This window comes from Mobula birostris, chromosome 8 (assembly GCF_030028105.1).
Source record: "Mobula birostris isolate sMobBir1 chromosome 8, sMobBir1.hap1, whole genome shotgun sequence".
Classification (NCBI taxonomy): Eukaryota; Metazoa; Chordata; class Chondrichthyes; order Myliobatiformes; family Myliobatidae; genus Mobula; species Mobula birostris.
Genome location: NC_092377.1, coordinates 119644773 through 119716861, shown reverse-complemented (window position 1 = coordinate 119716861; position 72089 = coordinate 119644773). Strand labels below are relative to the sequence as shown.

Here is a 72089-nt window from a genome sequence, read left to right as displayed (position 1 = left end):
CCCATCTTGCTATTATCTCCTTGATTAGGTCTTGATCTCCTCGTCTGATTTCTAATTGTTCCCAGTTTTCATTAATTACAGCACACCTGCTTTCCATCAGTGAGCTGAGGATAAGAACCCTGGCGTCACTGTCATACTTTGCCAGTTCGTTGGTCTATTTTAGTGTGTGTGAACCTCGTTTCCTGATTCCTTAGGACTGTCAGTTCTCAGCTCTGCATCATTCCCTGGATAACCCATGCAAACCTGTCTCTGTGTAAAGATTCTCCTGTATACCTGTTCCACATTCGCGGCTGCACTAACGCCTCACGACCCTGTCTTCGTGCCTGTGTCCTGTTCTTGGGCTTGTCCCCAGCCATGTCCTTGCAACAGACCGAACTGGCCAAGAATGAACCCAGCGGACATGGACCCCGTGCAACAGGCCCTCACCAGTCAGGGCTACCTACTAGGCGCCCACGACTAACTGCTCAGAGAGGTCACAGAAAACCTTCGTACGTTGTCCACAATTGTGAGGAAGGTCACTGAGCAGGTTGACCGGGTATCTGCTTCCCTTACTCCGTCCCTTAGAAGAACCCCGTCTGACCAAACCACACAGCCTGGGATGGCTACGTCCCTTGGGTCGGAAACACAATCAAGAGCCGTAGGTACCCGAACCGGAACCCTACGCTGGGGACCTAGGGAGGTGCCAGTACTTCTAATTACAATGCTCTTTGGCCTTTGAGTAACAGCCACATACGTACACCTCGGACAGATCAAAAATTGCATACATCATGGGGCTATTACGAGGGGTTGCCTTGGCATAGGCTACCGCAATCTGGGACAACCGACCAGAGGTCTGTTCCTCCTCCGTCTCCAAAGTGAACAGCCCATTCATGGTAAGGACGCCGCTAAGCGCTTGCTAATTCTGTCAGGGTTCGTGAAGCGTAGCAAAATACTCCATTGCGTTCCGAACATTGGCGGCCGACTCTGGGTGGAATGACGAGGCCCTACGGGAAGTGTTCCGACAGGGCCACTCAGATAAGGTAAAAGATGAATTGGCAATCAGGGATGATGCGGACAGCCTGGACTCTCTGATCTCTCTAGTCACCAGGATAGAAAATCGACTTCGAGAGCGTCTGAGAGAAAAGACCAGTCGCGCCACTCCTTGGGTCATCCCACATCCCACCTTACCACCTTCAGCCAGCCTCCATTCTCCAGCCGCTCTAAGTATAGCTCCTGCTCTGACCGTCTCCACTACTCTGGGGGCGGAACCGATGCAGCTGGGATGGAACTGTCTTTCCCCTGCCGAACGACTTCGGTGGTGGAGAGCTAGGGATTGTTACTATTCTGGCCATCTGGGACATTTCCAGGATACCTGTCCTCTGTGGCCAAAAAAGGGCTCACCAGTAGAAAGGAGGACCCTGGTGAGCTGGACCACACTCCCTTCAGTCCCGCAGTCCCTTCAGCTACCGTGAACTATCAACAACAGTCCCTGTCCCTACCCGCCTTGGTGGATTCCGGTGTCGAGGGAAATCCGCTGGACAAGGACATAGCCTCCCGGGCCGGAATACCTTGGGTATTGTACCCTTCTGGAGGCCCGGGTGCTGGATGGATGACTGCTGGCTCGGGTTACCCACCGTACACCACCCTGACCTTGATTCTGTCTGGAAACCATCAAGAGGAGGTACGATTTAATCTCATTCATTCTCCTCAAGCTCCTGTAGCTGTAGGATATCCCTGGCTGAACCACAATACCTACATCGACTGGTCTACCAGGAGGATAGCCAGTTGGAGCCCGTTTTGCCACGCCACCAGTCTGTGGTCGGCTCCATCCCCTAGGGAGGCTACCGTGACCTCGCCCGTCTTGTAACCCCTCACCTGGTGGGCAGGATTAAGGAAAATCCCAAGGCATTCTACAAGTATGTGAAGAGCAAGAGGATAGATGTGAAAGAATAGGACCTATTAAGTATGACAGTGGGAAAGTGTGTATGAAACTGGAGGAAATAGCAGAGGTACTTAATGAATACTTCATTATGGAAAAGGATATTGGTGTTGTAGTGATGACTTGCTGCAGACTGAAAAGTTTGAGCATGTAAATATTAAGAAAGAGGATCTGTTGGAGCTTTTGGAAAGCACCAAGTTGGATAAGTCGCCAGGACCAGATGAGATGTACCCCAGGCTAATGTGGGAGGCAAGGGAGGGGATAGCTGAGCCTCTGGTGATGATCTTTGAATCATCAATGGGGATGGGAGAAGTTCTGGAGGGTTGCAGATGTTGTTCCTTTATTCAAGAAAAGGAGTAGAGATAGTCCAGGAAATTATAGACCAGTGAGTCTCATCTCAGTGGTTGGTAAAGTTGATGAAGATCCTGAAAGGCAGGAATTATGAACATTTGGAGAGGCATAATATGATTAGGAGTAGTCAGCATAGCTTTGTCAAAGGCATGTCATGCCTTACAAGCCTGAGTGAATTTTTAGAGGATGTGACTAAACACACTGATGAAGGAAGAGCAGTAGATGTAGTGTATATGGATTTCAGCAAGGCATTTGATAAAGTACCCCATGCAGGGCTTATTGAGAAAGTAAGGCGGCATGGGATCCAAGGGGACATCGCTTTTGGATCCAGAACTGGCTTGCCAATAGAAGGCAAAGAATGGTTGTAGACGGGTCCTATTCTGCATGGAGATCGATCACCAGTGGTGTGCCTCAGGGATCTGTTCTGGGACCCTTATTCTTCATGATTTTTATAAATGACCTGGATGAGGAAGTGGAGGAATGGGTTAGTAAGTTTGCTGATGACACAAAAGTTGGAGGTGATGTCGATAGTGTGGAGGGCTGTCGGAGGTTACAGCGGGACATTGATAGGATGCAAAACTGGGCTGAGAAGTGACAGATGGAGTTCAACCCAGATAAGTGTGAGGTGGTTCATTTTGGTAGGTCAAATATGATGGCAGAATATAGTATTAATGGTAAGACTGTTGGCAGGGTGGAGGATCAGAGGGATCTTGGGGTCCCAGTCCATGGGACAGTCAAAGCACCTGTGGAGGTTGACTCTGTGGTTAAGAAGGTGTACAGTGTATTGGCCTTCATCAATCGTGGAATTGAATTTAGGAGTTGAGAGGTAATGTCGCAGCTATATAGGACCCTGGTCAGACCACAATTGGAGTACTGTGCTCAGTTCTGGTTGCCTCACTACAGAAAGAATATAGAAGCCATAGAAAGGGTGCAGAGGAGATTTACAAGGATGTTGCCTGGATTGGTGAGCATGCCTTATGAGAATAGGTTGAGTGAACTCAGTCTTTTCTCCTTGGAGCAACGAAGGATGAGAGGTGACCTGTTAGATGTGTACAAGATGATGAGAGGCATTGATCTTGTGGATAGTCAGAGACTTTTCCCAGGGCTGAAATGGTTGCCACAAGAGGACACAGGTTTAAGGTGCTGGAGAGTAGGTACAGAGGAGAGGTCAGGAGTAAGTTGTTTTTTTTTAATAAACTCAGTGGCGAGTGCGTGGAATGGGCTGCCGGCAACGGTGGTGGAGGCAGATACGATAGGGTCTTTTAAGAGACCTTTTAGATAGGTACATGGAGCTTAGTAAAATAGAGGGCTATAGATAAGCCTTGTAATTTGTAAGGTAGGGACATGTTCGGCACAACTCTGTGGGCCGAAGTGCCTGTATTGTGCTGTAGGTTTTCTATGTCTTGTCCGGAGTCCCTGCAGAATCTCATGACCTGGGACAGGTATTCAGCAAACAACGAGCTCTTTCCCTGCCTCCACACCGCCCAAATGATTGCGCTATCGACATTCTCCCCGGGGCTTCGTTATCCACCAGTCGATTTTATAACTTGTCCCGACCGGGGAGAGAGGCCATGGAGAAATACATTGAGTCCCTCGCGGCTGGCATTACTCGACCCTCATTCTCCCCGGTGAGCGCCGGTTTCTCCTTTGTAGAGAAAAAGGACGGGTCGCTTCATCCTTGTATTGATTACCGAGGCCTAAACAATATACAGTAACAGTTAAAAAAATAAGTACTCACTACCCCTCATTAACTCGGCATCTGAACCACTTTACGGAACCATCTTCTCGAAGTTGGACCTTCGTAGCGCCTACCACCTAGTCAGGATGAGAGAGGGAGGTGAGTGGAAGACGGCCTTTAGTATATCATTGGGCCACTTCGAATACTTGGTTGTGCCGTTTGGCCTCACCAATGCCCCCGCCGTTTTTCAAACCCTTATCAATGATGTACTGAGGGACGTTATTATCCGCTTCGTGTTCATCTGCCAAGATGATATCTTAATATTTTCCAACAGCCTCCGGAAAAACATTCGCCATGTCCCTCTAGTCCTCCAGAGACTGTGGGAGAACAAGTTTTTTTGTGAAGGCTAAGAAGTGAGTTCCACGTTCCCTCGGTCAGCTTCCTGGGCTACATCATTGAGAGCGGGAAGTGAGGGCATATCCCGAGAGGATCCGGGAGGTGGAAGAATGGCCCAGGCCCAGACCCACGACCCGCGAACAATTTCAGCGGTTTTTGGGTTTTGCAAACTTTTTCCGCCGATTTATCAGGGATTACAGTTGGGTGGTGGCGCCCCTCACCCGACTTACTTCGCCCACGACACTTTTTTTTGGTACTCCGAGGCTAATTCAGCTTTCACAGAGCTAAAGAGACGTTTCACGACCTCACCCATCCTGGTCCAACCGGACCCCTCCCACCAATTCATTGTTGAGGTTGACACCTCCGACTCTGGGATAGGAGCAGTTCTGTCTCAAATATCAAGTCCGGACGAGAAGCTTCATCCCTGTGCCTTCTTTTCTCGCTGGCTGTACCCCGCCAAGCGGAATTACGACGTGGGGAATCGGGAACTACTGGCGGTCAAGCTAGCATTGGAGGAGTGGAGGCACCGGCTGGAGGGGGCGAAACACCCGTTTATTGTTTGGTCTGATCATAAGAACCTGGGATATAGTCAGACCGCCAAACGTTTGAACTCCCACCAGGCCTGCTGGGCATTATTTTTTGGACGATTCAAGTTTTCTGTCACATACCGTCCCGGGTCCAAGAACGGGAAACCTGACGCGCTCTCCCGCCAATACAATGCCGAGGAAGACAATTCCAGCCCAGAGACTATCCTCTCACCATCCCGTGTGGTGGCAACCCTCACGTGGGAGATCGAGTCCGTAGTAAAGGAAGCCCTTAGTAGACCCTGACCCCGGGAATGGACCCGCTGATCGCCTTTTTTGTGCCTTATTCTGTCAGGTCTCAGGTTCTCTGGTGGGGGCACACATCTCGGTTCACCTGCCGCCCCGGGAGTGATCGGACACTGGCTCTCCTGAAAAGGCACTTCTGGTGGCCTTCAGTGGAGGCAGATACCCGTTCCTATGTCTCTGTACGTTCCGTCTGTGCCCGAGAAAAAGCCTCCCACCGGCCACCTGCGGGATTACTTCGTCCCCTACCTGTCCCTGAACGTCCTTGGTCGCACAGCGCCCTAGATTTCGTCACCGGTCCACCCCTTCACACGGAAACACCACCGTACTCACCGTGGTAGACCGGTTCTCCAAGACGGTGCACTTTGTAGCCGCCCCCCAACCCACCCCAAACTCCCTTCTGCTCAAGAAATCGCAGACCTTCGCGCCCACCACGTCTTCCGCCTCCACGGAATCCGCACGGACATCTCCGATCGATGTTCCCAATTCATCTCGCATTATGGAAGGCCTTCTGTCAAGCCTTGGGTGCCTCGGTCAGCCTGTCATCCGGCTTTCACCCCCAGACGAACGGGCAAACGGAACGGGTCAACCAGGACTTGGAGGCGACGGTACGTTGTGTAACGGCAAACAACCCGTCTACCTGGAGTGATCACCTCACGTGGCTTGAGTATGCCCACAATTCTCTGCTCAGTACCGCCATCGGAAGATCTCCCTTCAAGTGCTCCCTTGGGTACCAACCCCCGCTGTTCCCCGCGCAAGCGGAGAAAATAGCAATAGGAGGATTGCCGATCGACACCGGACTCCGCCGCCTGAGTATTGACCTGGGCAGATGGTGTGGCTTTCATTCAAAGACATCCCTCTCAAAAACGAGCCTAAGAAACTCGCCCCTCGCTTCCTGGGACCTGTCAAAGTCGAAAGTATCAACCCCACAGCAGTCCGACTTAAACTACAAAGATCTATGCACATCCATCCTACTTTTCATGTTTCCCAATTAAAACCACTTTCCGTCAGTCCCTTGTGTCCTCCGACTGAAAACCTCTCCACCCGCCCAGATCATTGACAACCATCCGGCATATACCGCCCGGCTACTCGATGTGCGCCGCCGTGGCAGGAGTCTCCAATAACTGGTTGACTGGGAAGGGTACGGCCCAGAGGAGCGTTCCCCGTTCCTTCATCCTGAGCCACTCCCTCATCCAAGACTTCCATCGGGAGCATCCGGAAAGCCTAGAGGTTCGCTTGGACGCTCCCAGTGAGGGGGTAGGGGTTCTTTCATGGGCCCGTCCGCCAATGCCTCATCTTGCTATTATCTCCTTAATTAGGTCTTAATTCCCTCATCTGATTTCCAATTGTTCCCAGTTTTCATTAGTTACAGCACACCTGCTTTCCATCAGCAAACTGAGGATAAGAACCCTGGCACGAGGAATTCTGCAGATGCTGGAAATTCAAGCAACACACATCAAAGTTGCTGGTAAACACAGCAGGCCGGGCAGCATCTCTAGGAAGAGGTACAGTCGACGTTTCAGGCTGAGACCCTTTGAAGGGTCCTGACTGCGTTCACCAGCAACTTTGATGTGTGTTTGTTGATAAGTACGCCGGCATCACTATCATGCTTTGCCAGTTCGTTGGTCTATTCTAGTGTGTGTAAACCTCGTTTCCTGATTCCTTAGGACTGTCAGTTCTAAACTCCGCACCATTTCCTGGATAATCTACATAAACCTTGTCTCTGTGTAAAGATTCTCCTGAATACCTGTTCCATGTTCGCGGCTGCATTAACGCCTCACAACCCTGTGTCCTGCTCTTGGGTTCGTCCCCAGCCACGTCTTTGCAACAAACCCTAGGTAATTTCTAAGGTCTGGCACAGCTTTATGGGCCAAAGGGCATGTATTGTGCTGTAGGTTTTCTGTTTCTGTTTCCTCAGTGCCCTACCATTCACTGAGTAGGACCTAACCTGGCTGGTCCAATCAAAGTGGCAAACCTCACACTTGTCTGCATAAAATTCCTACTGTCATTTCTCAGCTTGTTTTCCATCTAATGAGTGGCCACTGGGAGATCCCACTTCTTCTGGCAGGGGGACCACCTGCCCCTAGATCTCCCTCACGACCATTCAGGGCCCCAAATAGTCCTTCCAGGTGAGGCGACACTTCACCTATGAGTTTGTTGGGTCATAGACTGTGTCCGGTGCTCCCGTTTGTGGCCTCCTGTATATTCATTAGACCCAATGTAGATTGGGTCTCCGTGTCATCAAGCACCTATGCTCCATCGGCCAGATAAAGTGGGATCTCTGGTAGCCACCCATTTTAATTCCACTTCCCATTCTCATTTGGATCCATAGCCCCCTCTACTGTCACAATGAGACCACGCTCGGGTTGGAGGAACAACACCTTATCTGGGTAGCCTCTAACGATTTGTCAAACTTCTGGTAATGCCCTACTCACCCTCCTTCACCATTCCTCATCACCTTTTCCTTAGCTCCTTGCCTGCCCATTGCCTCCCTCTGGAGCTCCTCTCCCCTTTACCTTCTTCCGATCAGACTCATCCTTCTGCAGCCTTGTATCTCTTTGACCAATCAACTTCTCAGCTCTTTACTTCATTCCTCCCCCTCCCAGTTTCACCGATCACATTGTTTCTCTCTCCCCTCCCCTCCCTTTCAAATCTACTCCTCATCTTTTTTTCTCCAGTCCAGCTGAAGGGTATTGGCCCGAAATGTTTCAGAAACAGTTATTACCCCTCAGACATCAGGTTCTTGAACCAAAGGGGATAACTTCACTTGCCCCATCACTGCAATGTTCTCACAATCTATAGATTCGTTTTCAAGGACTCTGCATCTCATTTTTAAAATTTTTTTGCTTATTTTGTTTTTTCTTTTTATTTACAGTTCATTGTCTTGCACGTTGTTTTTTTTGTAATTTATTTTTTATTGAAGTTCATCATCAAACAAACATTTCCATAAGATGTATTTCAGATACTGTACATATATATCATAATCGTATTTGTCACAAATCTCCACATAATACTTATCTGAGGTATACACTTATAGAAAGGAGAGGAAAGAAAGAACAATTGAAAGAAGAAAACTATGTACAAAGTAGGGAGTGATCTTTGATTTACAACATATTCATTGACTTGTGAGAATAAAATCAGGCCTATGAGGTGTTATGTAGTTAAACCATTTTTCCCAGTATGAATAAAATTGTTCTAACTTATGATTAATAGATGCTGTTATCTTCTCCATTTTGTAAATGCCCATTGTAATTTCCATCCATACATTTAAAGTTGGGCTCTTCTGTGATAAGGGTCTTTTTACCAACCACCAGCAGTACATTCATTAAATATTTATCTCTTTTCAACCATTCTTGAGGTATATACCCAAAATATATGGTCTTATTCTAAGGGTTTTTCCACATTTAAAGATGTCTTGTATGGCATTATGTATCCCACTCCAATAGTCTTTGATAACAGGGCATTCCCAGAAAATATGATAAGGGTTTACATTTTGATTTCCACAATTTCTTTAGCAAACAGAGGTGTTACTATCATAATTGGATTTCCTGAGAGGGTGTAATAAAATACCTTATCAAGTTTTTTCACCCGAACTCCCTCCATTTCTGTGAATTGGTACACTTCCATTGATACCTCCAGATTATTGTCCAGTCTTCCTCAGATACTATTATCCCTCTTTCCTTCTCCCATTTTGTTTTAATGTATGAACTCAAATGTGTTTTAAGATTTGATAAATCCTTACACACGCTTGAAATGATTCTACCACCGTTGTCTGAATTATATACTTTTTCTAAATAGCTCTATCAGACATGTACCTGCCTCGGTTACATTTTTAACCATACTACTAACACACTGTTGCATCTGTAAATACCAGTAAAAGTCTTGTTTTTCTAGTAAGTGTTTCTCTTTGAGCATTTCAAAACAGAAGTGTTCCTTTCATTATATTGCAAATAGCTGTTATGCCTTTAGCAGTCCAGTCCTTAAGTCTAGCATCCAGTTTATTCAGTGTAAAATCCGAGTCATTTGCACACCATTTAAGAATTGGAATGTTTCTTTCTAGTTTATATTCTTTTAGAATAGTTTTCCATATTTTAAGAGTCCATTTCACCCACGAGTTATCAATAGTATTTATGTAACTTTGTAGGTTGTATGGGGCTGGAAAGTATCCTCTCCTCAATGTATTTCCATTGAGCGTACTACGATGGGTTATACCAGCATATCACAGCTCTCAACTGTGCTGCAAAATAATAATCTCTAAGAGAAGGTAGGCCCCATCCCACCTTTTCCTTGGCTAATTGCAAAGTTTTGAGAGATTGGCAAATGACACTTAAAGGATTGACGGTGGATATGCAATGGTAAGCATTTAAAGATTGCATGGATGAACTACAACAATTGTTCATCCCAGTTTGGCAAAAGAATAAATCAAGGAAGGTAGTGCACCCGTGGCTGACAAGAGAAATTAGGGATAGTATCAATTCCAAAGAAGAAGCATACAAATTAGCCAGAAAAAGTGGCTCACCTGAGGACTGGGAGAAATTCAGAGTTCAGTAGAGGAGGACAAAGGGCTTAATTAGGAAGGGGAAAAAAGGTTGAGAGAAAACTGGCAGGGAACATAAAAACGGACTGTAAAAGTTTTTATAGATATGTAAAAAGGAAAAGACTGGTAAAGACAAATGTAGGTCCCCTACAGACAGAAACAGGTGAATTGATTATGGTGAGCAAGGACATGGCAGACCAATTGAATAATTACTTTGGTTTTGTCTTCCCTAAGGAGGACATAAATAATCTTCCAGAAATAGTAGGGGACAGAGGGTCCAGTGAGATGGAGGAACTGAACGAAATACATGTTAGTAGGGAAGTGGTGTTAGGTAAATTGAAGGGATTGAAGGCAGATAAATCCCCAGGGCCAGATGGTCTGCATCCCAGAATGCTTAAGGAAGTAGCCCAAGAAATAGTGGATGCATTAGTGATAATTTTTCAAAACTCGTTAGATTCTGGACTAGTTCCTGAGGATTGGAGGGTGGCTAATGTAACCCCACTTTTTAAAAAAGGAGGGAGAGAGAAACCGGGGAATGATAGACCGGTTAGCCTAACATCGGTGGTGGGGAAACTGCTGGAGTCAGTTGTCAAAGATGTGATAACAGCACATTTGGAAAGCAGTGAAATCATCGGACAAAGTCAGCATGGATTTGTGAAAGGAAAATCATGTCTGACGAATCTCATAGAATTTTTTGAGGATGTAACTAGTAGAGTGGATAGGGGAGAGCCAGTGGATGTGGTATATTTGGATTTTCAAAAGGCTTTTGACAAGGTCCCACACAGGAGATTAGTGTGCAAACTTAAAGCACACGGTATTGGGGGTAAGGTATTGATGGGGATAGAGAATTGGTTAGCAGACAGGAAGCAAAGAGTGGGAATAAACGGGACCTTTTCAGAATGGCAGGCGGTGACTAGTGGGGTACCGCAAGGCTCAGTGCTGGGACCCCAGTTGTTTACAATATATATTAATGACTTGGATGAGGGAATTAAATGCAGCATCTCCAAGTTTGCGGATGACACGAAGCTGGGCGGCAGTGTCAGCTGTGAGGAGGATGCTAAGAGGATGCAGAGTGACTTGGATAGGTTGGATGAGTGGGCAAATTCATGGCAGATGCAATTTAATGTGGATAAATGTGAAGTTATCCACTTTGGTGGCAAAAATAGGAAAACAGATTATTATCTGAATGGTGGCCGATTAGGAAAAGGGGAGGTGCAACAAGACCTGGGTGTCATTATACACCAGTCATTGAAAGTGGGCATGCAGGTACAGCAGGCGGTGAAAAAGGCGAATGGTATGCTGGCATTTATAGCAAGAGGATTCGAGTACAGGAGCAGGGAGGTACTATTGCAGTTGTACAAGGCCTTGGTGAGACCACACCTGGAGTATTGTGTGCAGTTTTGGTCCCCTAATCTGAGGAAAGACATCCTTGCCATGGAGGAAGTACAAAGAAGGTTCACCAGATTGATTCCTGGGATGGCAGGACTTTCATATGAAGAAAGACTGGATCAACTGGGCTTGTACTCGTTGGAATTTAGAAGATTGAGGGGGGATCTGATTGAAACGTATAAAATCCTAAAGGGATTGGACAGGCTAGATGCAGGAAGATTGTTCCTGATGTTGGGGACGTCCAGAACGAGGGGTCACAGTTTGTGGATAAAGGGGAAGTCTTTTAGGACCGAGATTAGGAAAAACTTCTTCACACAGAGAGTGGTGAATCTGTGGAATTCTCTGCCACAGGAAACAGTTGAAGCCAGTTCCTTGGCTATATTTAAGAGGGAGTTAGATATGGCCCTTGTGGCTACGGGGATCAGGGGATATGGAGGGAAGGCTGGGGCGGGGTTCTGAGTTGGATGATCAGCCATGATCATAATAAATGGCAGTGCAGGCTCGAAGGGCCGAATGGCCTACTGCATCTATTTTCTATGTTTCTATGTTTCTATGAACCCTCGGCCTTTTACCTTGCTATATATATCCTGATAGCATCTTGTTCCATTCATTGAATTGGTTTTGGTTAATCCCTATTGGTAGGGTCTGAAAGAGATATCATAGTCTGGGCAGTATATTCATTTTAATAGATTCAATACATGAACTGAGACCAAGAAAAGGAATTGGGTTCCATCTTATTATATCTTCCTTAATTTTTATATATATAGGCTGATAATTGCATTCTGATAATTTTGTCAAATCTTTCAGCATAATGATACCCAAATATTTGACAGACTCTGTTTGCCATGCCCAAGGATATCTACTTTCAATTTCTCTTGGTGGGCTATAGTTATATGAAAGTAACACACAAAAAATGCTGGTGGAATGCAGGCCAGGCAGCATCTATAGGAAAAGTACAGTCGACGTTTTGGACTGAGACCCTTCGTCAGGCCCGATGAAGGGACTTGGCCTGATACTTTGACTGTACCTCTTCTTATAGATGCTGCCTGGCCTGCTGTGTTCCATCAGCATTTTTTGTGTGTGTTGCTTGAATTTCCAGCATCTGCAGATCTCCTCGTGTTTGTGTTTCTGAAAGTAGTTGGGTTTTACCTATGTTGACCTTGTATCCTGATAATTGGCCATATTGTTCAAAGGATTGCATCAATTTTGGTAAAGAGTATGTTGGTTGCCCTAGATAGATCAAAATGTCATGAGCGTAACAGGCCAATTTATGCTCTGTCCCTTTAATAGTAATTCCTCTGATATCTTCACTTTGTCTGATGTATTGAGCTAATGGTTCCAGATATAATGCGAAGAGTAGTGGTGACCATGCACAACCCTGTCTCGTGCCCCTCTCTAGGGTAAAACTATTAGATAAATATCCTTTGATTTTAATCCTGGCAGTAGGTCTGTCGTATAGTGCCTGTATAGTTTTAATAATTGTATCATGTAGACCAAATCTTTGTAAAACTCTGCAAAGAAAATTCCAATTAACCGAATCAAATGCCTTTTCAGTGTACACACTTACCACTAATGCTTCAATTTCTTTATTTTTATATGATCCATAATGTGAAGTGTCCTTCGTATATTGTCTTGCATTTGGCGTTGTTGTATAAAACCTGTCTGATCATTATGTATCAGTGTGGGTAGAAACTCTTCTAATCATTTGACCATGATGGAGGTAAATATTCTATAATCCACATTAAGAACAGATATTGGTCTAAATGACCCACATTCCATTTTATCCTTGCCTTCTTTTGGTATAGCTGAGATTATCGCCTCCTTCCAGCTGGGTGGCATTTGCACCTTTCTTAGAGCCCAGTTCAGTGTGGGGAGCAAAACAGGAATTAACTCATTTCTAAATTCATTATACTACTCTGCCGTATATCCATCTGTTCTTGGTAACTTGCTTAATCTAAGCCTATTAATTGCAGCTTTTAGTTCAGCTTCAATTATGTCAGCAGTCATCGTTCTATTTTGTTTTTTGCTTAAAGTGGGTAACTCTAAAGAATTCAGGAAGGTGTCAATCTGGGTTATGCTTCCCCCTGGAACTTTGGAATATGGAGTTTTGTGAAACATTTCAAAAGCTTCTTGAATTTCACTTAGCTTATTTTTTTATTACTTTTGTTCTTGGATCCCTAATTCTATGAATTGTATTTTCTGCTGTCTTTTTTTCATTTTCCACGCCAGTATTTTCATTGATTTAGATCCACTTTCATAGTGTCTCTGTTTCAGAAACATTATTTTTTTTCTAACTTCTTGCGTAGGCAAACTATTAATTTCATTCCTAATTTTTTAAATTTCCTCCAGTGTATCCTGTGCCAAACTCAATTTGTTTTTTTTTCTAGTTCCTTCAGCTTATTTTGTAATTCTTCTAATGTTTTATTCCTTCTTATATGAAGACATCGCTATAATTTTCCCTCTTAAGACAGCCTTTAGAGTATCCCATAGAATGGGAGGTGAAGCCTCTCCATTATCATTGAATTCTAAGTAAAGTCCAATTTCTTTTTTAATTTGTTCCTTTAAAGTAGGGATGATTCAGTAGACTTGAATTTAGTTTCCAAATAGTATTCTTTGATTGTAGGTCAAAATCAACAGATAAATGTATAGGTGCATGGTCACTTACATCTATTGTCCCAATTCCACAGGTGATTATTTTGTCTCCATCTTTTCCAAATGTTATGAAATAGTCTATTCTTGTATATATGGAATGGGGGGCAGAATAATGAGTGTAATTCCTTCTGTCGGGGAAAAGGTTCCTCATATATCAATTAGACCAACATCCTCAAAAAGAGTGTTAACTTTCTTATGTAAGGACATTGTTTCATAAGTTTTTTTTCTATTTGGAAGAGACCAACTTTAGTTGTAATTGTAAATTTAAGTCTCCCCCACATAGCAAAGGACTTACTGTTTCTGTTACCATAATACTAGTAATTTTCTGGAAGAAACTAATACCACTTTCTGAGGGTGCGTATATATTCAATAAAGTAACTGGATTTCCGTCTATATTCCCCCTTACCAGAATATATCTGCCCTCCTTATCTCTCATTTCAAATACTTTTTCAAAATTCAGCTTGCTTGAGATGAGAATGGGAACTCCTCTTCTATGTCCTGATTTATATGAAGAGAAAAACAAATTACTGAACCCCATTCTATTAAATTTTTCATGTTCATTATCACTCAAGTGAGTTTCTTGTAAATATACTACATGGGTTTGCTCTTTTTTCATTTTTGATAGAATTTTTACTGCAGTTGATTGGATTCAACAGCCCACTGACATTAAAGGAAATGAATATTACTTTGTCCTTAGCCATTAAAAGGCAAATTGAATAGGAATAAGGAACTTTGGTTTTCAAGAGATATTGCAACTCTGATAAAGAAGAAGAGGGAGTTTTATGAAATGTATAGGAAACAGAGTAAATCAGGTGCTTGAGGAGTATAAGAAGTGCAAGAAAATACTTAAGAAAGTAATCAGAAGGGCTAAAAGAAGACATGAGGTTGCCTTGGCAGTCAAAGTGAAGGATAATCCAAAGAGCTTTTACAAGTATATTAAGAGCAAAAGGATTGTAAGGGATAAAATTGGTCCTCTTGAAGATCAGAGTGGTCGGCTATGTGCGGAACCAAAGGAAATGGGGGAGATCTTAAGTAGGTTTTTTGCGTCTGTATTTACTAAGGAAACTGGCATGACGTCTATGGAATTGAGGGAATCAAGTGGTGAGATCATGGAAACTGTACAGATTGAAAAGGAGGAGGTGCTTGCTGTCTTGAGGAAAATTAAAGTGGATAAATCCCCGGGACCTGACAGAGTGTTCCCTCGGACCTTGAAGGAGACTAGTGTTGAAATTGCGGGGGCCCTGGCAGAGATGTTTAATATGTCGCTGTCTACAGGTGAGGTGCCGGAGGATTGGAGAGTGGCTCATGTTGTTCCATTGTTTAAAAAAAGGATCGAAAAGTAATCCGGGAAATTATAGGCCGGTGAGTTTTACGTCGGTAGTAGGTAAGTTATTGGAGGGAGTACTTAGAGACAGAATCTACAAGCATTTGGATAGACAGGGACTTACTAGGGAGAGTCATCATGGCTTTGCGCGAGGTAGGTCATGTTTGGCCAATCTATTGGAGTTTTTCGAGGAGGTTACCAGGAAAGTGGATGAAGGGCAGTCAGTGGATATTGTCTACATGGACTTCAGTAAGGCCTTTGACAAGGTCCCGTATGGGAGGTTAGTTAGGAAAATTCAGTCGCTAGGTATAGATGGAGAGGTGGTAAATTGGATTAGACATTGGCTCAATGGAAGAAGCCAAAGAGTGGTGGTAGAGAATTGCTTCTCTGAGTGGAGGCCTGTGACTAGTGGTGTGCCACAGGGATCAGTGCTGGGTCCATTGTTATTTGTCATCTATATCAATGATCTGGATGATAATGTGGTAAATTGGATCAGCAAATTTGCTGATGATACAAAGATTGGAGGTGTAGTAGACAGTGAGGAAGGTTTTCAGAGCCTGCAGAGGGACTTGGACCAGCTGGAAAAATGGGCTGACAAATGGCAAATGGAGTTTAATACAGACAAGTGTGAGGTATTGCACGTTGGAAAGGCAAACCAAGGTAGAACATACAGGGTTAATGGTAAGGCACTGAGGAGTGCAGTAGAACAGAGGGATCTGGGAATACAGACACAAAATTCCCTAAAAGTGGCGTCACAAGTAGATAGGGTCGTAAAGAGAGCTTTTGGTACATTGGCCTTTGTTAATCAAAGTATTGAGTATAAGAGCTGGAATGTTATGATGAGGTTGTATAAGGCATTGGTGAGGCCGAATCTGGAGTATTGTGTTCAGTTTTGGTCACCAAATTACAGGAAGGATATAAATAAGGTTGAAAGAGTGCAGAGAAGGTTTACAAGGATGTTGCCAGGACTTGAGAAACTCTTGTTACAGAGAAAGGTTGAATAGGTTAGGACTTTATTCCCTGGAGCGTAGAAGAATGAGGGGTGATTTGATAGAGGTATATAAAATTATGATGGTTATAGATAGAGTGAATGCAAGCAGGCTTTTTCCACTGAGGCAAGGGGAGAAAAAAAAAACAGAGGACATGGGTTAAGGGTGAGGGGGGAAAAGTTTAAAGGGAACATTAGGGGGGGGGCTTCTTCACACAGAGTGGTGGGAGTATGGAATGAGCTGCCAGATGAGGTGGTAAATGCGGGTTCTTTTTTAACATTTAAGAATAAATTGGACAGATACATGGATGGGAGGTGTATGGAGGGATATGGTCCGTGTGCAGGTCAGTGGGACTAGGCAGAAAATGGTTCAGCACAGCCAAGAAGGGCCAAAAGGCCTGTTTCTGTGCTGTAGTTTCTATGGTTTCTATGTGTATTTATCTGTTAGTATATCATTGAAATTTGCAGAATATAACTTAATCGATCTGCTCCCTGAACAACTAAGAGCCAAGAAAGGTGAATAATTAAAAAAAAACAAGTAACAAAGGTGTGATTCCAAGGCTGGGGTCTCTAGATGACCCTGGGTTGACCTAGAAGAAACGTCTAGCCATGGGGGATAGCCCCTCCTACCTGTGAGTTGAGGGCCCCCGCTGCAGTCCTATAAAAGTCAGTGTATAAAAAAAAAAAGTCTGTGTCCATTATACAGTTATGATTTCCCTGTGTATTCCTTTCATGTCTATATTCTCACTTAGGTGGGGAAAAAGGTGTGAAGGAATGAATTTTTAAAAATCGAGTAATATAAAATCCACATTATAATACGTATTTCTCGAGATAGGTATATCACCGTCTATTTTTGCTTCTGTTTAGTTTATCAGCACTTTAAAGTTAGCCAAACATTATGGCTCTTCTGGAGGGGGTGAGGGCTGTCTTCGGAGAACTCACAGTCTCTTCCTAATATCCTTCTCTCGTCCTCCTCCCGTCCCCTGCTTACTCGGTTCTCTTACTATTTCCCAAGCAGATCGGGATAACTGCTCAGCCAGACTTTCCCTTGGTTTGACCACACTAATGGGCAGTGCTCTATTCTTCATGTCTGTCGTCACCTCTTCCACTGTCTGATATAGCTGTATCCCACCTGTGTAAAACACCCTCAGTTTAGCAGGGTACGGGGTTTGGAATTTAATCTTTTCTTGCTTTAATATTCGTTTCGTTTAGGAATATTCCTTCCATTTCTGTAGGACCACTGGGGGGTAATCTTGATCAAAATATATTAACGTCCCATTCCAAAGCACCCTCTTCTTACCCCAGGCCCTTCGTAGAATCTCCACCTTGCTGTTAAATTGAAGGAATCTAAGTACTATTGAGTGCGGCTTACTTTCTCTGTCTTCGGGAGGCCTCGGGACGAGCGCAGGATGCACCCTCTCAATTTCAATCTCCATAGTCGGGGGAATCTCCAGTGCGTCCTGCGGCAACTTTTCTACAAACTTCATCATCGACAACTCCTCCACTCCTTCAGGAAGATTATAAATACTGATATTTTTCCGTTGCGATCTTCCCTCCTGGTCAAGCAATTTAATTTCCTGATGACTTAATATTTTTATCCTCTTACTTAGTATCTGTTCCGCGTTTTGCACGTGATCTTCCACCTTCTCAATTCGTGTCTCTGCCATCGCTATTTTCTGATTGACGTTGGCAAGCTCTGACTTTATATCATTGAGTTGCTGTTTTATATCTTTTTGGACTTCCCTTATCTCTTCTAGAATCTTTATCATATTTGCCGCTTTGCCTGGACAAGGCCCCGCGTCAGCCTCACCGCCACTACGTGCAGGTGTAGGAGAGCCGCTCATTGTATCTCTCTCTTCCATAGGCTCCAGTGGTGCCTTTTTTTTATCTCCATTCTTTTCCCCATTCTTGACCCCCTTATCAATTCAGATATTTTCGAAAGATCTTATATTGGTGGATAAACGGGGCAAAATATGCTTTCTTCCAGATGAGCGATTGATTTAAGCTGCCATTCTGGATGATGACGTCACTGGAACCGTCTTGCACACTGGTTGAATGTCCAAATTGCTGTGGTCGTTCATTGATTCTGTTATGGTTATTATTCTGTAGATTTATTGAGTATGCCTACAAGAAAATGAATCCCAGGGTTGTATATGGTAACATATATGTACTTTAACAATAAAGTTACTTGGAAGATTAAATTTCTAAATCTCTGCTTTAGAAAGAAACAACCTAGGCTCTCTATTCCATGGTGGAAATGCATGATCTTGGTGTATCTCACCCTGCTACATTGCTACCTCTTTCTCACAGTGTGCTGACCACAACTTCATGTCGATCCCCACCTGAAGTTTCACCAATATCTCAAAACTCAGAGCCATAGAGCGCTGCAATACAGAAACAGGCATTTCAGCCCATCTAGTCCATGTGAACTACTCATCTACCAGGTTCCATCGACCTGCACCTGTGCCATAGACCTTCACACTCCTCCCATCCATTTATGCATCCAAACTTCTTTAAATGCTGAAATTGAACCTGCACAAACAACCTCCACTGGCAGCTCATTCCACACCCTGCGAGTAAAAAGTCCCCCCTCATGTTCCTCTTAAACATTTCATCTTTCGCCATTAACCCATGACCTCTAGTTCTAGTCTCAACCATCCTAACTCAGTAAAATGTCATCAGAGAGACAGTTAAATTTTCACTTGGCCCAGTTTAGAGTGAAAGGTGAAGGAATTATCCAGAGTAAATAAGACAACATGTTTTGCCTGACTTTTTTTTTTAAATTTCTGACAATTAAGAAAAATAGCAAGCAAATATTCACACAGAGCTTGAGTTCATAGCAGACAGATATACAGACTTTTCCACTTAAATGATTCTTTATGTTTTAGATTTTAGCAACAGCAAGTTAAAACACGATAAAACATTATTGAAGAAATATATACATTCTTCGAGAAGGAAAGTTAAACATCTCGTTATAGACAAAATCAGAAACAACTCAGCCTCCTGAAATGAACACTGTAGAGGTGTGTGAGACCAGGGAGATGATGTACACTTCCCCGCTCCCACTTGATCACCTGGGCTCAGTGACACCGGTACCAATGGAGATGAATAAATTCACAGGGAAGTAAATGGGACCCTGTAAACAGAGTGGATGTGGAGGGGTTATGCTACATTCCAGGAGCCTTGATCAGACCACACTTGGGAGGTTGCTCACTATTCTGGTTCACTGTGGTGGTGAAAATGCATTAAAGTTTACAAGGAGTGGTCAACACAGACCAGGTTGGGAAGAGGAAGGCTGAGGGTCGTCCTAAGGGAGGTGCTCACTATTGTGGGTTTGATGGGAGAAAATGCTTCCACCTGTGGCCGAAACGGGATACAGGGTCATTCATACAGGACAGTCATTGAAGAATCACAGAACTCATGGGAAACCTTCCCTCAGAGAGAGGAGAGAAGGTGGAACTCCTTCCCACTGGGAGAAACACCAGCATTAACCAGTGTGGAAAAGTGTCCCAATTCCCTGCATAAATACTCTCCATGAAACACTGTCCAAAGCAGGATGAGGCACTGTGCCACTGAAGATGCAGGTAAATCAGCAGCTGGAGAACATCTGGTTCCACGGGATTTGCTTCATCAGCTCCCGTCCACCCATCCACATACAGTAGCTGCAGCATGTGTGTGTAGAACTGTACACTGAGTAAGGGAGTGACGTTGTCCACTCTGACACTGGGAACTTCAACCTTCAACCAGCGAGGTTTGGCTGGTAACACTTCTGTGATTCATTTCTCAGTTTGCAATTGGGAAAATAAATAAAGAATTCAGCAACATAAAGAGAAGTGAACTTTCAGTAATCAACCCTGTGGGTGTGGGGTTACTTATGGACCAGACCAGGTGTGATCAGCACCTGTACTTTTCAAAGGACACCACTCAACCAGGTGAGTTTTTATACCAATTAGTACATCCATGGTCACTGTTAGACCAATGAAATGGAGGAGGGTTGGACTACCCACAATGCCACAGGCAGAGATGTGCCAGATCACATGACCAACCCCTGTGCTAATCTACAATGTTACCTGTCCCATGAGAATCTTGTGAAAATGATGTAATGGTCTCATGCATGGGACTGATGTAATTGTCATGTGATAGTGGGGTGATGTGATGTCACATGATGGCACGTTCTAACTGGTATATAAGGGGAGACCGCAGTTGTTGTGTAGTTCATTTTAGTAGGAACTCACCGTTGGTAGGTACGCCATCGGAGAAGAAGAGAGTGAGAGTGAAGAATCCGGATGAACCCCAGAGCGATTGGGGTTAACCAGCGGCACTCGGTGCACTACGGGTGTGACTGACATTTGGAATCGTCCGTACGTGACATGCACATTTTGTTAACCCTTACACGGTTTGGGTATTGTGTAATGACCACTTCTGGCAGAAAGGTCAGTTACTTTTAGAGCTCGTATTCAGTGTCATAACTTTGGAAAAGGTATTTCTCGGCTGGAACCGGCGTCAGCAGTTTCGACTTTTCTTCATCATAAGGTTCAGGAAGTCTCTCCTTTCAGTTATTTCATAAATCATATGGACTTATTAAACTACCACCTTAAGCCTATTCTTAAATGAGATCTGTTGAGAATTTTAAATTTGATTGTTTGATAACTATAGAAGCATAAATCTGTTTTTATCAGTTTAAGTTAATCATTCGTTTACTGTTCCATGTTAATTTGAGTAGGGGTTAATAAATGTCATTGTTTATTTTACAGGTGTCCTTCCACTTTTCGAATGTTCGCTTTACGACACCTCGCTGTTACGAAAGACCTACATTAGTTTCCTGTTTTCACTAACAGAAGGTGTTTTCACTGTTATGATAAAAGGCAGCGCGCGCCCCGAGCAGCCAAGCTCCACCCCCGGAAATGCATTCTAGCCGGCATTGCTTAAACACGTGCCTGTGAGCATCTGTGCTTTATGTCGATTCATTTTGAGCATCCGTTAGCTAGATGAGTTCTAAGGTATCGGAAAAGCCTGAAAGAGCTTGTAAGGGTGTTACACTTAGCGTAAAACTAGACATAATTAAGCGTTTCGATTGTGGTGAACGAAGTAAGGACAAAGTGAGTTTGGTTTGTGGAAGTTGACGAAGATGATGTTAAAGAGGTTTTGGCATCCCATGACCAAGAACTGATAGATGAAGAACTGATGTAATTGGAAGAGGAAAGGATAACAATCGAAACCGAATGCAGTAGCGAACGGACCGAAAGTGAAGTCGTCCAGGAACTGAACGTGAAGCAACTGCGTGAGATTTTCGCTGCAATGATTGCAGATAAGTATGACTTTAATTTTAAAGGATACGTAGGTTTAGGGCATATTTGCAGGATGGTCTGAGTGCTTACAAGGAAGATGGTTTGAGTGCTTACAGAGTGCGAGGCTAAACAGTAAAGCATAATGTCGTTTTTCAAGCCTTCCACATCAGCCACAGCAGACGACAAACCTCGACCTTCAACATGGAGGCAGGCAGACATAGAAGAAAACGACCTGCCTGCCCTGATGGAAACAGATGACAATGAGATGACACCCCAGTGTCCCACCACCCCAACCTCCGGGCCGCGGGCCGATACATTGCCGTGAATAATGCAGCGGTGGAGCAGTAGCCGGGAGGCACACAGCACATCTTTAAGAAAAAAAGGCAAAATAAACAAGCTAATTAATTAGGTGCTGCCCGGGATGTAAATGTCGGCCCAGATCAGAGGCGATTGTGTCACTTCAGATCTTGGCTGACATTTACGTGCTGGGCGGCACCTAATTAATTAGCTTATTTATTTTGGCTTTTTTCTTAAAGATGTGCTGGGTATGTCCCGGCTACCACTGCACCACTGCATGCTTCGCGGATCGGTATCGGTCTGCGGCCTGGAGGTTGGGGACCACTGCACCACCCCAGCCTCCGACGACTCAGCCTAACACACTATCATCAGTGTGCTCGGCGCTGTCTTCCCGATTCCCGTAAATGATACTGCACTGTATATACATTATTTCTACTTTATATAGGCTGTGTATTTTTATGTGTTATTTGGTATGATTTGGCATCTTCATAGCTTAAAGGTTACTGGAGAGAGTGTTTCTGCCAAGAGCACTTGTGTGAGATTTTCACTACGGTGGACAGTGCGGCAATGATTGTAGAAAAGTACTTCTACTTTATATAGGCCGTGTATTTATAATTTCATTCCTGCTTTTACTATATGTTACTGTTATTTTAAGTTTTATGTGGTATTTAGCATGATTTGGTAGGTTATTTTTTGGGTCTGTGAACACTCACAAATTTTTCCCACATAAATAAATGGTAATTGCTTCTTCACTTTACGACATTCTGGCTTAAGAACCTTTTCATAGGAATGGTCTACCTTCAGATGGCGGGGGAAACCTGTATAAAAACTCGACTCAAATTTATCTCTATTGCTGCTGATTCATAACAGCAGCAACTCAGCAAGGATTATTCATCATCAAGCCCCCCCCCCACCAAACTCACAACTCAATTGCCCAGAGGGACAGGGGAAGGACAGTGAGGAAAAGGGCATCATCATCACCTATACATCACACTCGGGGATCAGTAAATGCTCTAAGTGTTACTTTGAAACCTTTCTTCCTATTGACACCGGAGAATGCCCTGTTTGACTTTCTCCATCGCCTCCTTGTTAATACGACCATCCAGAATCTTATCCGGTGAATTCCACTGTTGTTGCCAGAAAACTTGCACAACCACAGTGTGAGCGTCAAACACTCCCTGGTGAGCAATTTCCACTGGCTTCCTCTGTTCACCCAAAGAGTTTTCCAACAGGATCAGAGCACAGGTGTCATCTCCTTTCCTCCCTCCCTCAGTTGCCAGATCTGTAAATAAACTATATTTAAATTGATTAACCCTGGAATATTACAGCTTTTCCTCCAGCCCACCACATTTGATGAAAGCACAATACCACAGCAGGACACTAACCTGACATTCATGATTATATGAATGAAATCTCCAGTTTTCCTTTCTCTCCTCACCCTTATCATCCTTTCTTTCCTCTCGCTCTCCACTCTTCATTCTCTATAGATCTCCAACCTCCATCTGCCTCAACCCAGGAGTCCATCCATTCTGCTCAAGCACACACTTCATTGGAGTGTTCCAAACGTGGTCTTGCTGGGGCTGTGAACAGCTGCAGATAGACAATCGTCCCTTTGTCCTTCATGCCCCATGCAATAAGAGGCAACATTGGATTTCCCTGCCCAACTGCCTGATGGAACTGAGGTTTCCTTCATGAGCTAATTCTCCCAGGTTCTCATCATTTGAAATGTTTCTCTTTCCTACATTCCCATGTGATGTCATCCCCATGAACCTAGATCTCACAAATACGCTGGGATTTCATCCAGTAAACTTGGACACATGGCTACAATGTCATCAGAATCATTGCATGGTGACCAGGTCAGGGCTTGAACTAATCCACACGTTATTCCATTTGGAACCGCTGACCAATCAGAAAGCGGTCAGATCTTTCCCACATCCCACATCTCTGTTTCCCTGAGCAGCAGCACATTACATGCTAGCTTAACATTTGCAGGGACAGTTCCAGAATTATAAAATGTTTGAAAGATGCTCCTGGATGGGTTGCCTCCAGAATTATCACTCCTACACATTATTAAAGTCCAAAGCTTGTGTCTGCTTTTAGCTCTCCTCCAGAGACATCTCCTTAATGATCCTGATCTTTCCCAAGTTCCTCACTATTGTTAAATCCCTTGTTCCAGTTTTTCTGCTATGTTCCAGTGATCCACGAAAGAGCAATGAAAACTATTTGTTTCATCCCCCAGCCGTTTTTAGACTGCATTGACCATAGGACAACATATCGGTCACTCGGCTCCTGAATTGTCCCCTTCAAACAATATTGCCATGGCTGATCTCAACTCCACCTCTGTGTTAGTTTCCGGTACTCCTCAATTCATTATTCTTTCAAATTTTTCTCTGTCTCCACTGTCCTCCGGTGCAGAGACGTCTAGAGATTCACCTCATTATGGGAGAAGTCATTTCTACACAGTTCCATTGGCCCCTTATTTTGTAACTACTTGCCCTCATTTGAGACTTTCAAAATAGTGAAAACCCCATCATCTATCCTCTAAAGCCTCTCAAGGTATTATGCCTGAATAAGGACACCCCTCAGTCCTCTTTAACTCAAAGAAATACAGGCCCAAGATTCCCAGGCCTTCTGCAACACCTCCATATCCATAATCTCTGACAACATTACAGTAAAACCCAGAATGCAATCTTCCATTTCACCTGCTTGTTAGACCTAACTGCTAATATTTTGTGATTGAAATACCAAGATCATTCTGATCTTCACTCATTTGCACTCTGACTCCATTTGGGCAACAATTTGTGTATTGTATTAAATGTTTTAAAACATTGGATGAATATCTGGAGGATCAAAATAACAATTTAACTTTTTTCTGATCTTGTCCAATGTGAAGCATGTTATTGTCTGTAGAATGTTTATTGAGAGTAGTTGGATCCTTTCTTAGTTTCAGGTGCCAATAAAATGTTTATGCAGTCACTATTGATCACTTTGAGAGCTAGCTTGATGGGGTCTTTCTTAATGTCTGCATTCAGGCTTATTGTTTATGTGTATATATGTATATAGTCATAGCTCCCACTGCTAAACAAATGCTCTTTATGGTGTGCGTCTCAAACAGCCTCTGACAACCAAGTCCAACTCCTGGCCTTCACGTCTGGCATAGTCCTTCTGCCCGGCAGAGCTGCTCTCACTGACGGGAGAAGGGGCAAAGGTGCCTTAAATCCAGTTGTTCTGGGCAGATGGGGCTCATCTCGGAGAGGGAAGCTCCAGTTACAAACCTCCTCTGCCTTGCGGCTATACCTGCTCACAGGAAAGGCTTTGGGAGTAAACCCCGAGGAAAAGTTCAGAGTCGAAGTCCCGAAGGCGGCTGATGACTGTACCCAGCACTGGCACGGCAACTCCTGCGATGCTGCTGGCACCAAACCGTACCAGCCTTCACCGTTCCTTTGGACCTGTCATCAGCATGGAGAGGGGGGTCCCACTGCATGGGCAACAGACGGATCTCCTTATCAACTCTGCCCTGTCTTGCGCCCTGGAGAACACTACCAGAGGTGCAGTACCCATGGTTGACCACGACCGACGGAGGCCACACATACATTCCTGTGCTTTTGAAAGTTCAAAAAATGTTGTGTGCTTTGAGATATTGGTGAGTGAGCATTAGAATGTCTAATTGATTTATGTAGGTATGCAGAGTCCATTAATGGATAGATGATGTGTGTTTGATGTAAACAGGCTAACTGAATGTAATAGCGGAGAGTTTGTCTGTTTCTGTGTCTCTGTGTTATGAAGCTTGTGGATATATTGAGCTCCTCTTTGGATTTTCTTCGGACTTCAAATGGGACTGGAGATTGTGATCGGTGCCTCGGACCCAGGGGTGGTTGCATGAGTGAGTTAGAAATTGCATTTCCTCCAATGACATCAAGTAGTGACTATGAATTGTGAGCCATGAAATCTTTGTGGTAATTTTGTGACTTGCTATGTAGTATTCTGTGTGGTTTATCTGTGCTCTCTATTTTATGAGAATAAATTAGGCTTAAGTTACTTTATTGTCCTTGTACACTTATTATTACATCTCCTGGACAATTGAACAGTTTGCTTCTGATCAACAAAGCCCATTGCACTTTGGACTGACTCTTTCCTCTGCTCTCTCCAAATCGTGCTCCTTTATCAATAATGCTGATACACTTGATCCCATTGTATACCCTACTCTCATCTACCCAAAGGCACTCCCATTTTCCTATCCACCACTCTCCCCAGTTACCGTTCCAACAACCTGAACATTTCCTTCATTTTCAGCTCCACCTGGACCTGAACCCTTGACCTGGTCTTCTCTCCACAGACGCTGCCTGACCTGACAAGTGTTCCCAGCATTCCGTTATTTGAACAGTCTCCTCAGTGATGAGTGATTGTGAACATCAGTGCTCCTGCTGCTTCATCTGTAACCAATTCTTCATTGTGTCATTTAGTTACAGAGTTTCAATCCTGACTCTGATATTGACGAGTATCCAGTTATTTCAGAAAATGTAATTCAAGGAGTTGCCTTCATTTCTGACATTAGCTCTGAGGACACCATCAGTGACCACACAATGAACCAATTGAAGGAGTTACACACTGTCATGGCACAGAAACGTGAGTACTTTGTTAGTCTGTTTCATTGTTGTCACCATTCTGTTGTAACTTATTATTGTATTTACAGCCATTTACAGCGTTGTGATTGGGACCAAGTTTGAACAATCAGGGATAGAAGAGAATGACCATGAGTGGATTTATGAATACAGGCCACTGCAGGAGAAGGTAATAATCTGTAATCGGGGGCAGTGATATCAATACAATGTTGTTACAGTACAGCATTTCCGTCAGTGGTGTGTGTCCATGTTGTGGCGTGGGAAACAAAGTAGCCAGTCTATGCAGAGCAGGATCCCAAAGAACAGCAGAGAGATTAATGATGAGTAATTGTGCTTCATCTACAGATTAAAGATGCATAATGTGTAATCTCCCTGAGTTTATAATTACAGTAACACTCGTCTCTCTCCTTCCTTCAGATTAAGAGGTTGTCAGAATCTACTGGGATGGAAATGAGTTCCATGTTTGTGGTTTCAAATCAATGGATTGGTCATATCACAAGGACAAAATGCATTCTTGCCCTGTACACTCTGAATAATATGGTCAGAAACATTGACAAGTATCTCACAGTACCATGTAATGGTCAGACCTGATCTAGTACTGAATTGTAGTACTCTGAATTCCTCCAGCATTTTATGTGTATTGCCTTGCATTTCCAGCATCTGAAGAATTTCTCATATTCTTGTACTCAATACATTGGCCTTTAGAGAAACAACCATTTACTTCCCCTCTCTGGCTTCTCCCATGAATCCAATGTCTAATTCAATTTACTATCTCATCCTGAATGCCAAACTCTTGAATGCACGACCTTCTCAAAGGCATTGCTGAAGTCCATGAAGACAATGTCTTCATCAATTTTCCTGGTAACTTTCTTGAAAAACTTTAAGATTGGTTCGATAAAATCTACCACATGTAAAGTCACGTTGACTATCCCTGACTATCCAAATGCTTAGATGTCCAGTCTGTTAGGATACCTTCCAATAACCTTACTACTACTTATGTCAGGATTGCTGGCCTGTAATTTATTTGAGTTTTTCTTAGACAATGAAATAACATTGACTGTCCAACAACTCCAGCACCTCACCCATAGCTGAGAATTTTTGACATATCTCTGCTTGGCCCCTGCAATTTCAGCATAGCCACCCACAGGGACTGAGGGAATAACCTGTCAGGTGCTGAGGATTTATCCACCCAAATTTGCCTCAAGATAGCAAACACATCCTCCTTTGTGATCTGTATGGAGCTCAAAAAGATAACAAAGGAAAACATTGCTTCTCTGGTAGTCTATGCATGGAGCTGAAAGAAATTGGGGAGGTCTGTCTCACGTATGTCCATCTCCCAAGTACATACAGATGCAAAAAATCTATCTAAGATCTCCCCCATCTCTTTCGGCTCCATGAATAGATTACATTCTGATCTTCCAGAGGACCAATTTTGTCCTATGTTGTCCTTTTGCTCTTAATATATCTGTAGACGCCCCTAGGATTCTCCTTCAGCTTGTCTGCTGAAGCAACCTCATACCTTCTTTGAGCCCTCCTGATTTCCTTCTTAAGTGTTCCCTTGTACTTATACTCCTCAAGTACCTCATTTGTTCCTACCTGACTACACCTGTAATAAACTTCCTTCTTCTTAACCAGGGCCTCAAGATATCTGGAAAACCAAAGTTCCCTAAATCTGCCAGACTTAGCTTTCATTTTGACAGGAACGTACAAGGTCTTTACTCTCAAAAAATTCCATTTTTGAAAGCCTCCCACTTACAAAGCTCATCTTTGCCAGAAAACAACCTGTCCCAATCCACATTTACCAGATTCTTTTGGATACCATCAAACTTGGCCTTTCTCCAGTACACAATCTTAACCTGATGACCAGACCTACCTTTTCCAAAATTGCCTTAAATCTAATGGAAGTTCCATCTCCAACTCCTCAGTATGGCCTGATAGAAGTTTCAGCTGGATGTAGGTGTAGGTATGAGGGACACTGGAGTTCTCCCTGCCTCCCCACATCTCACAAGAGGAGCATTCCACTGTGCTAACTGGCATCACCCCTGATCTGATGTGGAATAAGAAAGAATAAATAACAAAAAAAAAACTCTACAACTTACGCCTCTCCTTTCCAAAGCCTCAACTCTCCATTCTAACACTGGTCCACTCCCACAATGGCCACTCTGCATAAACCTGATCTCATTTTATTAGACTTTTCCAAAGTTCAAACTACTTATCTAAGAACCTACAGTATATGTCATCATATAGAATCTTAAGATTCATTTTCTTGTGAGCATTCACAATAAATACAAGAAACACAATAGATTCAATGAAAGACAGCGCAGGACAAACAACCAATACAAAAAAAAACAAAGAAATAAATGAACAATAAGTATCGAGCAAATAAAATGACAAGTGCTTGAAAGTGAGCGCATAGGTTGTGGGAACAGTTCAGTGATGGGATGAATGAAGTTGTCCTCACTAGTTCAATAATCTGATGGTTGAGGAGTAATAACTGTTCTTGAACCTGGTGGAGTGGGTTCTGAGACCTGTGTACGTTATTCCTGATGGCAGCAGTGAGAAGAAGGCATGGTCTGGGTGTTGGGGACCATGATGATGAATGCTGCTTTCCTGTGACAGCCCTCCGTGCAGATGTGCTCACTGGTGGGGAAGGATTCACGTGAGATGGATCTGGCCATAACCACTACTTTTTGTAGGATTTTCTATTCAAGGGCATTGGTATTTACATACCAGATCATGAAGCAACCAGTCAATATGTTCTCCACACATCCACACTATTAGATGTCATGACAAGTCTTTGCAAACTTCTCAGGAAGTAGAGGCACTGCCGTCCTTCCTTCGCATCGCACTTACCTGCTGAGCACAGGGCAGGTCCTCTGAGATGATCACACCGAGGAGTTTAAAGTTGCTGACCTTCTCCACCTCTGATCCTCCAGTGAGGATTGGCTCTAGTTTACTCCTCCTGGAGTCAATAATCTGCTCCTTGGTCTTGCTGACATTGAATGACAGGTTGTTGCTATAGCACCGCTCAGCCAGATTTTGAATGCTGTATGCTGATTCGGCCAGTGACAGTGGTGTCATCAGCAAACTTCAACATGGCATTGGAAATGAGCTTAAAGCAAGTGGAGCTGAGGGCTAAGCACATAGCCCTGTGGTGTACCTTCGCTGATGGAGATTGTGATTATTTTGATCAAGTGAGGAAATCGAGGATCCAATTGCATGAGGAGGTATTGAAACCAGGCTTATTGATTACTTTTGAGGGGATTATACTATTATTATCATTCTGATTGCCAAGTGCCTAATTATGTGCAATCCAATGTTTTGTCAGGAACTGTGGTGCACAAAATGTGCCAAACACCTCAGCTCACTGCTCTTAAACTCTCTCTCTTCACACAATCCAGTCTCTCCTCAGAACCTCGTGTGCAAAATGTACCAACTGCTCCTGCTTACTTTTTTTTAAACTCTTTCCCTTCACACAATCTGATGTCTCCTTAGCAACTGTAGCGTGCAAAATATCACATTCATACAACTCCTGAACGGTTGTCTCAAGAAACAGTCATTTCCAGCTGCTGAAGGATTTCTCAGCAAGAAGTGTAATTCCAAGTTTCCCCAACAATTCCCATGAAGGGGAAAAGCAGAATGCTGGGACAATTCAGTGGGTCAAGCAGCTCTGGGGAGACATACGATGATCATTTGGTTGAAACCCGAGAAATGTGAGGTGGTACACTTTGGAAGGACAAACTCCAAGGCAGAGTACAAAGTAAGTGGCAGGATACTTGGTAGTGTGGAGGAGCAGAGGGATCTGGGGGTACATGTCCACAGATCCCTGAAAGTTGCCTCACAGGTGGATAGGGTACTTAAGAAAGCTTATGGGGTGTTAGCTTTCATAAGTCGAGGGATAGAGTTTAAGACTCGCGATGTAATGATGCAGCTCTATAAAACTCTGGTTAGGCCACACTTGGAGTACTGTGTCTAGTTCTGGTCGCCTCACTATAGGAAGGATGTGGAAGCATTGGAAAGGGTACAGAGGAGATTTACCAGGATGCTGCCTGGTTTAGAAAGTATGCATTATTATCAGAGATTAAGGGAGCTAGGGCTGTACTCTTTGGAGAGAAGGAGGATGACAGGAGATATGATAGAGATATACAAGATATTAAGAATAGATAGAGTGGACAGCCAGTGCCTCGTCCCCAGGGCACCACTGCTCAGTACAAGAGGTCATGGCTTTAAGGTAAGGGCTGGGAAGTTCAAGGGGGATATTAGAGGAAGGTTTTTTACTCAGAGAGTGGTTGGTGCGTGGAATGCACTGCCTGAGTCAGTGGTGGAGGCAGATACATTCGTGAAATTTAAGAGACTGCTAGACAGGTATATGGAGGAATTTAAGGTGGGAGGTTATATGGGAGGTAGGGTTTAAGGGTTGGCACAGCATTGTGGGCCGAAGGGCCTGTACTGTGCTGTACTATTCTATGTTCTAAACCCTACACCTGGGTGGAGAAGGCAGGGGAAAGATTGCCACACAGAACTTTACAACAGGAACAGGCCCTTCAGCCCACATTGTTGTACAGAACTGGGGGGGGGGGGGCGGAATTGGAAGTTGGTGGGTGGTAAATTGAACCCGGCATGGGGACATGGGGAGGAATGATGGGCAGATGGAGCCAGGTGGGGAAGGGCGAGAGTAAGGTGAATAGAGGGAGAAGAAAATGAGGTGTGGAGGAGAGAACTGGAATTGTGGGTTACCTGAAATTGGAAATGACAATGTTCCAACCATTGGGTTGTAGAGTAACCAAGCAGAATGAGATATTGCCAAAGCAGAAAGCTAGAGATGGGTACTTGATGGTTGGCATCACAATGCTGATTCTGTTTCTGTGCCATTATGACCTTTGGACAAAAATACTTCCTACACTCTTTACCCAAATCCCTGCCATGTAGGAAGCTCAAATAAATTTCCTCGTCCACCATAAAAATTGGGAATGTGGGATCTCCCAGGGGCCACCCATTTTAATTCCACCTCCCATTCCCATTCCGATATGTCCATCCATGGCCTCCTCTACTGTCGCAATGAGGCCACACTCAGGTTGGAGGAGCAACACTTTATATTCCAGCTGGGCAGCCTCCAACCTGTGGGATTGACACAGATTTCTCAAACTTCCGGTAATGTTCCCCCTCCACTAGTCCCCATTTCCTGTTCCCTCTCTCAACTTATCTCCTTGCCTGCCATCTCCTCCCTCTGGAGCTCTTCCCTCTTTTTCTTTCTTCCATGGCCTTCTATTCTCTCCTACTAGATTCCCCCTTCTCTTTCACCAAATCAACTTCCCAGCTCTTTACTTCATCCCTCCCCCTCCTGGTTTTGTCTATCACCTTGTGTTTTTCCTTCTCCTCCCTTCACTTTTTAACTCTAATCCTCATTTTTTTTCTCCAGTCCTGTTGAAGGGTCTGGGCCCAAAACGTTGACTGTACTCTCTTCCATAAATGCTGCCTAGCCTGCTGAGTTCCTCCAGCATTTTGTGTGTGTTGCTTGGATTTACAACATCTGGAGATTTTCTCTTGTTTCTATTTTAAATCGTATCATCTGCATTTAACTCTGTCATTGCAACCTGCATTTGGAATGGCGAGGTCTGATTCTGGATAGTCAAGATGGTTTTGTATGTGGGAAGTCACGTCTGACAAGCGTGATTGAGTGTATTTTTTTAAGAGGAGACCAAGAGGATTGATAAGGGGAGGGTGGCAGGTGTTGTCCATGTTGACGTTAACAGGGCCACTGGCAAGATCCCGTGTGGAACATTTTGTCTGGAAGTTCAGATCATATGAGATCCAGGGTCAACTAGTTAAATAGATAACAATAGCTTGACGGAAGGATACAGAGGGTGGTGATGGATGGTTGCTTTTCAGACTGGAGGTCGATGTACAATGATGTGCCACAGCGACCGGTGCTGGGTCTGTAGGGTAATGTAACTGTTGGAAGCGTACATAATTCACAGCCACCAATATTGAGTTGGAGTTCACTTTAAGAGGCTGGTCTAGCATGATGACGTAATTATGTAAAGTATTTTTACCGCGCTCTGTGTTCAGGCTTTGTTGTACAATAAATGAGTTGCTACAGTTCTTCTTAAACATAAAACGCCTCATGCCTTTTTATTTGTGAAAACCTACAATGGTAACCCTGATGCTCTAGACGATCTCAGAAATATTGAACATGTCGGTCAACGCAGACACTTTGAAACTGCCGGAGTTTGGGGCGCAATATGCCAATGCTTGGTTAGTACAAACCAAGACCCAATTTGCAGTGTGAGAAATCTCCACCGACAACACCAAATATTTCTATGTGGTAGCATCACCCTGTAATTTCACGACTGCGAGTAGAACACCCGTCTGAACACGATAAATACCGATCGCTCAAAACTCACCTTTTACAGACTTTTAAACTACCGGAGTCTGAGCGTCAAACAGCTGCTCTCTTTGCTCGGCCTTGCCGATGCCTACCCCTCAGAGCTAATGGACCACTAGCTGTCTCTATGGGAAATCACCATCCCTGTTTTACTTTTAAAGAACTCTTCATGCAGCAAATGCCTGATAAAGTCTGCGTAGCCCTCGCTAACTCTCCTGTGAAGTTCTACAGGGAGCCTGCTAAAATGCTTGCTAGTCTACACTCAATCAGGCAGCGGAACATCATTCCTCCTCCTCTCTCTGCCTCAATGAGCCCGGTCAGCAAGGCTCCAACACACGGACACTCCCAGCTGTGAAACAAACAATGCCGGCTCTGTGTTTTTACCAGACTCAGTTAGAACATAGAATAGTACAGCACAGTACAGGCCCTTTGGCCCACAATGTTGTGCCGACCCTCAAACCCTGCCTCCCATATAAGCCCCCACCTTAGATTCCTCCATATACCTGTCTAGTAGTCTCTTAAACTTCACTAGTGTATCTGCCTCCACCACCGACTCAGGCAGTGCATTCCATGCACCAACCATTCTCTGAATAAATACCCTTCCTCTAATATCCCCCTTGAACTTCCCACCCCTTATCTTAAAGCCATGTCCTCTTGTATTGAGCAGTGGTGCCCTGGGGAAGAGGTGCTGGCTATCCACTCTATCTATTCCTCTTATTATCTAGTACACCTCTATCATGTCTCCTCTCATCCTCCTTCCCTCCAATGAGTAAAGCCCTATCTCCCTTAATCTCTGATAATAATGCATACTTTCTAAACCAGGCAGCATCCTGGTAAATCTCCTCTGTACCCTTTCCAATGCTTCCACATCCTTCCTATAGTGAGGTGACCAGAACAGGACACAGTACTCCAAGTCTGGCCTAACCAGAGTTTTATAGAGCTGCATCATTACATCGCGACTCTTAAACTCTGTCTCTCGATTTATGAAAGCTAACACCCCATAAGCTTTCTTAAGTACCCTATCCACCTGTGAGGCAACTTTCAGGGATCTGTGGACATGTACCCCGATATCCCTCTGCTCCTCCACACTACCAAGTATCCTGCCATTTACTTTGTACTCTGCCTTGGAGTTTGTCCTTCCAAGTGTCCCACCTCACACTTCTCCGGGTTGAACTCCATCTGCCACTTCTCAGCCCACTTCTGCATCCTATCAATGTCTCTCTGCAATCTTTGGCAATCCTCTACACTATCTACAACACCACCAACCTTTGTGTCATCTGCAAACTTGCCAACCCACCCTTCTACCCCCACGTCCAGGTCGTTAATAAAAATCACGAAAAGTAGAGGTCCCAGAACAGATCCTTGTGGGACACCACTAGTCACAATCCTCCAATCTGAATGTACTCCCTCCACCACCACCCTCTGCCTTCTGCAGGCAAGCCAATTCTGAATCCACTTGGCCAAAATTCCCTGGATCCCATGCCTTCTAACTTTCTGAATAAGCCTACTGTGTGGAACCTTGTCAAATGCCTTACTAAGATCCATATAGATCACATCCACTGCACTACCCTCATCTATATGCCTGGTCACCTCCTCAAAGAACTCTATCAGGCTTGTTAGACACAATCTGCCCTTCACAAAGCCATGCTGACTGTCCCTGATCAGACTATGATTCTCTAAATGCCTATAGATCCTATCTCTAAGAATCTTTTCCAACAGCTTTCCCACCACAGACATAAGGCTCACTGGTCTATAATTACCCGGACTATCCCTACCTTTTTTGAACAAGGGAACAACATTCGCCTCCCTCCAATCCTCCGGTACCATTCCCGTGGACAACGAGGACATAAAGATCCTAGCCAGAGGCTCAGCAAACTCTTCTCTCGCCTCGTGGAGCAGCCTGGGGAATATTCCGTCAGGCCCCAGGGACTTATCTGTCCTAATGTATTTTAACAACTCCAACACCTCCTCTCCCTTAATATCAGCATGCTCCAGAACATCAACCTCACTCATATTGTCCTCACCATCATCAAGTTCCCTCTCATTGGTGAATATCAAAGAGAAGTATTCATTGAGGACCCCGCTCACTTCCACAGCCTCCAGGCACATCTTCCCACCTTTATCTCTAATCGGTCCTACCTTCACTCCTGTCATCCTTTTTTTCTTCACATAATTGAAGAATGCCTTGGGGTTTTCCTTTACCCTACTCACCAAGGTCTTCTCATGCCCCCTTCTTGCTCTTCTCAGCCCCTTCTTAAGCTCCTTTCTTGTTTCCCTATATTCCTCAATAGACCCAGCTGATCCTTGCTTCCTAAACCTCATGTATGCTGCCTTCTTCCTCCTGACTAGATTTTCCACCTCACTTGTCACCCATGGTTCCTTCACCCTACCATTCTTTATCTTCCTCACCGGGACAAATTTATCCCTTACATCCCACAAGAGATCTCTAAACATCCACCACATGTCCATAGTACATTTCCCTCAAAAACATCATCCCAATTCACACCCGCAAGTTCTAGCCTTCTAGCCTCATAATTTGCCTTTCCCCAATTAAAAATTTTCCTGTCCTCTTTGATTCTATCCTTTTCCATGATAATTATAAAGGCCAGGGAGCGGTGGTCACTGCCCCCCAGATGTTCACCCACTGAGAGATCTGTGACCTGACCCGGTTCATTACCTAGTACTAGATCTAGTATGGCATTCCCCCTGGTCGGCCTGTCCACATACTGTGACAGGAATCCATCCTGGACACACTTAACAAATTCTGCCCCTTCTAAACCCTTGGAGCTATTCAGGTGTAAGTCAATATTAGGAAAGTTAAAGTCACCCATGATAACAACCCTGTTATTTTTGCACCTTTCCAAAATCTGCCTCCCAATCTGCTCCTCTGTATCTCTGCTGCTACCGGGGGGCCTATAGAATACCCCCAGTAGAGTAACTGCTCCCTTCCTGTTCCTGACTTCCACCCATATTGACTCAAAAGAGGATCCTGCTACATTACCCACCCTTTCTGTAGCTGTAATAGTATCCCTGACCAGTAATGCCACCCCTCCTCCCTTTTTTCCGCCCTCTTTATCCCTTTTAAAGCACTGAAATCCAGGAATATTGAGAATCCATTCCTGCCCTGGTGCCAGCCAGGTCTCTGTAATGGCCACTACATCATAATTCCATGTATGTATCCAAGCTGTCAGTTCATCACCTTTGTTCCTGATGCTTCTTGCATTGAGGTACACACATTTCAGCCCTTCTACCTTACTGTCTTTACACCGTTTATTCTGCTTCTCTTTCCTCAAAGCCTCTCTGTATGTTAGATCTGGCTTTACTCCAAGCACTTCTTTCACTGCTCTATCGCTCTGGGTCCCATCCCCCTCGCAAATTAGTTTAAACCCTCCTGAACCATGCTAGCAAACCTACCTGCAAGGATATTGCTCCTCCTCGAGTTCAGGTGCAACCCATCCAATCTGTACAGGTCCACCTTCCCCAGGAGAGATCCCAATGATCTAAAAATCTAAAACCCTGCTCCCTGCACCACCTCCTCAGCCACGCATTCAACTGCCATCTCCTCCAATTCTTACCTTCTCTAGGTACGAGTGTTGGGAAGTGACGGCCACCTTGCAGCTTCGACAGTGCCAGTGTATCAGGAAATCAGAGGTCTGTGAGACCGTGGGTTCCAGCTGCCAGGGTCAGCTACTATTCATTACGGACACCCTTTCAGAGTGACGCTTCCTGTGTGACATGGATGCTTGAATGTGCTACTAGCATCGCGTATTGATGAGAAAGCAAAGAACGATGAAACCTCGCTGGAGGCCGCCAACGGCAGCAGGATCCGGACCTACAGACCCAACAGGTGACAATGCTTCAATGGACGACGTTACACATGGGACTTGGTCCTGGCTAAAGTGGCTAGACCTCAGCCTGGTGCAGATTTCCAGTGTGGCCAAACACTGTTCATCGATCTTCAGGACTGCTGACGACCCTGCTTCCCCCTGTAAGTCCCGCAACAACTCGGTCAAATGTATGCACCACCGCATGTGAGTTTACTCGACTGCCTGGCTAATTCCCCAACCTCACCAAGCACACTACAGTCGCTAAACACAGGGTAGAGCACCATATTTCTACAACTGGCCCGCCAGTCCTTGCCTGCGCATTTAAACTGGACCCTAAAAAACTGGCAACCGCGAAGGCTGAGTTTGCCAACATGGACGGACTTGGCATTGTACGTTGGTCGAGTAGCCCCTGGGCTTCACTCCTCCATATGGTCCATAAGTCCGATGGTGTTTGTGAGCTGTGTAGTGATAACCGACCCCTTCACAAAGCCACCACCCCTGATCATTACCCAGTCCCACATATCCAAGACTTTTCAGCAGGTTTAGCTGGAAAGTTAATTTTTTCCAAAGTCGATCTAGTTATAAGCTGCCATCAGGTGCCTGTGTGCTCAGAGACATTTCCACAATGGCTGTGATAACCCCGTTTGTCCTCTGAGTTTCTGCCTATGTCGTTTGGACTGAAAAATGCAGCACAGACTTTCCAACGGCTGATGGACTCAGTATTAAAAGACTTAACTTTCCTTAACAGTGATGGTAGAGGGAGTGAGCCGATTGGAGATGTTAGTCAAAGTCTGTGACATCTTCATCCTTTAAGTATATTTCTGTGTTAACACTTTGAATTCCCGAAGAGTTCTCATCTTTCACGAGAAAGAAGGGAACATCTTTTGGATACAAATCGTCATTTAATGAGAAACACAACAAAATCTGAAGATGCTGGAAATCCAAAGCAACACAAACAAATTGCTGGAGGAACTCAGCAGGTCAGGTAGCATCTTTGGAAAACAGTAAACAGTTTGTTTCAGGCCAAGACTCTTCTTCAGGAATGACGATAGGTAGCTGTGAGCTATTCCACCTTGTGGTAATAGATGAAGTTCCCCCTTCTGGACCTGCCACTCCCTTGTATAATTTCCCCTGTGTGAGGTGACATTAAACTCAAGTCTTTTTCATACATCAATCAAGGTTCATCAATTGGCCCCCTTTGCAGTTTCTATAAGCCCCAAAAAGTTACAAGTCCAAGTCCATTCCATGGGATCACTGTCTTCTCTGTCCTGAACTCTTCTCTGGAAATGACCCAGGATCTTGTCTAATTGGGTACGCTTGCCAAAGTAGAACTGCTAGGAAGAGGCCAATCATGAAAGCTTGCCACTGTCTGACACACGTGGGTTTTCTGTAAAACAAAATAAGATCTGCTTTTATTTCAGCCAAAATATCTTATTCACATTGTACAGGGTTTCCTGAGTCTAGGTAATGTGGCATTGATTGTTCTGGTAGGAAGATGCCAAAATGTGTTACCTTGCCCATTGCAACGATTTCAGCTGTTTGTGGAGGTGTGCTTGAGTAATGTACCCATACCTTCACACCCCTGCACATTCTGGAAGATGTAAGAAGCTTGGTAGTTGGTGTGGGCCTGGGGATGTTACAATTCATTAGGTTTTGTGTGGTAGTAATGGTAATAGTGTGGTCACTCAAGAGGAGTATGATGTTCTCCTGAGGGGTTATTCCGTTCACAGATACTGCCTGTGCGTGACTTTGTTTAATGCGAGGAGACTGATACACAGGCAGCCACCACACAGTTCTGGACAGATCGGGGTCACGGTCCAGTGGCGTGGAATGCAAGATGGCTGCTGCAGCTTTCCTCCACCTTCACTGCCGTCGTGTCATCATCTTCCACCAGCTCCACGGTCGAGGTCTTGGTTGGATCGATCTTTGTCTGGAGCCTCGCCCTTGGCCTTCCCACCATGGGTGATGCTCCCAGGAGCTGATCTCCAGAAGGCATCACTCTCAGGAACTCACTCTCCACCACAACAAGGTGACGATCTTTGGAGATCCGTGCAGGATGCGGTGACTATTCAGATTGTACAGGGGCTGGCAAAGCAGGCAACCAGTCCTTGAGGAAAGAGCCTCAGTCTGTTGTTTCAGCAGACCGTTCCTCCACCCAATGAGACATGATTCTTGGGGATCATTTGGGAAAATGCAATAGCCATTGTTCACCGTTGTCAGATGCCTATTTTGTACCTTGCCCTGAAAACTGAGAGCTATTATCAGACTGTATTCCAGTGGGATCTCTGTAATGCTGTTGATCCCAACTAACTGTTAAACGCCACAGAGGCTGTGGTCCTGGTTCACCTTACTGGCAGGGGTGGCTACCAAAACACCTGAATAGGTATCAAGTATGTATCTCTGCTGTGGAGGAAGTGGGCCAATGTAGTCTGTCTGCCATATCTGCACAGGGCTGCTCCCATGCTTCATATGTGCCACACAGAAGAGATTCTGCTGGAAATCTTGAGCAGCACACACAATACTGGTGAAACTCAGCACGTCAGCCAGCATCCATGGAAGGGAATGGATGAACATTCATCATCTGGGGTCAAGACTGTTCATTAGGGCTGGAAAGGAAGAGGGCAGAAGCCAGAATAAAAGGGTATGGGATGGGGTGAAAGGGGAATAGCACGTGCTGACTTTTACGAGATGTGCCAGTGTCCAGGGTTTAGATGCTCTAACTCTCCAGAGTTTTGGATAGCTGGCACAGTCCCTTTAAGGGTTCAGGACTGTCCCACTAATTGGCAATTAATTGGTCCTACCTTCACTCCTGTCATCTTTTTTTTCTTCACATAATTGAAGAATGCCTTGGGGTTTTCCTTTACCCTACTCGCCAAGGCATTCTCATGCCCCTTCTTGCTCTTCTCAGCCCCTTCTTAAGCTCCTTTCTTGCCTCCCTATATTCCTCAATAGACCCATCTGATCCTTGCTTCCTAAACCTCATGTATGCTGCCTTCTTCCACCTGACTAGATTTTCCACCTCACTTGTCACCTATGGTTCCTTCACCCTACCATTCTTTATCTTCCTCACCGGGACTAATTTATCCCTTACATCCTGCAAGAGATCTCTAAACATCGACCACATGTCCATAGTACATTTCCCTGCAAAAACATCATCCCAATTCACACCCGCAAGTTCTAGCCTTCTAGCCTCATAATTTGTCTTTCCCCAATTAAAAATTTTCCTGTCCTCTTTGATTCTATCCTTTTCCATGATAATTATAAAGGCCGGGGAGCAGTGGTCACTGCCCCCAGATGCTCACCCACTGAGAGATCTGTGACCTGACCCGGTTCATTACCTAGTACTAGATCTAGTATGGCATTCCCCCTGGTCGGCCTGTCCACATACTGTGACAGGAATCCATCCTGGACACACTTAACAAATTCTGCTCCATCTAAACCCTTGGAACTAATCAGGTGCCAATCAATATTAGGGAAGTTAAAGTCACCCATGATAACAACCCGGTTATTTTTGCGCCTTTCCAAAATCTGCCTCCCAATCTGCTCCTCTGTATCTCTGCTGCTACCAGGGAGCCTATAGAATACCCCCAGTAGAGTAACTGCTCCCTTCCTGTTCCTGACTTCCACCCATATTGACCCAAAGAGGATCCTGCTACATTACCCACCCTTTCTATAGCTGTAATAGTGTCCCTGACCAGTAATGCTACCCCTCCTCCCCTTTTTCCGCCCTCTCTATCCCTTTTAAAGCACTGAAATCCAGGAATATTGAGAATCCATTCCTGCCCTGGTGCCAGCCAAGTCTCTGTAATGGCCACTACATCATAATTCCATGTATGTATCCAAGCTCTCAGTTCATCACCTTTGTTCCTGATGCTTCTTGCATTGAGGTACACACATTTCAGCCCTTCTACCTTACTGACTTTACACTGTTTATTCTGCTTCTCTTTCCTCAAAGCCTCTCTGTATGTTAGATCTTGCTTTACTCCATGCACTTCTTTCACTGCTCTATCGCTCTGGGTCCCATCCCCCTTGCAAATTAGTTTAAACCCTCCCGAACCATACGATAGGGTCTCTTGAGAAACTCCTGGACAGGTATATGGAGCTCAGAAAAATAGAGGGCCGTGGGTAACCCAGGTAATTTCTCAGGTGAGGACGCGTTCAGCACAGTTTTTTGGGATGAAGGGCTTGTATTGTGCTGTAGATTTTCAATGTTTTTATGTTTCCATTTCCTTCACATTCAACTGACTCATCATATTTCCTTACACGACTACCCAGGCAGTGCATCTGGGAATCCACCACCGTGTAAAATAAATACTTGCCCTGCACATCTCCTTTGAGTTTCTCTCTCTCAACTTAAATGCCCGCCATCTGGATTTCAACGTTTCACTCCTGGGGGGAAGAAGTAGCTGTCTTTCAATGGCTCTCGTAATCTTATAACCCTCTGTCAGATGTCTCCTCAACCTCTGCCGCTCCAGAGGAAACAACACAAGTTTGTCCAACCTCTGGTAACAGCACATCCCCCTAATCCAGGCAGCATCCTGGTGAACCTCTTCCACAACCCCTCCAAATGTTCAACATCCTTCCTGTAATGAAGCAACCAGAAATGAACACAATACTCCAGATGCAGCCGATCTGGTCTTTTATAAATCTGCAACATAGTTTCTTAACTCTTGAACTTAATTTGTTGACCATTAACAGCAAACATTCCATATTCCTTCTTTACTACCCTATCAACGTGTGCAGCTATTTTCAGGGAGCTATGGACTTGGGCTCTATGATCCCTCTGCTCATCAACACTGTTAAGGATCCTGCCATTAACAGAGTCTTGTTTCCTTTCTTTTACTGCCCCAAAATGCAACACATCACATGTTCCCAGACTAAGTGCTAGCTGCCATTTCTCTCCCTACATCAGCAATTGCTTCTGGTAAGATGCCAGTGCATTCGATTGCAGCAGCTTCTATGGGATCAAAGGTGTTATTGTCCATTTTTAAACATATATATATATATTTTTTTTTAACCATCAGAAGTATATGCACTTGGTGCAGATCGTGCTGCTGCCTGTATCAGAGAAGTTGGAGCACATCAGCAGTGTGCAGTCTAACAGCGAGTGATCATCCTCGTCACTTTTCTTGTGTTGGAATGCTGCAAGTCCAATTTACTGGTTTATTGGCGGATGGTGGGGGAGCTGCATGACCCCGGTCATCACGAGGACTAGTACTCAAGCTATGGTGTCGCCATGAGGGACGGCAGAGTTGGTGCACTCAAGTGGAGGTAGTGTGGCGTGGCGTCCAAGCTGAGAGTCAGTGCTGCCCCCCAGTGTTCGCTCAGAAGAGAAGCTGTATTGTGTTTGACCGCAGTTTTCTGCAGCATTCATGGACTCAGAGTCTTCGACCTTATCTTTTTCTGTGACTGTATTTTACATATCTTGTGTGCACTTGGTATTGTATATATGCCTTGTGCTGTGTGTGACTGTTGGTACTGTGATTTGCACCCTGGCCCCAGAATAACGCTGTTTCATTTGGCTGTACTCGTGGGTGGTGAATGACAATTAAACTTGAACTTGCATTCAATCTGTATCCTGCTGTATCTTTTGGCAGTCTATCCTATCCACAACACCACGGATCTTTGTACCATCGGCTAACTGACTAACCCAATATTGTATATCACACGTAACAGGACCTAATACAGATCCCTGCGGAATACCACTCATCACAAACCTCCCACCAGGATAAGTCTCATCCACTGCTGTACCCTCGTAAATCACCTTTGTGACCTTCTCAAAAACACTTGATCACGTTAGTAAGACACCATTTGCGGCACACAAATCCATATTGCCTGTTCTTAATCAGGCCATGGTTTTGCAAATGCTCATAAACCCTGTCCCTCAGAAGCCATTCCAGAAACTTTCCTACTGCTGATTTGAGACGCACCAGTTTATAGTTTCTAGGATTATCCCTACTTCTCTTGTTGAATAATGGAACAACAATAGCTACTTGCCAGTCTTCTGTGACCTTGCTTCTGGCTGGAGATGACATGAAGGTATTGGTCAGAGCCCCAGCAATCTCATCTCTTGCTTCTCCCAATAACATGGGGAATATCCCATTAGGCTCTGTAGACTATTCCACCTTACTGTTCTTCAAGAGACCCAACACTCTTTCTCTTGAAGTGCCAGAGCCAATCAGCACAAAGATCTCCCTATCCTGTTTGGTAAATACTGATGCAAAGTACTCATTTATAATGAATAAGCTCTTTTTGGGCTTCCAGCGGAGTACAGATATCTGTTATAACTGACATCCTGATGACAGACTCTGCCATCTTCATCAGGGTTGATGCCTGGACGTGTCTAGCCCAGTGGTATTTATACCTCTGTAGTCAGTTTGTCCTGATCGGTTAGTCCTCATCCAATAAGGTTTTCGTTCTCCCAGCTTCTTTACAATCAAATTCCAGTTCTTACTGAGAGCGAGACCTTCGACTTTGTTAGAATTCTTTTCCTCTAGGTTTATTTCAATAGCTTCCTTTATTTACCAGGTGATCCTGAAAGCCATTGGCGCATCACAGTAATTTTGTGCCATTGAAGTCAACCCTATGTACATTGTGAATGCAATGTTCTGCTACCACTGATTCCTCCGGGTAACCTAAATGGATACACCTACTGTCCTCCTCAGTGTGGGTTTCCACCAGGCCGATAAACACTGCTCCACACTCATGAGAATCCAGTAATCGCCAACTGACCTGAGTGCTAGGTCATCCTTGACTCACATAAACTATGATTCGAGCTTCCTTGCATGTTTGTGGATGGTATTTCTTCAAGACCCTAGTGATCTTTCCTGTCACTGTGGAAACATAGGGAAGACAGGCAAAAACGTTCCTCCTTGTTGTGTCATGGTCCGGTCCATGATGTCCGCATTCCGGTTCACAGTTCCTCCTTGTTGTGTCATGGTCCGGTCCATGATGTCCGCATTCCAGTTCACAGTCCGGTCCGTGGACTCAGGACTCCGGGTCTTCCAGCTGTCCCTTGTTTGAATTAATTATAGGCACCTGATTCCCATCTTTGGGCTTTCAATATAAGTAGCCTTGGGATTGAGTGTGGGTGGCTGGTTTGTCTTGTCAGTTCCCCTTAGAGCAACCTGTCAATGAAACCATTTGTGATCTCTAGGCCTAGTTGGAGGACCACTGCTTCATGGAGCCTTGTTGCCACTTGTAGAAGTAGTCTTTGAGGTATGGATTTGGCTGTTTCTGTAGCCAGCTGAGGTTGCTGGCTAAACTGAGACTTGGAGCTACCCTGGAGCAGAGATAGAACTGTCTGTTGTTCTTTGATGTTTGTCTCCTCTTGTCCTCACCTCTGTGGGGTAAGTCAGGCCGTCTGGCTGTTGCCCTGCGGGGGGACATGTCTTGTCTTGTCTTTGCCTCTGTTGGGTAAGTCTGGCCGTCCTGCTGTCACCCAACAGATGACCTGTCCCACCTTGGTGTGGAGAAGTTGAGTCTGGCTTGTCTTTGGATAAGTCCTGGCTCTATGTCTATGTTCTGTCCTGTCTCATGTTAGTGTCGTGTTAAAGATGAGTCCCAGCTTGTTGAAGGATAAGTCCTGGCTCTATGTTGATGTTTAGATCCCAGTCTGTCTCTGAGCTCCAAGGCCTCGAGGATCCCGTGGCCAAGCTCAAGACCCAAGGCCCCGAGCCTCAAGCCATGTTATGTCCTTGCCTGGTTCTGGGGTCCGAGCCTGAGGCAAGACCCAGGTTTTGGGTCCTTGTCCAGTCTCGTGCTCGGAGTCCATGCCTTGTCTCCTAGTTCTCCTGGTTCCTAGTCTTGATCCTGCTTTCCCTAGCCCAACTCTGCGTTCTTGTCCCTGTTCCTTGCCTGAATCCTGTCACGTCCCTACTCTAGTCAAGTCCTGTTCCTTGTACTTCAGTGTCTGTGTCCTGCATTTGGGCCTGTTTCCAGCACCCCATTGTGACATGTTGTTAGGTTTCCTGGTTTTTCTGTTGGCGGTTTTAAGGTCCTGATTGATTTCCTTCATCTTGTAGCTGTTCTGTAGGAATGACATGCATAATCATCTTACTTCCTCGGAGACTCTCTGGGTCCAGGATAGTTTTCGCATGGTTAATTGAAGTGGAAAGAACTGCTCTACATTGGGAGGCAAGACGGTGGCTGATATTGAGGTATAAATCTGTGTGAGTGGGTTTCCGACAGATGCCATGCCCAAGGTTACCGTCCCGTTTCTGTCGCATTAGATTCTCCAGGAATGGAAGGCAACCATTCTTCTCCATGTCCACTAAATTGAATGTTCGGATGGACATCAGATGGTCATGGAACTGTTGGGGTGCCTGGAGTCCATGAGGCCACATTACAAAGATGTCATTGACATATCTGAAGAAGCATTTGGGCCATAAGGGCGATGAACTCGTGCAGAAATCAGCAATAGCCAGTGACAAGGGCAATCCCTGGCCATTTCGTCCGTTTGTTCAGTCGTTCCCCTTATAGAGGAAGTACACCGATGTAAGGGTGTGCTCAAAAAGGTCAGTGGTGCCCTTATCAAACTTTGACTGCAAGAGGACCAAGCTGACCTTAATGGAAACTCTCATGGACAGGGACACCATGTTGAAACTGATCACTATGTGCTCTGGGTCCAGCTGGATGTTGGTTATCATTTAAACAAAGTCATTTGATTTTGTGATGTGACGCTCCCAGCCCCCAACAAAGGGAGGCAGCATAGTCATTAAGTATTTAAGCATATACACCGGAAAAGCACTCGATCCCTTTTTACCCATTTTTGACCTCGCCCACATCCTCACCCTCCAAGCACACGTTCCCTCCTTCATTCTTGAGTGGTCCTGCCCTCTCATTGCTCTGGATGTATGTGTAGAATGCCTTGGGATTCCCTTTACTCCTACTTGCAAAGACTTTTCATGGCCCACCTGGCTTTCTTAATTCATTTCTTGAGTTCTTTTCTGGCATTTTTTTAATCCTCAATTACATTTCCTTATTTACATTTCCTTTCTCTTGATTAAATTCACCACCTCTCTCAACATCAAAGCTTCCCTTGCTGTCCTTGTCTTTCCTTCTGACTGGAACATACCTGTCCTGTGTTCTGTGTAGTTTGTCTTTAAACACCCTCCACAAGTGAATGTGGACTTGCCCAACATCAGCTGTTCCCAATTAACTGTCCCACGAAATCCATACTTATCATTATGAATAGCTGTTTTAAATGTTAAGAAGTTGCGATCGCTGTTTCCTGACTGTTCTCCCATTGAAAGGTCAGTCACCTGGCCAGTATGGCCCGTCCTCTCGTTGTAATATCTTCACATTGATTTCAGAAACCCTCCTGATGCACCGAACAAATTCTATCCTGTCTAAACAGCTTGTACTAAGGAGATCCCAGTCTGTATTTTATCTGCTGAATCTAGACTGGGACGTCTGCTGTCTGTGATATATATGACCCAGATGGAAATGCAGATGGGTGGGTCAGTGAGTTTGCAGACAATGTGAAGATTGGTGGTGTTTTAGATTATGTAAAAGACTCCCAAAGGATACAGCAGGATAACAACAAGTTGCAGGTATGGGAGGAGTAATGGTATATGGATTTTCATCCATTCCAGTTGTGAGGTGATGACCTTTGGGAGATCCAATATAAAGGGACAGGACAGAGTTCATGACAGGACCATTAACAGTATTGATATTACAGAAACTAAGTCCAGAGTTCTCTGAAAGTGGCTGTGTTGGTTGATAGTATGATAAAGAAGGCGTGCTTGCCTTTATTGGTTCATGCAGAGAGTTGAAGAGTTGGGAAGTTTTGTTTCAGATTTATCAAACTTGTGAAGCCACACATAATGTTTCACATGCTATTCAGGTCATTCACATTCCCATTACAGGACGGTTGTTGAGGCTTTGGAGAGGGTGCAAAAGAGGTTCACCAGGATGATGCTTGGATCAGTGAGCATGTACTTTGAGGAAAAACTGAACAAGCAAATTGTTTTCTGTGGAGTGGTGGAGGCAGATAGAGTTTATACGACCACAGGAAGCGTGGATAGAGGGTCAACATGTCTAACAGAAAAGGGCAGGCATTTCAGGTGGGTGGTGTGGTAAATACAAAGATGTATGGGGAAAAGTTATTTCTTTTTAACAGCATAAAGAGCGGTGGGAGCCTGGAATGTGCTGCCTGGGGTGGTGGTGGAGGCAGATATGATGGGGGTATTTATGAGGCTCTTCAACAGACACATGAATATACAGAGAATGGATGGATCTGGACACTGTGTTGGCAGAAGGGGTAAGTTTAATTGGACATTTAATGACCAGTTTAATTAGTTCAATACAACACGGTGGGCTGAAAGGCCTGTCCCTCTGCTGTACGGTTCCATGTTCCATGCTGGACAGTGGAGAGTGTTGTACTGATCCTTGGCAGGTGGTGATAAATGTGGACAAATGGGAAGTGCATCAGATGGGATGAGAAACAGAAATGTAGTGGGGAGGGACGGAATGATCTTGGCCCAGAGCTCAGGCCTAATGAGCAGCTTCAGAGTCACTAAACAAACACAAATTTTCTTTCTCAATAAAAGAACAAAGCATTTCCCCATCCTCCACCGCCCTCCTCTGTCTCCAGAACTGGTGTGAACCTAGAACCATTTTTCTTTCAGTTCCTTCCACTTTCTCTACATCAGAGGGGTAGCCACGGGCACACACATGGGCCCCAGCTATGCCTGCGTCTTCATTGGCAACGTAGAATAGTCCATGTTCCAAGTCTTCTCCCAAATACTCCCCAACTCTTCCCATGCCCCATTGATAACTGCATTGGTGCTGTTTCATGCACCCACACTGAGCTTGTCAATTTCAGCAACTTTGCCGTCAATTTCCACCTTGCCTCAAATTCACTTGGTCCATTCTGAACACCTCCCCCTCTGTGAACTCTGTGCCTATCTTTGGAGACAAACTGTCGACCAATATCTTTTATAAACTAACAATTCCCACAGTTATCTTGACTCTACCACATCCCACCGTCTCCTGTAAAAATGCTATTCCCTTTTCTCAGTTCCTTCATCTCTGCTGCATCTGTTCCCAGGATGCAGTTTTCCTTTCCAGGGCAGCAGAGATTTCCTCTTCCTTCAAAGAACAAGGGTTTCTCTTCCTCCACTGTTTTTGCTGCCCTCACCTGCATCTCCTCCATTTCCCAAACATCCGTGCTCACTTAGTCTTCCCACCGCCTTCACAATAATAGTTCTTCTTGTCCATTTCTACTAACCCATTAGCCTCCATTTCCAAAGTGTCATTATCCACAACTTCCACCATCTCTAAGGATAACCTACCACCAAGCTTATCTTCACCTCCCCCACGCTCTCTCTGCTGTCCACAGCGATTGCTCCCTCCATGATTCTCTTGTCCACTCATCTGTCCTCACTAATCTCCCTCCCGGTACTTAGCCCTGCAAATGACCAAAGAGCTACTACACCTGTCCATGCACATTCTCCCTCACCTCCAGTCAGGGCCCCAGACAGACCTCTCAGGTGAGGTAACACTTCACCTGTGAATCTGCTGTGGTTCTCTATCGTGTCTGGTGCTCCCAATGCGGCCTCCCCTACTTTGGGAAACCAATTGTAGATTGGGGACCACTTTGTCAAGCACCTCCACGCCTTCCGCTAAAGGAGGTACTTCCCAGGGGCTAAACATTTTCATTCCGATTTCCATTCCCATTCTGACATGATGAGGCTGTCCTCAGGGTGGAGGAGCAACTCCTAATATTCCTTTTGGGTGGTCAACCTGATGGCATGAATATTGATTTCACCTTCTGATGAAAAGGTTCCTCTCTCCCCATCCTCTACTCCCCACTCTGGCCTCTTACCTCTTCCTACCTGCCTATCACCTCCCCTGGGTTCCCTCCTCTTTCTTCAATGATCCACTCTTCTCTCCAATCAGGTTCCTTTCTCTGAAGCCCTTTTACTTTTACTATCTACCTGGCTTCACGTACCTCTTACCCCTCCACCCATCTTTTTATTCTGGCGTCCTTCCCCTTCCTTTCCAGCCCTGAAGAAGAGTCTTGGACCAAAATGCTGACTGTTTATTCATTCCCATAGATGCTGCCTGACCTGCTGAGTTCCTTCAGCATTTTGTGTGTGGAGCAAACACAATGTTTTGTCTATCTTTACTATCTCAGGTTTGGAATACCTGAGTCAATAAAACAGAAACAAAGTGGATCGACTAACTCTTGTACCTTCCTGCCCCTCCGAATGAGGTCCCAGATGATCGCCAACCCAGCTCCTCCTTTCCATCCAGTTTTCAGGTCCTTGATACCCATTCCAATGACCTTGCATCAGATATCCCCAACAACTGGGTAAACACACCTTCCCGAGGTAGAGATACAACACTTCAGAAACACCTCCTCATCTCAGTGCTCGGAGCTCTTTGTCCCAGGACAGTGATCCCCGTTCCTAACTAATCAATACAGGGAAGGAGAGTGGAAGCAGGGAATCACTGGCTAATTCATCATTCCAGTTCTCAGGAAAACACGAGTTTCTATTGTGAGGGCATTCTCCCAGGAAAATCCATGAACAGTCAACACAAGGTTACACATCCAGGATAGTGTTCGGTAAACACATTTTCCGAGCATTTCAAAACCAGGACAGAAAATGGGGAGCTGGCCTGTAACTTGATCTTTAATCCACTGACAGAGGTGAAGTCACTGACAGTCTCCACCTCTGTTACAGAACTGAACAGTTTCCCTGGTCAGGCCAGAGCACGGTGAAGAATCGACCCCTGGTGGTGTGGAGTAACCTACCGACCAGACCAGGTCAGTAGGGGGACGAGTATCGTCACCATCTGCACATCACACACTGGGATTAACAAGTGTAAAAAGGTCTAGGTTGAAAGTGTTACTCACTCTGACACTCCTTGATGGACTCTTTGATTTTCTTCATTGCCTCTGAGTTGCTCTTGGGACCCTTCCGAATCTTACTCGCTGAATTCTTCTCCTGTTTCCAGAGAATTCGGACAACCACAGTTTTATCATCAAACGTCCCCGGGTGAGCAACATATTCCGGCTTACTCTGCTTATCCAAAGACTTTTCCAGCAGAACCACAGCACAGATGTCTTCTCGTCTCTCCCCTCGTTTCTCTGTGATAGAATTACACAGATTTCATTCACAAGGTTGTACTCATCTCTGTTTAATGTGTTTATTCCCACACACAGCTGAGTGGAGGGATCTCTGAGTGACCCAGTAGGAGACTGTCCCATCCACCCATTCCTGTGATCAAACTCCCCAGGAGAGAGTCAGAACTGGAGAGCTCACAGAGAGAGGTAGAGGTGAGTCTGGGGACTTGATTTGCCAGTACTCCTGGCACAGTCACTGACTGACTGGGTACAGTTCCGTCAGTCTCCCAACACTCCCATCCCAGACACACATCGGACACGTCCCTGATATTCCATGGAGGCAGTTTATTGTGAAGTGTGAGGTGCAGCCTGGTACTCAGATTCTGTTTCTCCCATGGAATAAGCCCGGTTCAGTCACCATTGTATTCTCTGACCACAGTGTGTCAGGAGCTGACCAACAGACTCACAACACTAATGTCTTTCTTCCACGCTGTCCCACCTCCTGAATCACAGAGTAACATAGATTCATAGAGCATTACAGTGCAGAAATAGGCCCTTCAGCCCATCTAAGTCATGCTGAACTGTTATTCTAGCTCATCCCATCTGGACCATAGTCCTACATACCCCTCCCACCATGTACTGTACTTATCCAAACATCTCTTAAATGTTACAATTGTACCCAGTTCCACTGGCAGCTCAATCCATCCCCGCCTCACCCTCGAAGTGAAGATGTTCCCTCTCAGGTTCACCTTGAACATTTCACCTCTCACCCTTCACCCATGATCTCTAGTTTCAGTCTCACTGAACCTCAGTGGAAAAAGCCAGCTTGCATTCACCCTCTCTACACCATAATTTTGTGTCTCACTCGCTAATCGCTTTTCATCCTCCGACACTCCAGAGAATAAATTCTGAATCAAACTTTCCCTGTACTCAGAGCCTCAAGTCTCGGCAATATCCTTGTAAATTTTCACTGCACTCTATCAATCTTATTGAAATCTTTCCTGTAGGCTGGTGACCAGATCTGCCCACAATACTCCAAATATGAACATAATAGAGTGTTCTGTGAGCGTCCCACCAAATTCAGAAACCCACTGGGTACATCAGCCTTGGGCTCAGCACCTTCCACCTGGGGCTGTGCCCACCTCCTGCCCCCGTGCCTGTCTGGGTGGAGCAGGGATGATGCTGCCTGTGTACAAGGCAGTCCCCACCCTCACCACAGGAGATGCAGAATTGACAGAGACACTGTTTCTCTGCTGGGACTTTCAGCTCAGCCCTTAGTCCCCCACTCAGGTCCACAGAAAGATCCACACACACCATTTCAGACAGAGCACGGGAGTCTCCAGCTTACAGGTATTTGGAGACACGGGACCGTAGATACCGGAATGTGAAGCAGAAAACAAGCAACTGGAGGAATTGTCCTGATGAAGGGTCTCAGCCCGAAATGTCCACTGTTTAATCTTTTCCACAGATGCTGACTGGCCTGCGGAGTTCCTCCAGCATTTTGTGTGATTTCCAGCAACTGCAGATTTTCCCTTCTTTATAACTGGAGGAACTGTGTGGGTCAGACGAGGTCTGTGCTGACAGAGGGATGGTCAATAATTCACTCCTGACACAGGGTTTCAAGACGAAACGTGATCAATCTCTCTGCCTCCACAGATGCTGCCTGACCCGAGTTCCTCCAGGAGGTTGTTTTATGCTTCACAATCGTTTAACAGCAGGAGAGAAAAGGCAGCAGAAATGCTCAAAGAAAACACCAGCTCACTGAGAGACAGGGAATGAGAGTATTTACCTGTGACCCACTGGAGGGCATTTCGAAGATCCTCAGTTTCACGAGACACACTGTAGACAAACAGAACATAGGGAATATCTGGCTCTTCACACTGGGTGATTTTCAGCTTCTTCACAATCTTCTTATGGACGTCTCCCTGACCGTAACACAGCACTGCAAAACACAGAACTGTGCTCACTCAGCCTGCCTCACACTAGCACATTTCACTCAGGGTGATTCTCAGTAATGGGAAGGGAGGGGTGATTTAATCTCTGTCTGAGCTCAGAGATGGACACCCACTGGTATATGTGTCCTGGGAACAGGCTTTGTACCAGCATGGATCAGTCAGTGGAACGGGTGATCCCAAAGGATGTGAATGCTACAGGTTAATTGTGATTTTACCTCAGGAAACTTTTCCGTAATGCTTCACAGGAGTGCGCGAGGACAGGAATCACACAGTGTTCAGGCAAGACAGTGGAGGGATGGACGCCGATGGGATTGCAGGGAGTAAACTCACCTTCACATCCTCCCAACACTCCGTTACCCTCCTATGACCCTGTTGCCAGAGCCTACTGCACCCCATCACCCACTCACCCTCCACTGGAACCTGCCCTACCACCAGAGCTGGCATTAAAACCAACACCTACACCCTTTCCCCCCACTATCCCTCACCCCACCCCTCATATTCCTTACCACCCCTCCCGCACACACAAACATTGCACAACCCCTTCCCTAGTGCTGGGGGCAGAAGGGTCATGGAGACTTGGAGGGATGCAGGGGCTGGAGTGGTTCACAGAGATGGGGAGGGGTGTTGAGCTGGGGGGGGGTCACAGAGGTGGGGAAGGGTTTAGGGGCTGCATCTGGTCACAGAGACGGGGAGGGTTGCCAGGGCCAGAGGGGTTTACAGAGACAGGAAGAGGTGCAGAGAATGGAGGGGTTGGTGTCATAGAGATGGGGAGGGGTGTAGGAAGGTGAGGCAGTCCACAGAGACGGGAGAAAGTGTAGAGACAGGTGGGGGGGGTCGTCATAGAGACAGGGAGAGGTGGACAGACACCCCCTTACGATGAGATATGGATCTGGGGTGATGGTGAGAACCCTGACTCTGGAAACAGATGGGACACTGTGAACTCTGCAAGCCTGTCACTGGCAGAATCTGGGGGGGGGGGGGGAAACACTGTAAAGGCTGTTCAGCCCATTGAGTTCATGCTGCTATCCCATTCTGTCACTCAACATTCAACCAGCTCCTGGGGCTGTTCAGTCCCAAAATCTTAAAGTGCAAAGGATCTGATCCCTTGCTCGCCCTTGACGAAGTCTCACCCTTACCCGACCCAAATGGACAACACATACACCAGTCAGAAAACAGTTTCCCAGACCCCACTGGGGGGTTTCCTGCCACGATCTTGCTCCTGGTCTGACCTCTGACAGACTGGAGTAGTTGTGTCAGCTTCCTATCAGTCAGACAGTGGAAGGGACGGACGCCTACAGAAGGGCAGCAAGTAAGGTGGGGTTTAGCCGTGGGTTGTAGAGTCACGGACGATTTTAGAAACTGAACAAGTTACAGGATGGGGAAATGCGTAGGGGCCAGAGGAGCAGGTTTGATACCTCATTCAATCCCTCCATCCTCCACCCAAAACCCCTCTCCTCCGGAACATGTCACCTCCTCCATTTCTCCTCCACCTCTAACCCCCTCTTCTCCTCCATCTCCATTTCTCCGACCTGCCCCGGGACGCACCGTTGCATCGACGCTTCATCTTTCTCCGTCGCCGTCCCGATCCAAACAAAGCCACTTCCGCCTTCACCGGGACATTCTGGCCAGACCCTTGCTGCCTACTCGATTGGCTGATCTGGTAGCCACTCATCAGCATACCGGTTTCTGAGTGCACAGGATGGAGAAGAGAGAGTTAGAGGTGGAGAATGGAATGCTCCTCCTTTCCATCCAGTTTTCAGGTCCTTGATACCCATTCCAATGACCTTGCATCAGATATCCCCAACAACTGGGTGTAAACACCTTCCCGAGGTAGAGATACAACACTTCAGAAACACCTCCTCATCTCAGTGCTCAATGCTCTTTGTCCCAGGACAGTGATCCCCATTCCCAACTAATCAATACAGTGAAGGAGAGTGGAAGCAGGGAATCACTGGCTAATTCATCATTCCAGTTCTCAGGAAAACATGAGTTTCTATTGTGAGGGCATTCTCACGAGAAAATCCATGAACAGTCAACACAAGGTTACACATCCAGGACAGTGTTCGGTAAACACATTTTCCGAGCATTTCAAAACCAGGACAGAAAATGGGGAGCTGGCCTGTAACTTGATCTTTAATCCACTGACAGAGGGAAGTCACTGACAGTCTCCACCTCTGTTACAGAACTGAACCATTTCCCTGGTCAGTCCAGAGCACGGTGAAGAATCGACCCCTGGTGGTGTGGAGTAACCTACCGACCAGACCAGGTCAGCAGGGGGACGAGTATCGTCACCATCTGCACATCACACACTGGGATTAACAAGTGTAAAAAGGTCTAGGTTGAAAGTGTTACTCACTCTGACACTCCTTGATGGACTCTTTGATTTTCTTCATTGCCTCTGAGTTGCTCTTGGGACCCTTCCGAATCTTACTCGCTGAATTCTTCTCCTGTTTCCAGAGAATTCGGACAACCACAGTTTTATCATCAAACATTCCCTGGTGAGCAACATATTCCGGCTTACTCTGCTTATCCAAAGACTTTTCCAGCAGGACCACAGCACAGATGTCTTCTCGTCTCTCCCCTTGTTTCTCTGTGATAGAATTACACAGATTTCAGTCACAAGGTTGTACTCATCTCTGTTTAATGTGTTTAGTCCCACACAACACAGCTGAGTGGAGGGATCTCTGAGTGACCCAGTAGGAGACTGTCCCATCCACCCAGTCCTGTGATCAAACTCCCCAGGAGAGAGTCAGAACTGGAGAGCTCACAGAGAGAGGTAGAGGTGAGTCTGGGGACTTGATCTGCCAGTACTCCTGGCACAGTCACTGACTGACTGGGTACAGTTCCGTCAGTCTCCCAACACTCCCATCCCAGACACACATTGTACACGTCCCTGATATTCCATGGGGGCAGTTTACTGTGAAGTGTGAGGTGCAGCCTGGTACTCACAGATTCTGTTTCTCCCATGGAATAAGCCCGGTTCAGTCACCATCGTATTCTCTGACCACAGTGTGTCAGGAGCTGACCAACAGACTCACAACACTGTCTTCCTTCCACGCTGTCCCACCTCCTGAATCACAGAGTAACATAGATTCATAGAGCATTACAGCGCAGAAATAGGCCCTTCAGCCCATCTAAGTCATGCTGAACTGTTATTCTAGCTCATCCCATCTGGACCATAGTCCTACATACCCCTCCCACCATGTACTGTACTTATCCAAACATCTCTTAAATGTTACAATTGTACCCAGTTCCACTGGCAGCTCAATCCATCCCCGCCTCACCCTCGAAGTGAAGATGTTCCCTCTCAGGTTCACCTTGAACATTTCACCTCTCACCCTTCACCCATGATCTCTAGTTTCAGTCTCACTGAACCTCAGTGGAAAAAGCCAGCTTGCATTCACCCTCTCTACACCATAATTTTGTGTCTCACTCGCTAATCGCTTTTCATCCTCCAACACTCCAGAGAATAAATTCTGAATCAAACTTTCCCTGTACTCAGAGCCTCAAGTCTCAGCAATATCCTTTTAAATTTTCACTGCACTCTATCAATCTTATTGAAATCTTTCCTGTAGGCTTGTGACCAGATCTGCCCACAATACTCCAAATATGAACATAATAGAGTGTTCTGTGAGCGTCCCACCAAATTCAGAAACCCACTGGGTACATCAGCCTTGGGCTCAGCACCTTCCACCTGGGGCTGTGCCCACCTCCTGCCCCCGTGCCTGTCTGGGTGGAGCAGGGATGATGCTGCCTGTGTACAAGGCAGTCCCCACCCTCACCACAGGAGATGCAGAATTGACAGAGACACTGTTTCTCTGCTGGGACTTTCAGCTCAGCCCTTAGTCCCCCACTCAGGTCCACAGAAAGATCCACACACACCATTTCAGACAGAGCACGGGAGTCTCCAGCTTACAGGTATTTGGAGACACGGGACCGTAGATACCGGAATGTGAAGCAGAAAACAAGCAACTGGAGGAATTGTCCTGATGAAGGGTCTCAGCCCGAAATGTCCACTGTTTAATCTTTTCCACAGATGCTGACTGGCCTGCGGAGTTCCTCCAGCATTTTGTGTGATTTCCAGCAACTGCAGATTTTCCCTTCTTTATAACTGGAGGAACTGTGTGGGTCAGACGAGGTCTGTGCAGACAGAGGGATGGTCAATAATTCACTCCTGACACAGGGTTTCAAGACAAAACGTGATCAATCTCTCTGCCTCCACAGATGCTGCCTGACCCGAGTTCCTCCAGGAGGTTGTTTTATGCTTCACAATCGTTTAACGGCAGGAGAGAAAAGGCAGCAGAAATGCTCAAAGAGAAAACACCAGCTCACTGAGAGACAGGGAATGAGAGTATTTACCTGTGACCCACTGGAGGGCATTTCGAAGATCCTCAGTTTCACGAGACACACTGTAGACAAACAGAACATAGGGAATATCTGGCTCTTCATACTGGGTGATTTTCAGCTTCTTCACAATCTTCTTATGGACGTCTCCCTGACCGTAACACAGCACTGCAAAACACAGAACTGTGCTCACTCAGCCTGCCTCACACTAGCACATTTCACTCAGGGTGATTCTCAGTAATGGGAAGGGAGGGGTGATTTAATCTCTGTCTGAGCTCAGAGATGGACACCCACTGGTATATGTGTCCTGGGAACAGGCTTTGTACCAGCATGGATCAGTCAGTGGAACGGGTGATCCTAAAGGATGTGAATGCTACAGGTTAATTGTGATTTTACCTCAGGAAACTTTTCCGTAATGCTTCACAGGAGTGCGCGAGGACAGGAATCACACAGTGTTCAGTCAAGACAGTGGAGGGATGGACGCCGATGGGATTGCAGGGAGTAAACTCACCTTCACATCCTCCCAACACTCCGTTACCCTCCTATGACCCTGTCGCCAGAGCCTACTGCACCCCATCACCCACTCACCCTCCACTGGAACCTGCCCTACCACCAGAGCTGGCATTAAAACCAACACCTACACCCTTTCCCCCCACTATCCCTCACCCCACCCCTCATATTCCTTATCACCCCTCCCGCACACACAAACATTGCACAACCCCTTCCCTAGTGCTGGGGGCAGAAGGGGTAATGGAGACTTGGAGGGATGCAGGGGCTGGAGTGATTCACAGAGATGGGGAGCCGTGTTGAGCGAGGGTGGGGTCACAGAGGTGGGGAAGGGTTTAGGGGCTGCATCCGGTCACAGAGACGGGGAGGGTTGCCAGGGCCAGAGGGGTTTACAGAGACAGGAAGAGGTGCAGAGAATGGAGGGGTTGGTGTCATAGAGATGGGGAGGGGTGTAGGAGGGTGGAGCAGTCCACAGAGACGGGAGGAAGTGTAGAGGCAGGTGGGGGAGTCGTCATAGAGACAGGGAGAGGTGGAGGGACCACAGACACCCCCTTACGATGAGGTATGGATCTGGGGGTGATGGTGAGAACCCCGACTCTGGAAACAGATGGGACACTGCTGAGAAACCACTGTGAACTCTGGAAGCCTGTCACTGGCAGAATCTGGGGGGGGGGGGGGGGGGGAGGAGACGCTGTAAAGGCTGTTCAGCCCATTGAGTTCATGCTGCTATCCCATTCTGTCACTCAACATTCTCCCAGCTCCTGGGGCTGTTCGTTCCCAAAATCATAAAGTGCAAAGGATTTGATCCCTTGCTCGCCCTTGACGAAGTCTCACCACCCTGTGGATCCTTACCCGACCCAAATGGACAACACATACACCAGTCAGAAAACAGTTTCCCAGACCCCACTAGGGGTTTCCTGCCATGATCTTGCTCCTGGTCTGACCTCAGTTTCCTATCAGTCAGACAGTGGAAGGGACGGACGCCTACAAAAGTGCAGCGAGTAAGATGGGGTTTAGCCGTGGGTTGCAGAGACATGGACGATTTTAGAAACTGAACAAGTTACAGGATGGGGAAATGCGTAGGGGCCAGAGGAGCAGGTTTGATGCCGCATTCGATCCCTCCGTCCTCCACCCCAAACCCCACTCCTCCGGAACGTGTCACCTCCTCCACCTCTAACTCCCTCTTCTCCTCCATCTCCATTTCTCCGACCGGCCCCGAGACCCACCGTTACACCGACGCTTCATCTTTCTCCGTCGTCGTCCCGATCCAAACAAAGCTACTTCCGCCTTCACCGGGACATTCCGGCCAGACCCTCGCTGCCTACTCGATTGGACGAGCCGGGAGCCACTCATCAGAATACCGGTTTCTGAGTGGACTGGAAGGAGGGCGGGACAGCTTTTTTCGGGAACACGGACTATGATTGGCTTAAGAAGAGAAAACGAGAGGGAGAGGGAGGGAGAGGGATATATATATATATGTGTGTGTGTGAGTATGTATGTGTGTGTATATATATGTGTGTGTGTGTGTATGTATGTGTATATGTATGTATGTGTATGTATATACATATGTGTGTATGTATATGTGTATGTATATATTTATATGTGTGTATATATGTTGGTCGTGCCGCTGTGGGGAATCAGACGGAACTGGGGAGGGAGGAGACTCGGTCCTCAAACCTGCCCCGTCAGTCAGTGAGGTCAGGCCTCCAACTCCAACTCTAATTGATTTACTTACTTATTTCGTTAGTTTTACTTTTTTCTTCTTCTATATTATGTATTGCATTGGACTGTTGTTGCTAAGTTACAGGTCTGTCACGGTATATTACAAACAAGAGAAAATCTGCAGATGCTGGAAATCCGGTAACACACACAAAATGCTGGAGGAACTCGTCAGGCCAGGCAGCATCCATGGAAAGGAGAACAGTCGACTTTTCGGGCCGAGACCCTTCAGCAGGACTGAAGGAAAAAAGTCGAGGTGTAGATTTAAAAGGTGCGGGGAGGTGGAGTGGTGGAGGAGGGAGGAACACCAGGTGACAGGTGAAACCTGGAGGGGGAGGGATGAAGTAAAGAGATGGGAAGAGATACAAGGCTGGAGACGGGGAAATTAAATAGGAGAGGACAAAAGGCCATGGAAGAAAGAAAACAGGAGAGGAGCCCCAGAAGGAGACGGTGGACAGGTAAGGAGATAAGGAGAAAGAGGAAAAAGGGGATGGGAAATGGTGAAGTGGAGGTGGGGTGGAGGCATTACCAGAAATTTGGGAAATCGATGTTCATGCCATCAGGTTGGAGACAGAATATAAGGTGTTGTTGCTCCAACCTGTGCGGCCTTATTGTGGCAGTATTTGAGGCCATGGATTGACATATCAGGATTGGGAATGGAAAGTGGAGTTAGAAGTGGATAGCCACTGGGAGATCCCGCTTTTTTCTGGCAGACAGAGCATAGGTGTTTGCCAAAACCATCTCTCAATCTATATCAGCTCACTCTGATATACAGGAGGCTATACTGGGAGCTCCAGATGCAGGAGATGACCCCAACAGGCTCACAGGTGAAGTTTCACTTCACCTGGAAGGACTGTTTGAGGCCCTGAATTGTTGTGAGGTGTAGGGGCAGGTGTAGCATTTATCCCACTACTCCCCACCCTCCCACCACCACACCAGGGATAGTGTTCCACTTGTCCTCACCGACAAAACTGCCAGCCTCCACACCAAGCACATAATTCTCTGGACCTTCCATCTCCAAAGGGATCCAACCACCAAGCACATCTTCCTCCCACACACTTTCTGCTTTCTGCAGGAATCACTCCTTGTGCAACTCCCTCGTCTATTCATCCCTCCTCAATGATCTCCCTCCTAGCACTTAACCTTACAAGCAGAACAAGTGCTATACCTGCCCCTAGCAGTAGTAGGCAGCCGTTGATCCCAGGGGATCATGGGATTGCCCCTCTGGTGGACTGTGTCTTCTCCAGGGCACAAGCCAGGGTGGAAAATTTGAAGAACAGGCTGTCGCCCCTGCAGCGGATTCTCCTCTCCACATTGCTGATGTAGTCCAAGGGCAAGCACCAATACAGCTTCACACCAGCGTCGTCTCAGAGGTTGCTGGAGTGAAGTTGTAAACAGCAACAAACTGCCCGAGGGACCCGGGCTCCAGATTTCTTCATCGGGTTTCTTATCCTATTTCTTCATATGGTTGATCATATCTCAGAGTCAGTGTATAAAATTAGGTGGGGGAGCAGCTCATTGGTTATTACACTCCAGGGTGGGGCTGGTGCCCTATTGGGACAAAGGGAAGCTGGTGGACTACTATAGTACACTGGGAGGTGCCTATTGGGTTTACATTACTGGATATTGTACTCTTGTCTTTTATCTGTAACTTAGTTGTGAGTCTGTGAGAATCATACTAGTCTGAGGCCTGGATCACCACGTTTGCAACTTTCAAGGGGTAGTGTCCTGTAGGGGTATGCCTTATTCTGATTGTCGAAAGTTCTCCCATTGGGATTGGTTAGTTTAGAAGCTGCTGATGCTTTTCCCATTGGAGAACTGCCTAGTGTCAGTTTCAAATATCCTGCATTTATAAAATAGCACATGGAGGGGGTTTGCACTCTTCCTCCTTTGTTTCAGACATGATCATTGAGAAGGTATGCTCTGTGCGCTCTTTTAACTAAGTATGTTTGTTGAATATTCAACTTTTTAGTGTTTGTAACTTGGGGAACATGAATATTTGGTGGAATTTTTACTGTTTGTAAGGAAATGATTAATATACCTATTCACAGAGAGTGCTTTCTGCATCCCTTGCCAGACCCACAACCTGATTGAACATTACACTTGACCAGGTGGAAAGCGGGAGAGAGTCATGAACAAAGGCGATGAGAGTAAAAGGCATTAGGGAGTGGTCATGCAGTTGAGGGAAACAAAGAAGGGGTGGCCTCTCTGCTTGTTGTCTGGAATAACTGGGGTGGTGTTATGATCTGAAGTTATTGAACTGGTTGACTTGCCTCATCAGAAAGTGTGTATTCCTTCAATCATTATATCATTGGGGTGCCACAGTGGTGCAGCAGTCAGTGTGACACTGCTACAGCTCAGAGTGTCAGAGTTTGCAGTTCAATTCCAGCATCCTACGTACGTAGTCACTCTACATCCTCCCCATGGAACGTCTGGGTTTTCTCTTGGTCATCTTGTTTCCTCCCAGAGTCACTGATGTACTGGGTATCATTGCCACTGATGGCTGTGGAGGCCAAGTCATTGAGTAGATTTAATGCAGAGGTTGAAAGGTTGTTGATTAGTCAAGGGTTCAAAGATCATGGGGAGAAGGCGGAAGAGTGGGCTCACTGTAGGAAGTGGATCAAACAGCTCTGGACCCTTTCTTCTCCTTTTGTCTCTCTGGATCTTCTTCAATCCATCGGAGTCATTGGAGATATGAAGACAGGGGATTCATCAGCTGATGATGTTTAGGAGGGAGCCAAGTAGAGAGACTGGATCATAAAGGGAGCAACAAAATGATCAATAAGAGAATACATCAGCAAACTAAACGTTGTCTCTTCAGGCTTCTGTACCTCCTTCCTCAGGGTAGCTATGAGAAGAGGGTGGTGAAGGTCCCTAATGATAGATGCCGCCTTTCTGAGGCATCACTCCTTGAAGTTGTCCTGAATCCTTCACAGGATAGTGCCTATGATGGAGCTGACTAAGATTATAACTCATCTCTTTGTTAGTTTTCCTCCTCCTTCCTTTGGCCATTTCAACGGCCTGATTGATTTCCTTCACCCTGTAGCCATTCTGTAGAAATGTCATGTGTAATCATCTTATTTCATCATGGAGGCTCTCTGAGTTTTTGCACAGTCAATCAAAGTAGAACGAACCACTCTACCTTGGGAGATGTGATGGTGGCTGTTATTGTTGAGGTATAAGTCCATGTGCTTGGGTTTCCTGCAAGGAAGCTCAAATCGCAGATTATGCGGATCAAAGATGATATGGGCCTCAGGGCAGCTTGTGTTTACAGGATTCCCTGTGAATGCACAGCAGTGTACATCAGCCAAACGGAACTCACAACATCAAGGAGCATAGGAGGTACATCCCTTTGGGTTACCCGGAGAAATCGGCGGTAGCAGAACATTGTATTCACAATGGCCATAGGCTTGACTTCAGTGCCACAAAGGTGTTGGGACCACTTGGTAAAGGAAGCCATTAAAATAAAACTAAAGGAAAAGAATTTTAACAAAGATTAAGGTATCACTCTAAGTAGGAACTAGAATTCAATTGAAAGCAAGTTGAGAATGCAGAAACCTGGTTGGATGAGGACTAACCCATCAGGAGGGATGAACGATAGGGGTGTATATACCACTGGACTAGACATGCCCAGGCATCATCCCTGAGGAAGATAGAAACCATAGAAAACCATAGAAACTACAGCACAGAAACAGGCCTTTTGGCCCTCCTTGGCTGTGCCGAACCATTTTCTGCCTAGTCCCACCGACCTGCACTCGGACCATATCCCTCCATACGCCTCCCATCCATGTATCTGTCCAATTTATTCTTAAATGTTAAAAAAGAACCCGCATTTACCACCTCGTCTGGCAGCTCATTCCATACTCCCACCACTCTCTGTGTGAAGAAGCCCCCCCTAATGTTCCCTTTAAACTTTTCCCCCCTCACCCTTAACCCATGTCCTCTGTTTTTTTTCTCCCCTTGCCTCAGTGGAAGAAGCCTGCTTGCATTCACTCTATCTATACCCATCATAATTTTATATACCTCTATCAAATCTCCCCTCATTCTTCTACGCTCCAGGGAATAAAGTCCCAACCTATTCAACCTTTGTCTGTAACTGAGTTTCTCAAGTCCCGGCAACATCCTTGTAAACCTTCTCTGCACTCTTTCAACCTTATTTATATCCTTCCTGTAATTTGGTGACCAAAATTGAACACAATACTCCAGATTCGGCCTCACCAACGCCTTATACAACCTCATTATAACATTCCAGCTCTTATACTCAATACTTTGATTAATAAAGGCCAATGTACCAAAAGCTCTCTTTACGACCCTATCTACCTGTGACGCCACTTTTAGGGAATTTTGTATCTGTATTCCTATAACTTACTGGCCTATAATTTCCCGGATTGCTTTTCGATCCTTTTTTAAACAACGGAACATGAGCCACTCTCCAATCCTCCGGCACCTCACCTGTAGCCAGAGACATTTTAAATATTTCTGCCAGGGCCCCTGCAATTTCAACACTAGTCTCCTTCAAGGTCCGAGGGAACACCCTGTTGGGTCCCGGGGATTTATCCACTTTAATTTTCCTCAAGACAGCAAGGACCTCCTCCTTTTCGATCTGTACAGTTTCCATGATCTCACTACTTGTTTCCCTTAACTCCATAGACTTCATGCCAGTTTCCTTAGTAAATACAGATGCAAAAAACCTATTTAAGATCTCCCCCATTTCCTTTGGTTCCGCACATAGCTGACCACTCTGATCTTCAAGAGAACCAATTTTATCCCTTACAATCCTTTTGCTCTTAATATAGCTTTAAAAGCTCTTTGGATTATCCTTCACTTTGACCGCCAAGGCAACCTCATGTCTTTTTTTAGCCCTCCTCATTTCATTCTTAAGTATTTTCTTGCACTTCTTATAATCCTCAAGCACCTTATTTACTCCCTGCTTCCTATACATGTCATACAACTCCCTCTTCTTCTTTATCAGAGTTGCAATATCCCTTGAGAACCAAGGTTCCTTATTCCTATTCACCTTGCCTTTAATCCTGACAGGAACATACAAACTCTGCACTCTCAAAATTTCTCCTTTCAAGGCTTCCCACCTACCGATCACATCCTTGCCAGGGAACAACCTGTCCCAATCCACGCTTCTTCGATCCTTTCTCATTTCTTCAAATTTGGCCTTCTTCCAGTTAAGAACCTCAACCCTAGGACCAGATCTATCCTTGTCCATGATCAAACTGAAACTAATGGTGTTATGATCACTGGAACCAAAGTGCTTCCCTACACAGACTTCTGTCACTTGTCCTAGCTTGTTTCCTAACAGGAGATACAATATTGCTTCCCCTCTAGATGGTCCCTCTATATATTGATTTAGAAAACTTTCCTGAACACATTTTACAAACTCTAAACCATCTAGACCCCTAACAGTATGGGAGACCCAATCAATATATGGAAAATTAAAATCCCCTACCACCACAACTTTATGTTTCCTGCAGTTGCCTGCTATCTCTCTGCAGATTTGCTCTTCCAATTCTCGTTGACTATTGGGTGGTCTGTAATACAATCCCACTAATGTGGCCATACCTTTCCTGTTTCTCAGCTCCACCCATAAGGACTCAGTAGACAAGCCCTCTAATTTGTCCGGCCTGAGCACTGCTGCAATATTTTCCCTAACAAGCAATGCTACTCCCCCACCTTTCATTCCTCTGTCTCGATCACATCTGAAACATCGGAACCCTGGAATATTAAGCTGCCAGTCCTGCCCGTCCTGTAGCCAAGTTTCACTAATTGCTATAACGTCATAATTCCACGTGTCAATCCACGCCCTCAACTCATCCGCCTTCCCCGCAATACTCCTAGCATTGAAATATATACACCTCAGAAGATTTTTACCACCACTCACAACCTTTCTATTAGCAGATTTGCTGGAACTTTTAACATCATTTATTTTCACCCCAGCCACACTGTCAGCTCTGGCACTCTGGTTCCCATCCCCCTGCAAATCTAGTTTAAAGCCTCCCCAATAGCATTAACAAACCTCCCTGAAAGGATATTGGTCCTCCTGTAGTTCAAGTGTAACCTGTCTCTCTTGTAAAGGTCCCACCTGCCCCAGAAGAGGTCCCAATTATCCTGAAATCTGAAACCCTGCTCCCTACAACAGTTCCTCAGCCACTTGTTCATCCTCCAGAGCATCCTATTCCTACCCTCACTGGCATGTAGTACAGGTAGCAATCCTGAGATTACCACCCTCGAGGTCCTGCTTTTTAACTTCCCACCAAGCTCTCTATACTCACTCTCCAGGACCTCTCCAGGATGGCAGATCTTGTCATTGAAAAGCTGGCTAAAGTCGATACCTGTACCCAGCTGGAAGCCCAAGAAGAGTCTATTTGTATACATTGGTTGATTAAACATTGTTGTTCCTTTAAATAATCCATTATGGGGTATATGTATAAATACATGAATTGCATATGTCATCACACTACCACCTGATACAAGCACACCTCGCTTAAAGTAAACATGGTTACATCCACATTTTCAAACTCATGTCTTCATTTGAGTTAGTTTAATGTTTTGAAATTACAAAACATTTCAATTGATATAGCTATAAAGAAGGCAAGACAGCGGCTATTAGGAGTTTGAAGAGATTTGGCATGTCAACAAATACACTCAAAAACTTCTATAGATGTACCATGGAGAGCATTCTGACAGGCTGCATCACTGTCTGGTATGGGGGGTGGGGGCTACTGCACAGGATCAAAAGAAGCTGCAGAAGGTTGTAAATCTAATCAGCTTCATCTTGGTAAGGGCCTAAAAAGTACCCAAGACATCTTCAGGGAGCGGTGTCTCAGAAAGGCAGTGTCCATTATTAAGGACCTCCAGCACCCAGAGCAAGACCTTCCCTCACTGTTACCATCAGGTAGGAGGTACAGAAGCCTGAAGGCACGTGCTCAGCGATTCAGGAACAGCTTCTTCCCTTCTGCCATCCGACTCCTAAATAGACATTGAATCCTTGGACACTACCTCACTTTTTTTAATATACAGTATTTCTGTTTCTTGCACGTTTTAAAAAAATCTATTCAATATACATATACCGTAATTGATTTACTTATTTATTTAATATTCTTATTTTTATTGTCAAGAGTGAAGGTGAACATCCGGAAGTGGTGGTGCGTGTCGGCACAATTGACGTGGGGAAGAAGAGGAAAGACATTCTACAGCGTGACTTCAGAGAACTCGGAAGAAGGCTGAAAAGCAGGACTTCCAGGGTGGTTATCTCCGGTTTGCTTCCAGTTCCCTGTGCTGGAGTGGTCAAGAACAGGGGGATAATGGATCTGAATGTGTGGCTGAGGAACTGGTGCAGGAAGCAAGGATTTACATTCTTGGACCACTGGGGCATGTTTCGGGGTAAGAATGAATTGAACAAAAGGGATGGGTTGCACCTTAATAAGCGGGGCACCAGCATTCTGGCAGCCAGGTTTGCCTCTGCAACACGGGTGTGTTTAAACTAAGTAGTGGGGGGGGGGGGGGAGGGGACGAACTGGAAACATAAGGATGGAGATAAAGGGAAAGTGAGAATAAGAAAAGTTAAGAATGACAGCAGAATCAACAGAGCAGAAAACTCAGGAAGGGATCGTACAGTATGGCCAAGTGAAATAGGAATTGATATGGGAGGTGAGGGGAGTAATGAATTAAAGGTATTGTACATGAATGCACGGAGTATAAGAAATAAAGTGGATGACCTTGAGGCACAGCTGGAAATTGGTAAGTATGATGTTGTGGGAATAACAGAGACATGGCTTCAAGTGGACAGGGCCTGGCAAATGAATATTCAACGGTATACGTCCTATTGAAAGGACAGACTGATGGGCAGAGGGGGTGGGGTGGCTCTGTTGGTGAGGAATGATATTCAGTCCCTTGCGAGGGGGGACACAGAATCAGGAGATGTAGAGTCAGTATGGATAGAACTGAGAAATTCTAAGGGTAGAAAGACCCTAATAGGAGTTATCTACAGGCCCCCAAACAGTAGTCTGGATGTAGGGTGTACGTTGAATCAAGAGTTAAAATTGGCATGTCGCAAGGGTAATGCTACAGTTGTTATGGGGGACTTCAACATGCAGATAGACTGGAGGAATCAGGTTGGTACTGGACCCCAAGAAAGGGAGTTTGTGAATTCTTAGAACAGCTTATACTGGAGCCTACCAGAGAGAACAGAATTCTAGATTTAGTGTTGCGCAATGAACTGGATTTGATCAGGCACCTCGAGGTAAAGGAGCCATTAGGAGGTAGTGACCATAATATGGTAAGTTTTAATCTACAATTTGAGAGGGAGAAGGGAAAATTGGAAGTGTCAGTATTATGGTTGAACAAAGGGAACTATGGTGCTATGGGGGAGGAGCTGGCCAAAGTTCAATGGAACAATACCCTAGCAGGGATGACAGTGGAACAGCGATGGCAAGTGTTTCTGGGAATAATGCGTAAGGTGCAGGATCAGTTCATTCCAAAGAGCAAGAAAGATCCGAAGGGAAGTAAGGGGAGGCCGTGGCTGACAAGGGAAGTAATGGACAGTATAAAAATAAAAGAGAAGAAGTATAACATAGCAAAGATGAGCAGGAAGCCGGAGGATTGGGAAACTTTTAAAGAGCAACAGAAGGTAACTAAAAAGGCAATATGCAGAGAAAAAATGAGGTACGAAGGTAAACAAGCCAAGAATATAAAGAAGGATAGTAAAAGCCTTTTTAGATATGTGAAAAGGAAAAAAATACTTAAGACCAAAATTGGGCCCTTGAAGACAGAAGCGGGTGAATTTATTATGGGGAACAAGGAAATGGCAGACGAGTTGAACAGGTACTTTGGATCTGTCTTCACTAGGGAAGACACAAACAATCTCCCAGATATAATAGTGGCCAAAGGACCTAGGATAATGGATGTATTGAAGGAAATTTATATTAGGCAGGAAATGGTGTTGGATAGGCTGTTGGGTCTGAAGGCTGATAAGTCCTCGGGACCAGATGGTCTGCATCCCAGAGTACTTAAGGAGGTGGCTTTAGAAATCGTGGATGCATTGGTAATCATTTTCCAATGTTCTATAGATTCAGGATCAGTTCCTGTGGATTGGAGGGTGGTTAATGTTGTCCCTCTCTTCAAGAAGGGAAGAAGAGAGAAAACAGGGAATTATAGACCGGTTAGCCTGACGTCGGTGGTGTGAAAGATGCTGGAGTCAATTATAAAAGATGAAATTACGACACATCTGGATAGTAGTAACAGGATCAGTCCAAGTCAGCATGGATTTACGAAGGGGAAATCGTGCTTGACAAATCTTCTGGAATTTTTTGAGGATGTAACTATGACAATGGTCAAGGGAGAGCCAGTGGATGTAGTGTACCTGGACTTGAAGAAAGCTTTTGATAAAGTCCCACATAGGAGATTAGTGGGCAAAATTAGGGCACATGGTATTGGGGGCAGAGTACTGACATGGATTGAAAATTGGCTGGCTGACAGAAAACAAAGAGTAGCGATTAACGGGTCCCTTTCGGAATGGCAGGCGGTGCCAGTGGGGTACCGCAGGGTTCAGTGCTGGGACCGCAGCTGTTTACAATATATATTAATGATTTAGATGAGGGAATTAAAAGTAACATTAGCAGATTTGCTGATGACACAAAGCTGGGTGGCAGTGTGAAATGTGAAGAAGATATTATGAGAATGCAGGGTGACTTGTACAGGTTGGGTGAGTGGGCAGATGCAGTTTAATGTGGGTAAATGTGAGGTTATCCACTTTGGAGGTAAGAACGGGAAGGCAGATTATTATCTAAATGGAGTCAAGTTAGGAAAAGGGGAAGCACAATGAGATCTAGGTGTTCTTGTACATCAGTCACTGAAAGCAAGCATGCAAGTACAACAGGCAGTGAAGAAAGCTAATGGCATGCTGGCCTTCATAACAAGGGGAATTCAGTATAAGAGCAAAGAGGTCCTTCTGCAGTTGTACAGGGCCCTGGTGAGACCACACCTGGAGTACTGTGTGCAGTTTTGGTCTCCAAATTTGAGGAAGGACATTCTTGCTATTGAGGGAGTGCAGCGTAGGTTCACGAGGTTAATTCCCGGGATGGCGGGACTGTCATATGTTGAAAGATTGGAGCGACTGGGCTTGTATACTCTGGAATTTAGAAGGCTGAGAGGGGATCTGATTGAAACATAAGATTATTAAGAGATTGGGAGATTGGACATGCTGGAGGCAGGAAGCATGTTCCCGCTGATGGGTGAGTCCAGAACCAGGGGCCACAGTTTAAGAATAAGGGGTAGGCCATTTAGAACGGGGTTAAGGAAAAACTTTTTCACCCAGAGAGTGGTGGACATATGGAATGCTCTGCCCCAGAAGGCTGTGGAAGTGTTGTTGAGTGTGACGATGGCTTACCCTGTTAGACACGCCGTCCCCCTTCATTCTGCCACTACACACCTTGTTCCTCTTCTAGGGGACATTTTAGAACCTGTTTCCCCTTATGCTCTATCGTACCTTTCTCCCTCCTTTCTCCCATTCTCGTTTCATCCTTCTGAGAAACCATGTTTCAGTGGGTGTGAGATCTGTGGGATCAAACATTTCACAAACTCTTTTGCTCTCCCTGGTACTGTGCAATACCAGAATCATAAGCCAGTTAATACGCAGTTGTTGAGTCAAATCTTACCTATCCAAATTGGGAATGTAAACACTCGAGAAAACTGACAATAACCTTATCACAAATGCCGTGGGGTGGTCTCCTTTCAACTGTCGGCACTTATGCAGAACCTCCACCTGGTTACCTCGATGAGTTTCTGCAGCTTTTAATAGAGCCTCCTGAAAATCACACATGCCTATTCCTCCAACACACATCAAAGTTGCTGGTGAATGCAGCAGGCCAGGCAGCATCTATAGGAAGAGGTACGGTCGACGTTTCGGGCCGAGACCCTTCGTTTGTCAACCCTTTATGTGTGTTGCTTGAAATTCCAGCATCTGCAGATTTCCTCGTGTTTGCCTATTCGTCCAGCAGGACTGAGTGCAATACTGAAGGGTTAACTTCTGTTCCTTTGCTTCATCTGTCACGGGGTCCTGAATTACCCCATGAACTGTGCTCGATTAACCCCATGAACTGTGCTCGATTACCCCCATGAACTGTGCTTTTGAAAAGAGGGAGAGAGTTATTTAACACGGACAGCTTGTTTTTAAGAGAGAGAGAAAGAAAGAGAGAGAGATGAAGACTGCTTTGAGATGTGTTATGAACCCTAAGGTTCATATTTCCCATGGACTGTCACTTTAAGCAACGAGAAAGAACTTTTGGATTTCTGCTGAGTTTGGAGAGAGAGGGCACCGAGCAGCTTGTAAGTCACTATAGTGACCGAGGGTGGCGTTATTTGATGGACAATCGAGGTTATGTTTTCACTGGAGGATGTTTATACTTTCTCCAAGGACATTTGCTTGCTAGTACACTCTTACACGGACAGAGATGGGAGGAGTTATTTGAATGACAGTTGGTACTCAGTACGGTGAGATAAATGGGAGGTCAGATGATAGACCTGCGGCACATGTTTTTGGACACTGAATGAGCTTTGTGGTGCCCACAGAAAAAGTGGGTTTTTGGAGGATCGATCAGGTGGATTGATCAGGCGGATCGATCAGTGGCTCCTGCAGTGAGAAACGGGAGTGACCGGTGGGAAGTTGTCCATGTTATCAACCCTTGCCTGGGTTGATAGTTCCACCACAGAAAACCGGTCCCCTTTGATGAAGTCACAGTCGGTGACTTTTAAAGGATTTCGGAGGACATCGGGAAGATCGACGGTGTCAACTCACCTGAAGACTCAAATCTATCTCTCTCTCTCTCTCTCTCTCTCTCCAACACTACTCAACTCAATACCATGAACTGAACTGAACTTTACTCATTGTAGTAAAACTATCTACTTACCCATAGACTTGCTTGGTTTTCCTATATATTCCACACTTACTTATATATAATCATTGCTAACCTGTTTGATTTATCTGCATTTATATTACTGTATTGCGTAGGTACTAATAAATTCCATTAGTTAATAGCAATACTGGACTCTGAAGTGTTTTTCATTTCTGGTGGTTCTTTAACATGTCAAGGGGTATGTGACACAAGGATACCAAACAACACAGCAACACCGATGGTTTGTCACATCTTCCACTGCTGGTAACTGAAATCATCCTGTGACCCAGCAGAATTGTTTCACAGAGCACTGGTGGACCAGTTGCCGGTAACAAATTCTGAAATACAAAGAGAAACAAGGAATGACCCGACATTGTCAAATGTCTCTGAAATCATCATGGAAGGATGGCCAGATCATGGTAACCCTATGTTTCCAGAGTTCTCAGAGAGACAAGAACAACTGTCGATATGTCAAAGTATGTTGATATGTGGATCTCGTGCTGTGGTCCCTTTAACCTGCAGACCAGAGTGTCAGAGAATCTGCATGGAGAACACCTGGGTACAGTCAAGATGTGGAATCTCACCTGGTCCTATATGTGGTGGCCCGGAATAGATAAACAGATTGAAGACTTGACCAAAAGCTGTTCAGGATGCCAAAAAGTTCAAAGTGTACCCCCCAAAGACACCTCCATGGGAGTGGCGGTTGTCACCATATTGGCTTTGCTGGGCTATTCATGAACTCCACGTTTCTGATTGCTGTCAAGGCTCATTCGAAGTTGCCTGAAGTCATATCCATGAAGTCAACCACCTCAGCAATGATTGTTTCCACTCTGAGAACTACCTTCACCAAAACAAATTGTGAGTGACAACAGACCACAATATACGTCAAAAGAGTTCAGAATATTCATGAATTAAAATGGCAGCAGACATTTCAAGTCAGCTTCTCACCACCTAGCAATGAATGGGTTATCTGAAAGGTTTATCCAAACATTTGAGAAATGGAGGACATTTCTCTACAACACAAGGTGGACAATTTCCTTTTCTGTGTATCGGAACTCTGTTGCTACAACAAATCAAACACCTGCACTGCTGTTCATGCGCAGGAATCTGAGATCTCGTATAGACCTCCCTGAAACCAGATCTACCGAGGGAAGTACAGAATAAACAGCTCAGCCAGTTGCCTAGTGAATCAGTAAGGAGCTTCAAGGTTTGACAGGAAGTCCTAACGCATGATTACCGAGAAGACAAGTTGACACTTAGTTGGGTGGCTACAAGAACTGGACCACTGATGTACACAGTGGATTTTGGAGATCATACACGGAGACATCATGTGGACCAGATACTGGATGCTCAACTGAAGAACACACCTAAGTCAACTGCATGCAACAAGACGAATACATTACAATCATCAGACTTATCTCTCAGTAATGATCGTGCCGCTGACAGCAATGTGACACCGGCAAATGGGAATGTTGTCTTGGACAAGACACCTGCCAACCTGATATCACTCCACAGGTCCAGAGGGGCTCCCCTGAAAGAAACAAACTGCCACCAGAAGACTAAATCTTTCTCATAGTGAAGTTAGTTATGGACCATTGCGTGATAGCGTGTTTATTTGGAAAATGGTTTGTGAAAGGGAAATTGAATGTTTTGTACATATACAGTTTTATGTTGCATGAATCTAAAGGGGGAGGAAGTGTAATGTATGGATCTACTTGTTTTAGAGCAATGACTCCCCTTAGTACCATGTATGGACTGATAACTTACCTAGGCACATTGATCTGTTGCCTACGCAGTGTATTACCCTCTCTCTCTCTCACTGCAATGTGGATACACCAGTTAAAGCCATCTCCTGCGTGTGGGCTTTTATTTAATTGACATGTAGTTGCACAAGCACAACAATTTATATAAAGAAAACTTGTTTTTGTTCGATTTCAAACCCCCTTTGCCTTGCACACCGTTGTTGTTGAGATTGCTCATGGTAAACAGAAACAAGACTGATTTTTTCCCCGACCTATCCCTCTTATAATCCTGTATAAGACCACAAGACATAGGAGCAGAATTAGGCCATTCAGCCCATTGAGCCACCCCTCAGACTCCTTCACCCCGG

The 72089-nt window shown here is 45.4% G+C and overlaps 1 protein-coding gene across 1 annotated transcript; it reads right to left on the bottom strand.

Annotated features, from left to right (window-relative positions):
• Positions 1 to 31171: 31171 nt before the first annotated feature.
• LOC140202048 (uncharacterized) lies at positions 31172 to 57713 on the bottom strand. Its single transcript, XM_072266905.1, has 7 exons — positions 57587 to 57713; positions 55869 to 56021; positions 53866 to 54099; positions 53055 to 53195; positions 51344 to 51496; positions 49345 to 49578; positions 31172 to 37866 (listed from the first exon to the last, which is right to left on the bottom strand). The coding sequence occupies exons 1-7, from the start codon at positions 57711 to 57713 to the stop codon at positions 37829 to 37831; spliced, it is 1080 nt and encodes a 359-aa protein (XP_072123006.1). The 3' UTR covers positions 31172 to 37828.
• Between the last annotated feature and the right edge of the window lie 14376 nt (positions 57714 to 72089).

Coding starts and splice junctions, on each gene's coding strand:
- LOC140202048 (XM_072266905.1), bottom strand. CDS start 57,713: ATGAGTGGCTCCCGGCTCGTCCAATCGAGTAGGCAGCGAGGGTCTGGC. Junction 53,196..53,865: donor GTCCATCAAGGAGTGTCAGA/GTGAGTAACACT, acceptor CTGTGCACTCAG/AAACCGGTATGCTGATGAGT. Junction 51,497..53,054: donor GATGAAGCGTCGATGCAACG/GTGCGTCCCGGG, acceptor TGTGTTTTGCAG/TGCTGTGTTACGGTCAGGGA.